The sequence below is a fragment of the Cannabis sativa genome, chromosome 4 (genome assembly GCF_029168945.1).
Source record: "Cannabis sativa cultivar Pink pepper isolate KNU-18-1 chromosome 4, ASM2916894v1, whole genome shotgun sequence".
NCBI classification, from domain to species: domain Eukaryota; kingdom Viridiplantae; phylum Streptophyta; class Magnoliopsida; order Rosales; family Cannabaceae; genus Cannabis; species Cannabis sativa.
Window position 1 is genome coordinate 20,586,339 of NC_083604.1, and position 72,089 is coordinate 20,658,427.

The 72,089-nt window shown below is 34.4% G+C and overlaps 5 protein-coding genes and 1 long non-coding RNA gene across 11 annotated transcripts; 2 read left to right on the forward strand and 4 right to left on the reverse strand.

Annotated features, from left to right (window-relative positions):
- Positions 1-5,025: 5,025 nt before the first annotated feature.
- Positions 5,026-15,199, forward strand: LOC115714119 (uncharacterized). Of its 6 annotated transcripts, none has more exons than XM_030642663.2 (9): positions 5,026-5,326; positions 5,797-5,918; positions 6,083-7,266; positions 8,200-9,553; positions 10,948-11,227; positions 13,121-13,228; positions 13,315-13,593; positions 14,089-14,232; positions 14,589-15,199. In XM_030642663.2, exons 3-9 carry the CDS (start codon positions 6,132-6,134, stop codon positions 14,775-14,777), a joined length of 3,489 nt encoding a protein of 1,162 aa, XP_030498523.1. In that variant the 5' UTR covers positions 5,026-5,326; positions 5,797-5,918; positions 6,083-6,131; the 3' UTR covers positions 14,778-15,199. The 6 variants fall into 6 exon arrangements, with proteins under 6 accessions (XP_030498523.1, XP_030498528.1, XP_030498525.1 ...); XM_030642668.2 differs by having other exon boundaries at positions 5,078-5,326; positions 5,873-5,918; XM_030642665.2 differs by having other exon boundaries at positions 5,103-5,326; positions 6,055-7,266.
- A 4,961-nt stretch (positions 15,200-20,160) lies between these two features.
- LOC115713374 (uncharacterized mitochondrial protein AtMg00310-like) lies at positions 20,161-20,694 on the reverse strand. Its single transcript, XM_030641856.1, has one exon. It carries the CDS (start codon positions 20,692-20,694, stop codon positions 20,161-20,163), a length of 534 nt encoding a protein of 177 aa, XP_030497716.1.
- A 1,039-nt stretch (positions 20,695-21,733) lies between these two features.
- On the reverse strand, positions 21,734-22,945 carry LOC115713373 (uncharacterized). The gene has a single exon (XM_030641855.2). The coding sequence runs from the start codon at positions 22,943-22,945 to the stop codon at positions 21,734-21,736; it is 1,212 nt and encodes a 403-aa protein (XP_030497715.2).
- A 4,661-nt stretch (positions 22,946-27,606) lies between these two features.
- Positions 27,607-28,707, forward strand: LOC133036853 (uncharacterized). The gene has a single exon (XM_061113614.1). The coding sequence runs from the start codon at positions 27,607-27,609 to the stop codon at positions 28,705-28,707; it is 1,101 nt and encodes a 366-aa protein (XP_060969597.1).
- Positions 28,708-50,311: 21,604 nt separating this feature from the next.
- Positions 50,312-53,644, reverse strand: LOC115715012 (uncharacterized). Its single transcript, XM_030643791.2, has 2 exons — positions 52,771-53,644; positions 50,312-51,113 (listed from the first exon to the last, which is right to left on the reverse strand). Exons 1-2 carry the CDS (start codon positions 53,048-53,050, stop codon positions 50,743-50,745), a joined length of 651 nt encoding a protein of 216 aa, XP_030499651.1. The 5' UTR covers positions 53,051-53,644; the 3' UTR covers positions 50,312-50,742.
- A 4,617-nt stretch (positions 53,645-58,261) lies between these two features.
- LOC133036467 (uncharacterized) lies at positions 58,262-60,046 on the reverse strand. Its single transcript, XR_009687104.1, has 3 exons — positions 59,737-60,046; positions 58,965-59,028; positions 58,262-58,489 (listed from the first exon to the last, which is right to left on the reverse strand). It is a non-coding gene; the product is annotated as an uncharacterized LOC133036467 (long non-coding RNA).
- Positions 60,047-72,089: the final 12,043 nt, after the last annotated feature.

Genomic DNA, 72,089 nt, shown 5'->3' on the forward strand with positions numbered 1-72,089 from the left:
TAGTCAATATATAAGAAAGTGTTTGTTCAAACAAATACTACTTTTCTAAGATAATGACTAAGTCTGAAAACAAGTAGAGAATAAAGGAGATATTTATTCTTGATTCCAAAAGTGTTCTATCATCTTATTTGACATATGATGATCCCACTGCCTCTGTTGTCTTGTCACAACCAAAGAGGTTAATACCATTTAGTTTTCTTCGACATAATTCACGGTACCTTGTCGTAGTGGAAGAGTTTCTAGGAACTCACCTTCTTATGACTTGGGAGACACTAGTGATTAAAATCCATTGTGAGTTTAAACAAGTAATGGATTGTCAAGATAAGAAAATAAGAAGAAAGCCAATAGAACTATGGTTTAATCCATTCACATGGAATAACCTAAAGTTTTCTATTACAAGGACATAAAAGGAAATTTCGTTTATAAGTCCATTCAATGGACTTAACAAACTTCCTGTTCCTAGTATTATAGGTTTGAGTTTATCTAAACCTATGGCTTGTGGTATACCTGGTAATTACTTACTCTAATGCAAGCAACTTACTTTAGTAAGATGCTGAAGCATTTTCTTTCTAATGGCAATCTACAGAAGCTTCACAACTTCTTAGGTATAGATTTTATTTATCTAAGGAAAAGTCTAAACTATTCCAGAAAAGATAAAGCCATGAAAGAATTTCTTATATCAACAGTGAGAGGTCTTAGATATGCTTTTGTATGCCTTAGACCGGACACTGCCGTTGAGTGGGAGTAATGAGTAGGTATCAGATTAATCCAGGAGAAGAACATTGGAAGACAATCAAGTAAATCCTAAGATAAAGAAGAGGAACTATATGTTAGTCTATAAGGGTGTGTTTAAAAACTCTTAGACTACACCATATCAGATTTCGAAATTTGCCTATGTGCTAGTAAATATTTCTGATAAGATGGTGATTACTCTGGGGGTGGAATAGTGATTTTGGAGAAGTGTAAAAACCTATCTGAAGTCTCTAGGTCTACCAGAGAGGGACTGAATGTTAAAGTCAGCAGAAAGGTACTTATTCGGTCTAAGGAAAGTTTTATACATCTTTGGCACCATTCCAAATTGCCTTAAACTACTGGTGTTAATTCCTCGATTAACCAAAAGTAGTTGCCAAAGGTATAGAATCCAGTATCCCAAGAGAGTAGACATATAGAGAGGAATTTCACATTATCAATGATTTTGTGATTAAAGGAAGAGTAATGGTGGAGAAAAGGTTGTGTATAATTCAACCTTTCAGATCCTATTACGAGGAGTTTACTACTACTACACTTGATTTGTATATCAATGTGTTGAGATTATTTGAAACGCACTTTTTGTTTTATATTAGTGCAAGTGGGAGTTTGTTGGGTTTTATGCCCTAAATAAAACTCATTTCAATATAATCAGATTTACTTATTAATATAGATCAGAAATAACATTTAATGTTGCATGGTTCACATGATTTATTTCATGATTATATGTACATAATGTATAAATTCATCTGAAACCCTTTTCACATACTTGATCCTGTTTATTGTGCCGTCAACACATTGGAAAGTAAACATGACTATGTGAATAAAGTTTCCTAGATTTATCAGACACAGGGTTTTACTGATATGATAATCTACAACAAGAGTTTACTTGTATTTGGAGAAATACTATGTTCTTTCCAGAACATTGGTTAAAGTAAAGCTCAGGTTGGATGCATGGAGTATGCATCGGAAGGGACGGATATTGAACTTTGACTTAGATTTATTAAACTTACCGTAATATCGATTCAAGTCAATATCGCCTAGTTGATCCTAGATCAAATGTTCTTAATCCTGTTATGATTAGGCTCAATCTTGAAAGGCTATTCGTGTTCTTTGATTTGTTAGTTAAGCCTACTTTTAGGTCAGGGTGATACGTACATTTTGGGAACACGGTAGTGCAATTGAGTGGGAGCGCTAGCATAAACATGGAATCTATAGCTTCTATCTGGCGAATAGTAAGCAAAGGATGATCTCCTTCGAGCTTGACCAAACGAACATAAATGGTGGAGTACTCATTTCACATAAGCTGAAATATCATTTATACGGGGTCAAGTGTTTTAAGGAATAAATACATTGTAGGGTGTAACGGTAATTTAATCCCTTTACAGTGTAGATCATTCATATAGAGGATCATTGATCACATTAGGATTATAACAATGGATAACTAATGATGTGTCTATATGGTGGAACATATAGAGCATTCTATATACTGAGAGTGCAATTCTAAGTTCTATGCGTGGATTCAACAAAGAATTAATAAGTTAGTGAATTTTAGTGCTAAATTCTTAATCTACTTATTGGAAGCTCGGTTATATAGACCCATGGTCCCCCCACTAGTTGAGATAATATTGCTTGTAAGACTCATGTAATTGGTTTTGATTAATCAATTATAATTCTCAAATTAGACTATGTCTATTTGTGAATTTTTCACTAAGTAAGGGCGAAATTGTAAAGAAAGAGTTTATAGGGGCATATTTGTTAATTATGATACTTTGTATGGTTCAATTAATAAATATGATAAATGACAATATTATTTAATAATTATTTATAGTTATTAAATAGTTAGAATTGGCATTTAAATGATTGAATTAGGAAATTGGCATTTTTGAGAAAATCAGATACAAAAGGTGGTAAAATTGCAAAATTGCAAAACCCAAGGCCCAATCCACTTATGTATGGCCGACCACCTATATGTATATTTTAAATTGATTTTTTCATTATTTTAATGCCATATAATTCAAATCTAACCCTAGTGGAATGCTATAAATAGATAGTGAAGGCTTCAGAAAAATAAGACTTTTCTTCAGACTTTCTGAATCAGAAAAAACTGAGCCTTCTCTCTCCCTATCTTTAGCTGACCACTCTCTCTCTTCTTCTTCAATATTTCGAAATCCTTAGTGATTAGAGTAGTGCCCACACACATCAAGCAATACCTCAATCATAGTGAGGAAGATCGTGAAGAAAGATCATCAACAAAGGAGTTTCAGCATCAAAGATTCAGAGAAAGAGATCCAGGTTCAGATATTGATAATGCTCTGCTACAGAAAGGAATCAAGGGCTAGATATCTGAACGGAAGGAGTCATTATATTCCGCTGCACCCAATGTAAGGTTTCTTAAACTTTATATGTGTTTAATTTATCGTTTTAGAAAGTTCATATTTAGGATGTTAATAAACATACTTGTGAGTAGATCTAAGATCCTGGTAAAATAAATTCCAACAATTGGAGCTTAGAATTATAGGTCCATGGTCCGCGATTACCACCTTGAAACTCTGTCAATGGTGGGGATAAAGAGTTGCATAAAGATGTTCGAAAAAATCTATTTTGAATTGACAAAATAGTAATTATTTATCTTTTAATAAATATATAATTTTTCAAATTAATTAAATAGGAAAAGACAAAAATTGTTAAGATAAAATTTATCGAGACAAGATTTGTCAAGAAAAAGTTGTCAGGATAAAAGACACAAACCTTGTCCTAAATAGACATGGTAGGCGCCTATAACATTGTCATATCCCTATGGAGTTTGTCTGTTGAGCTAATTAATTATTTAATTAATTCATTTAGGTAGATATCTAATTTTAAAGTCGTTATAGATATTTTAAGGTTGTTGAGACATTCTCTCTGAGAGATTCCCTCATAAATATCAGTATCCGAATTCGATTATAGATATTTATTTATTTAAACAATTAAATAATAATTTAATTATAAGGGATTTAATTACTATAAATAAGAGCCTAATTTGAAAAATCAAAACACTCTTTTCTGAACTATAATTTTTGAAATTATAGAGAGAAAAAGGAAATTGAGTTTTCTCTCAATTGTTCTTGCTCATGTGTTGAAAACTCAACAAGAACAAAGTTATACACTTTGTCCTAATAGCCCTTACTATTCCTTGTGTGTGGTGGATCGATTTGGAAGACACTAGTGTGAGTCCAACTTGTAATTTCCTCATCAACTGAATTGAAGGATACAACTTATGAGAAATTTCGAGGATACCCTGATAGACTTCAAGAGGTATATTCTAAACTTGTAATTTATTATATTGATTTAATGTACACACATTTGGAGATCCATTGGGATATGATACAGTGATAATCAGATAATACAAAACTCTTCAACTGCGTACCTGATTTAGTACCATAAAATCAACAGTATGTTGATGTGGATGCCACATCACGTTGATAGTTGTCAAAACCGTGTTCTCTTTTGTGATAATAAAAACACATTAATGCTTGATTTTCAATCACTATCTTTACATTATGAGAAGATATGTCCTCAAACAAGATCTTGTGAATTAAGTCTTGTTATCACAGCAACAGGTAATGAGTATGACCATGAGCTGGATGTCTGGATTTGCGAACTACTTCTCTGAACACTTGGTCTTCCGAATACACGCTATGCTGGAGAGTTATCTCGCCTAGATGGGTCATCTATCCAGCATCCAAAAGACATGAATTTGTTAATAGACCTAGTAAATTATCCTGATTGGGTTTGTTGTTGGGCTTGAAGTAACTGAGTTGTACTACTTTTAGAATTGCACGTGTCCCTATTCGGAAATACAGATAAGAGAGAGAGAGAGAGAGAGAGAGAGAGAGAGAGAGAGAGAGAGAGAGAGAGAGAGAGGAAAGAAGAAAAAAGAAAAAAAAAATTTTGTTATTGTTTATTTTAAATTTTATTTTATTTTTAAATAAATTGTGTCATGTGTAAACTACGTGGACAAACCCTATGTATATGTGGACAATCCAACATATATTAACCGTCAAAAATAGATGGAAAAAACTAAATGTTAACACAATACAAGTTTGAGTATTTTGCCATTAAAATTTTGATTTTAGAATTAATTGCTAGCAAAGTAAAAGTATAAGATTATATGGCAATTTTTTTTTATTATTCTTAATAATGTGATAAAAAAAGGGAGAGGAGAAAAAGTAGTGTGTACTAAGAGAAGCAGTAAAATGGTTTTAAAAAGAGTGATATTAATTTGAGGAGCGGGAGAGGGAAGGGTAAAGTTGTACATAAGTGCAAAAATATTTAGATGTATTATTGCATTAACTTATTATGTTGTTTATGTCCAAAATCCCTTAAGCTTGGCTCCATCCACCACCATTTCTCTTCTTTCCACCCTAAAAATAAAAAAAAGCCTCACACAGACACTCACAAAACTAACGAGAGACAAGGAAAGGAGACCCCTCATACTCATACATATTCATCTATATATATAAACTAATATATCTATATATATCTGTATTATTTACATACACAACAATATATAAATTCAGCAGACCCCACTCACCAGGTTTGGCTTCATCTATTTTTTTATATATATATTTTTTTTAATTTCATATTGTGATGGACCCTATGTTTTGATCCTCTTTACAACCCATAATCACTTTCTAAATTCAAAAATATTTAGTGGAGGAGTCTTCAGATCTTGATTCTGTATGTGCATTGGGAGATAAACTTGTTTTTCCTTTTCGGTGTTCGTCGAATCCTCTTACTTTCGGAAACCCTCGAATGAAATTGGGGTTAAGATTGAGGTTGTTATTTATTTATTAATTTGGGATATGGGTATTGAAATTTGGGTTTTGATGCTGGATCCATTTTGGGAATATTCTAGTTTTGGTCTTTGAGCTAGGCCGGCTGCCCTTTTTGTTGGATTTTCCGTTTTTACAACTTAGGTCTAAGTTTTGAGGACTTTATTTTGTGTGTGTACATATGCATATTTTGTTTTTCTAATTCCATTTTCTGCTTACTCTGGTTGATTAGGAAATGTCTACGAAATGAAACTATATTTGGGTTTCTGAATCTCGAGTGTTGTTTCATCTTTCTTTCCATTGCTCAGGACGGTAGAAGACAAAATGTTGCTGCTGGGTGTAGCATAGTACGAGGTAAGTTTACGCAATAAATTCAATGATTTTTTCAATTTAATGTTTATTCTTGGGGCATTTTGTATACGTAGAGAATGGAGCATTGAATGTCAGTTATTTCTTTTTTTTCTTTCTAATTTATTATTATTATTTATAGGATGAGATTTTGTTGGTGGCTCTCTCAGGTTGGCGGGGTGCTTCTCTTTTGAGTGCCTGCAGTTTTGGTGGTAAACAATGAGTGACACGAATTCCTTCGATTTGATTCTTGACTTCCTGCGGCGAAATCGGTTCACCAGAGCTGAGGCAGCTTTACGGAGTGAGCTTGGTAGTCGCCCTGATTTGAATGGTTTTCTTCAGAAACTTGCACTTGAAGACAAGGATTCTGGCAACTCTTTGGATGGAGAGAATGGGGACAAACCGGTTGCTGAAAATCAAACGTCTTCTCGGAATTCCAGTGACATTTCAAAGGAACTCATAGTAAAAGAGATTCAGTGTGGAACTGGTAGAAATGGGTCTGAAAGCAAATGGAAGACTGCTTCTTCTTCTACTGGGGAGCGGAATAAGGCAAATGAAACTACTGGAACTAGCGACAAGGGCTTTACTTTTTATAAAGGTCCGGAGGACACTGTGCTAGATTTGTATTCATGGAAGTATAGTTCTAGCAATGGTACTGCAAATCCATATGGCGCTGGTGAGGATTCTGCTGTTAATGCAAAAGGCATTGCGAAATCTGGAGAAGATGTCAGTTTTCACAGTGAAAAGAAAACTTCTTGGGTGGGAAGTACCAGTAAAGTTGTTGAGGAACCTAAGTACAACAGAACCAGTGTGAGTGAACCCAAGGAACTTGATCAGCAACATAAGGTTGCCGGTGCATACTCTAAGGAAAATATTACTGATAGTCTACGGTCAAGGGGCGAGGAAGCTGCAAATTCATCATCTGACGTGTGGAAAGATTGTTCTGTTAAAACTGTTTTTCCATTCTCTAAGGGTGATTTTTCAACTGGTAATGATAGCGGTTCTGGCTCTGATAAGAAAGAAGGAAAGAGAAAAGCAGAAGTAACTGACGTTAGGGTGGCAATAAAGGAGCAGGTGGATGAGGTGGGGAGGGCTTTATACTTGGGAAAGTCGCAAGGAAGTTCTGAGCACAATGTCATGAGCAGCTTAGTTTTTCCTGAGAATCATAAAGAAGATTTTCCAAGGTTGCCGCCTGTCAAACTTAAGTCAGACTCAGAAGATAAGTTATTGAGTGTTAATTGGGAGGAAAAATATGATAGAGATGGACCTAGTACAAATCTCAGCAGTGCTGAGAACGCTTTGCTTATAGGATCATATCTAGATGTACCTGTCGGGCAGGAAATTAGCTCTGCAGGTTAGTTCTACCTTGAACTGGATATTGCATCTTCCTCCTTTTTTCCTTTGATTTTGAAATTTCTGTAGTTGTTTGACAATTCGTTGTAATGCTTTCTCTTCTTGAATTGTACATTTTTAGGCATTTATTTTACTTCTTATTTCTATGTATGCAAACCTATCTTTGTGGCTTAGTGGAAGCATTTCTGTACTAGGATTTCCTTGAAAAGTATTTTGATAATTGAGTGAAACATGTTATCTTTTGTTTATTTGCTATTTTTCATATTAGTTCTATAAACATTATATTAGAGTCAAGTACCGATCTGATACTTTCCAATATTTTGAAATAAAAAGGCCATACTTTCCCTGATTTTTTTTATTCCAGTTATTACAATGTACTTTTTGAATATTTAAATTCCTTTTGCCATATGAGTCACTGATATGAACTTGGAGCCTGGCTGTGAATTGTTATAATCAAGTTTGGTCTCCAATTACTTACACTACTTGTACTGTTTTTTTTTTCAATTTTATTTTTATTTTATATACATAACTGTTCTGATTGTCTGATGTGGTTACACAAGTTAGGGCCTGATATTCTTATTTGAAAATCACTCACACAACCATTTAAATCTTTCTTTTGATGTACTTGTTGCTACTTTATACTGGACGTGTTGTAGCCCTCCATCCGCTCATAATGTATTAAAATGTACAGGTTTTATAGATGCTATTTTTGTGTATAATTAATACATACAGAAGGTCATACAGAATTGGTATTGAAATAGATTCTGATACTTGTAATTTGTGGACCAACTTATCCTATCACAAACTTATTTTCAAGTGATCAGGGTTTATGATGCTATATTTATGCATAATCTCTATATATGTATATGAAGCTGATATTTTTGGATTATCATGATGCCAAGGATTAAGCTGATACTTTTTAATATTGGACTAGGTGGGAGGAGGACCGCTGGAAGCAGTTGGCTGTCAGTAAGTCAGGGGATTGCAGAAGATGCTTCTGATCTGGTTTCTGGTTTTGCTACTATTGGTGATGGTTTAAGTGGTTCTGACTATCCAAATGAGTACTGGGACTCTGATGAATATGATGACGATGATGATGTGGGATACATGAGACAACCTATTGAGGATGAAGCCTGGTTTTTGGCTCATGAAATTGACTACCCAAGTGACAATGAAAAAGGAACTGGGCATGCAAGTGTCCCAGATCCTCAAGAAAGGGGTCCAACAAAAGATGAGGATGATGATCAATCTTTTGCCGAGGAGGATTCTTACTTTTCTGGTGAGCAGTACTTTCAAGCAAAAAATGTTGAACCAGCTACTGCTTCAGACGATCCTATAGGATTATCGGTGACAGAACTATATGGGAGGAATGATGATAACGATTTGATAGCTCAATATGACGGGCAGCTGATGGATGAAGAAGAACTGAATTTGATGCGTGCCGAACCTGTCTGGCAGGGTTTTGTGACTCAGACAAATGAGCTGGTCATGTTGGGGGATGGGAAGGTTATTAATGAAAGTGGAAGGCAACGGCTGGATGATGTTTGCATGGAAGAGGACCAGCATGGTTCTGTTAGATCAATTGGTGTGGGAATTAACAGTGATGCTGCAGATATTGGTAGTGAAGTTAGGGAAAGTTTGGTTGGAGGTAGTAGCGAAGGGGATCTAGAATACTTCCAAGATCATGATGTTGGATTTGGTGGATCAAGAAAGCATCATCATGATTCTAACATGAAGCACGTAAAAGAAAAAAAGAAAATTAGTAAACAAGAGTCAAAAAAATATATAGTTGGGAATAGTAAGGAAAAGCCTATGGAGATGAAAAGTCTTACAGACGGGGGATTCTCATTTCCTCCACCATCAAGAGATGAGCAATTAATGCCGACAAGTTCTAGTAAATCTCTGTGGTCAAACAATTGTAATGCTGCTGCTGGTGATGACAACGATGAATGCCTGAATGAGCTAATGAGGTCCGATGAAATGCTCTCGTCATGGAAACGGAAAAGCACTGATTCTTCACCTGCCAAGAGTTCTCGGGATGACAATAATGCTACTGCTGTTAGGTCCACTAATTCATCTCCCTCAACACTCTCAAATTATGCTTATGCTGAAAGAGAGCATGCTGAGGAAGAAGATGATGAAAAAGCTGGCATCTCAAGGGAGGAAGATGCAGCAACATCACTTGAGGATGAAGAGGCAGCTGCTGTCCAAGAGCAAGTACGGCAAATTAAGGCTCAGGAGGAGGAATTCGAGACCTTCAACCTTAAGATTGTCCACAGGAAAAATAGGTATGTCTCCAACTGCTATGCATTGGAAATATAATTTGATGAAGTTTTGTTCTTTACAAGGGCCGATTATTTCCTTTGGGTACCACTGCTTTTGTTTACTTGAAAGTTTCTGGTTTTTCTCTATGCTTTTATATCTGTTTGTGCCTCTCTTTATGCAAATGTGAACAAAGTCATGTTTTCCTTCAAATCAACACTCCAAAATTTCCTTGATAGTAAATTTGCAAGCAATGTGCACACTTGGTCATTCGATGAAAAATATTTCTGCTTTATCATTATGACTGGAAAAAATTTATATCCAAATAGAAATCCATCAAACCGCTTGTTGATGTCAACAAAACTAAGATCTCACGGTTTCTTTTTAAGCTAATATGGTGAAATCACATGATAGGTGTTTATTGAAGGTTATCATTGAAAGCCATAAAACCGCTTGTTAATGTCAACAAAACTAAGATCTCATGGTTTCCTTTCAAGCTGATTTCAATGCATTGTTTATTATTAAAAAAGGCCATTCTAATCTGTTGGGAATTGAGTAAGAAATACTTGTCTAGCATTGTTTGTGGTGTTTTCTATAATCATATAGAACCCGAGATAGATTTGCTAGAGTTTTTCACCTGTCAAATGTAGGGTTTGGAAAGGACAAGTATGAAAATATTTATTTATATAATTCTATATATATTAAGATATAAAAAGTATATAATTTATTATTTATATAGAAAGCTTGAGGTTGTAATTGCTGAGGTTTTGCTGTGTAAGTTTTATTTTATTGCTCTTAGTTTGTTGAGACAGTAAGAACTAGCTTTCTTGCACTTCTGTTATTTTTTTTCTAAATTATTGGCTCCTATGTGGCTTGTAATTTTTCTGAATTGGTGGTCCTAAGTAACTCATTGCAGGATATGTTATTCTTGAAAGTATCCTCTTCTGTTTCTGTGTTTTTAGTAGTTCATTAGACTTGTGATTCCAAGAATCTCGTTTAGTACTATTATCAATATTAGATAAATATATAAGATGAAAAGAAAAGGAAAAAGTATGTAGTTTGATGTTGCTACTTAAAAAACTGATTTTTTGCCAAGTTCTCAGAGCTGTAGTCTGAAAGAGTATTTAAAGGACGAAAATTCTATGATAATAATCTGTTCTCGAAGACAAAATAAATATAAAAAATTAGAGATTTCGTCCAAATTGTAAATTAAACTCCATAGTATAAGGAACCCACGAGGAGAGCTTGAATCCAATTCTATCAGAGTATGTCTTCATCTGAATCTATTGTAAAAATTTCTCTTTTCTCTAATCTATTTATAATTCATAGTCGTGCTGTTAAAGAAAACTGCTTCGTTCCTGTAACTTATTTTTTTATGGTCATTTGCTATGACTAATGGACTATACGTTTTGTTAATCAGAACTGGATTTGAGGAGGATAAAAACTTTCACGTGGTGTTAAATTCAGTGATAGCTGGTCGCTATCATGTTACTGAGTATTTGGGATCAGCCGCTTTCAGTAAAGCTATACAAGCACATGATTTGCATACAGGCATGGACGTTTGTGTGAAGATTATAAAGAACAACAAGGACTTCTTTGATCAAAGCCTTGATGAGATAAAGCTACTTAAGTATGTCAACAAACACGATCCTGCAGATAAATACCACCTCCTCCGATTGTATGACTACTTTTATTACCGAGTAAGTAAATGTTTCTACTTTATTTTTGTGGTGTCACATGAAAGAAAAGTAGTTCCATATATGGATATAAATGGTTATTACTTCTCTTGATTCGAACATTGCACATCAGTTTTATTTTGGACTTGCTCCCCATCACATTTGCTTCTAAGAATGACTAAACTTTTTCTCCCCTTCAGAGGAGAACATAAGTGGGAGTGGTACCTACGTATTAATAAAAGTGACCGTTTTCTCTGACAAAATCTTCTAAAATAGTTAAAATCTCACCCTTCCACATAATACCAGATTTAACTAAATCTTTTGTCTACTGGCCATTTATGCTATACATAATTTTAGACCCTGAAGCCCTATTATTCTTGTAGGACTGTAGCTCATATATTGTCTCCAAAGCTATGTTATCACCTTCCAACTTGTTTATATTTCAAACTATGTTGTCGACATTTCCAATTTGATGATATTATATTATCAGTTTAGCATTGGTTTTCTGTTTATTTATGTTGCTTTTATTACCACCTCCTCCGATTGTATGACTACTTTTATTACCGAGTAAGTAAATGTTTCTACTTTATTTTTGTGGTGTCACATGAAAGAAAAGTAGTTCCATATATGGATATAAATGGTTATTACTTCTCTTGATTCGAACATTGCACATCAGTTTTATTTTGGACTTGCTCCCCATCACATTTTGCTTCTAAGAATGACTAAACTTTTTCTCCCCTTCAGAGGAGAACATAAGTGGGAGTGGTACCTACGTATTAATAAAAGTGACCGTTTTCTCTGACAAAATCTTCTAAAATAGTTAAAATCTCACCCTTCCACATAATACCAGATTTAACTAAATCTTTTGTCTACTGGCCATTTATGCTATACATAATTTTAGACCCTGAAGCCCTATTATTCTTGTAGGACTGTAGCTCATATATTGTCTCCAAAGCTATGTTATCACCTTCCAACTTGTTTATATTTCAAACTATGTTGTCGACATTTCCAATTTGATGATATTATATTATCAGTTTAGCATTGGTTTTCTGTTTATTTATGTTGCTTTTGTTTTGCAGTACATAATTTGTTCTAAATATTTTTTGGTAGCTTAAACAACTTGTTACCCTGTTTTTAACTACTACTTGAGTGGTATTCTTCTATTTAGGGCTGCACTCTTATGAAGATGAAACCTGGTTGATTTCCTTTTTTGAAATAGAAACTAAACTTTGATTATTTATGATGAAAAATACAAAGGGAACCTTGCTGTAACACAGGCCAAAAACCCAAACTAAAAACAGCAGTAGCACAAATTTAGGCGGACAACTAGAATAGTTTATTATTATTACGAATATGATTATAATTTTCAACTATTACAATTTGTGTTTTGTGATATCCTCCTATGACCTTTAACTCTCGTTGACTTGCATTTTCAATAATTTTCATTATATGCTGATTTTATAGTTCCGAAGTTTTTCTTTTTTGTATACAGTATTTATGATTTAAGTTCAATTAATGTTGTGAAGACACTTTCCAATCATATTTGTTAGAGTAACGAACTAACATTCATTCACTCTACATTTTTGCTGCAAGTTCTACAAAATTTATAATTTTCATAACAGAAATTGTTTAATCGATTTGTTATTGTTCAGCCTTTCAAAAGTTTAAATTAAGAATTTCCATGTTTTGTGTACTCATTTTATGTACTTCTACCTACCTCTAGGGATTTTTTTTATATAATTGTAATTTAACAAGCTCGCTTGTCTTCTTATTTTTTCTCATCTCCTTTTACATTCATATGGTTTTATTGTGTTTCCTTTCAGAAGAAAAAACACATGAAATCTGTATGGACCGTGATATGAATCTTTTTTGCTTGATGAAGCACTCAGTTGTGTGCAAACTTGTGTTTCTTTGCAGGAACATTTGCTAATAGTATGTGAACTTCTGAAGGCAAATTTGTATGAGTTTCATAAGTTTAATAGAGAATCAGGAGGGGAAGTTTACTTTACAATGCCAAGATTGCAGGTGTGTCAAAGGCCCTGCTTTTCTTGATGTTAGCTTTTAACTTTTGGCTTTGCTGGTTACTAACCTTGCAAACACTGTCTCTGCAGTCAATTACTATACAGTGTTTAGAGGCTCTTCAATTTTTGCATGGTCTTGGCCTAATACATTGTGACTTAAAACCTGAGAATATATTGGTGAAAAGCTACAGTAGATGTGAGGTAAAGGTCATTGATCTTGGGAGTAGTTGTTTCGAGACGGATCATCTCTGCTCATATGTTCAATCTAGGTCCTATCGGGCTCCGGAGGTTATATTGGGTCTTTCATATGATAAGAAGATTGATATCTGGTCACTTGGCTGCATCTTGGCAGAACTTTGTACTGGCAATGTAGGTGTTTTCTTCCTCATCATACTATTATTATAACTATAAAGCTTTTATCATGCATGTGTATTCTATCTGTGTTCAGCATATGAAAATAGGGCTATAATAGCAATTATTTGGATAGGAAGGAAACTAAAATGTTATCGATATAGCATTTTTGGATTACTGGTGCTTATTTTTTTTTTTAAAAAAAAAAAACATTTTTTTTTTATTGGGAGGTGAATTTCCAGTTGACAGAACAAACTTGCATCCTAACCTCAAATTAATCTAAATCAATTCCTTGGCTATTTATTTCCTTCAATTACCTAAATTTTATGCTGTATGGGTTGTTGGACTTGTATTAATCCTTACGAGAACTAATCACCTTGTCTTATGCAACAACATACTTGGGTTCTTTATGTAATTTGTGCATGTTCATGATGGTTTTGTGCGATTATATGGTTAAGATGCATATTTCTTTTGTCGCTGGAGCTTGTGATGATAAAGTTGCTTTTTCTATAGGTGTTATTCCAAAATGATTCACCTGCTACGTTACTGGCACGGGTGATGGGAATCATAGGCCCCATTGAACAAGGCATGTTAGTGAAAGGTCGAGACACATACAAATATTTTACCAAAAATCACATGCTTTATGAACGGAATCAGGTAATATCATTATCATATTCATACTCTTTAATTTCCTTTTTCTTTCATTAAGACATTTAGTATTCCAGCTTTATTTCTATTGTATTAGTATGAAATATAAAACTTTCAACTGTTTCATTATATTGATATTGGTGAGAAGCAACAATTTGGAGTCTCCAAATTGTAGCAAATACATGGGGCGTAGATTGGCATGCATTATCTTTAAATAACTATTTTGTCAGGTTTAGCAGTCAAAGTACTAGGTCAAAATGAAGCCAGGAAGTGGAGCATAGATACATGGCATTTTTATTTTTAGTTTTATCTTGTATATTCTTTGAGAAATGATGAAAAGTGATGTATCCATGTATATTATTCAGGAAACGAGTAGGCTGGAATACTTGATACCAAAAAAGACATCCTTGAGGCATCGACTTCCGATGGGGGATCAAGGCTTCATTGAATTTGTTGCTCATCTGCTTGAGGTAAATCCGAAGAAGCGTCCATCTGCATTGGAGGCTTTGAAACATCCATGGTTATCTTATCCTTATGAACCCATATCAGCATAGCATGAAAGGAGGAGATTATTTATTTATTGTGATTAGATGCAACATCAGATTTCCTGGGGTTTCGGTTTGGGTTTCTTACCAAGAAAAGGAAAGGGCCATAAACATTTGATTGCTTGCTTGCCTGCCGTAACTCACTATCATCTAGGTGAGTTTAAAAGAGATTTGCCCCTTCACGTTGAAAGGTGTGTTTAGCTTTGTGGTGATGTACCCTTTTTCCCCCCTTCCTGTCACAAAGTTGTACTCCCATTTTAACCATAATTAATCAGAAAATGTAATCTTGCACGTGCTGTATTACTTACTAGGTTCTTCACTTTGTTTTGGGTCTTCTAGCCTTAGTGGAGACAGGGGAAATCTTAAAATATCCTGTTGTACATGGTTGTGATAATTCTTTTAGGTAATTTAGTTATATTAATTTTGTGAAATATCTGCCTAATTCAAGTTTTGGCTGGGCTCCTGATAATGCCCTTTTGCATTATTTTATTGCATCAGACTAATGTGCCATTTTATGCTTGTGCTATTTATAGCTTTTCATGTAATTTTATCTTTTCTATTTGATTTCGTTAAAGCAAAGTCCTAGAAATAGGGGCTTTGATGTAGTTGAGACAATTGGAATTTAAAAGCTTTTGGTCTCTATCTTCGTTAAACACTTTTTTTCCCGCTTATTCGTCCACAAAATTTGTAGTATTCCTAATGTTTTTACACTTATTTTTTTTAGTTTCTCTAGCTATATAATTCGTTCGGTAGGAATATTACTTGTTCAACTATTAATGGACGAGTTTTTGTTTACCTAATGTTTGTAAAATTGTATTTTTTTGTTTAATTTTGTCAGTACAGACTCTGTCATTGTCTTAAACAGGACACATAGAAATATGTAATATCAGTTACTTCCAAATGTGCTTTTAATAAATTCAAAACAGAGTGTATTGACGAAACTGGAAGAAAATTATAGTTTTACAAACATTAAGTACTTATGTTGCTAAAAATAAGAGATTATTTCACAAAAACATAAAAATAATAAAAAAAATTACAAAAATAAAGTTTCACAGAATTTTAAATATTTTTACGATTTTTTTATTTTATTTTTTGTTGTTATTTTGATGTTATTTTCATGTTACTTTTATGTAATTTTCTTGTTGATTTTATGTTGTTTTCGTGTTATTTTTTGGAAAATCGTAAAAATGTAAAAAAAATATTCTTTGAACGTAAAAATGTAATATATATGTAATTACACTTACTATGGATTTTAAAAGTTCTTATGATAAATATGGCACATTTAAGTTTGACCAATTTATATGGTATTTTTTTGTTTTTATGTTTTTTTATAGTATTTGATATGCCATATATATGTAATTAGGTTTTCAAATCCCATATTTAATGTTTTTATTAGTTTAGGAAGTTTTATTTGTAATTTATGTAGAAAAAGTCATCAGAGTTTGCTGTCGGTGCCGGAAAAGTCGCCGGAGTAGCGGTCGGTGCCTGAAAAGTCGTCGGAGTTGCTGTCGGCGCTAGAAATTTGTCGAAATTGGCATTGTTGCCGGAAAAATTACTGAAAAAATCACCAAGAAACCGGTTTCTTAGAACCGGTTTCTTGGTGATTTTTCCGTTGATAATGCTAATTCTGATGACTTCTCTGACGCTAGCAGCTACTCTGGCGACTTTTCTGGCATCGACAGCAAACTTCAGAAAAGTCATCAAAATTGGCATAGTCGCCGAAAAAATTACCGAGAAACTGGTTTTCTGGTTTCTTGATGAAGAAACTAGTTTTTTGGTGATTTTTCCAGTGATTTCTCTGACGACAATGACAATTTTGACGACTTTTCTAGCGTTGGTAGCAACTTTGACGACTAATACACCGACAACTACGCCGGTGACTTTTTCAGTACCAACAATAAACTCTGGGAAATTCGTCGGAATTGGCATTGTCGCCGGAAAAATTACTGAAAAAATCACCAAGAAACTAGTTTTTTTTCTTCATCAAGAAACAAATTTTTTGATGAAGAAATCAGTTTCTTGGTAATTTTTTTTGTATTTTTTTTTCTCTATTTGGTTGATTGATGAAACTAGTTTCAATTATTTTCAGTGTATATCATTTTTATTTTGTTTTCATAATCTTTATTATTGTTGTGTAACAAAATTAGTTCCTTGATGAAGAAACCACTTTTTTAGTGAAGAAACCGGTTTCTTGATGAAAAAACGACTTTCTTGGTGATTTTTCTAATAATTTTACTGGCGATAATACTAATTCTGATGACTTTTTCAACGCTGGCAATAACTCCGGCAATTTTTCCGACACCGACAACTACTTTGGCGACTTTTCCGGCACCGACATCAAACTCCAGAATAGTCGTCGGACTTGGCATTGTCACCGGAAAAATCACCAAGAAACCGGTTTCTTCATCCAGAAACCAGTTTCTTGGTGATTTTTCCCGGGACATTGCTAATTTTGACGACTTTTTCGGCGCCGGCAGCAATTCCGGTGACTTTTCCGGCACCGACGGCTACTCCGACGACTTTTCCGGTGCCGACAGTAATCTCCAGTGACTTTTCCGGCACGAGTGACAACTTCGGCGATCACTATAGTTTTATTTGTTTTATTTTCTTAAAAAAAAATAAATATGAAGGGAATTTTAATATTTTTTATGGTAGTTTAATTAAGTTTTTATTTTTTTATGAATTTTAAATTCAATTTTTTTTTAATGTTTTATATGGTTTTTTTTCTCCATATTTTTAGTTTGATTGGTTAGGTAATGCCATATTTAGTGGCATTTACTTTTTATGCCATATTTATCATAACCTTAATAATTTTTCTCATATTTTTGAAAATAGCCCTACTTTTATGTAGTTTTCTTTTTGATTTTATGTTGTTTTCGTGTTATTTTTTGAAAAACCGTAAAAATGTAAAAGGAAATATATTCTTTGAACGTAAAAATGTAAATATTTTACAAAAAATGGTGCCTTATGTGATTATTCCTAAAAATAAACATTGAGTTTATGCTGCTTACAAACATAAAATTTTGGGTACTTACGCCGCTATTTACCTTTATATATATAAAATAAATTATTATTTTTTATTTAATCATAATTAAATAAAAATTGTATTAAATTTTAACGTATTAATTTTTTATATAATTTTTTTTGAATAATATAAGAAGTAATTAGGTATACAAATAGGTCAACCCAATTTATAATTACAAAATAATCAACTAAAAATATTAATTAAATAGTAAAATTGTATTAAATTTTAACTTATTAATTTTTCACATAATTTCTTTTAATAATATGAGAAGTAATTAGGTATACAAACGGGTCAACGCGACTTATATTTACAAAATAATAAACTAAAAAAATTAATTAATATGTTAAATTAATAAGTGGAGTCAAAATACACATCACTAAAAAAGGTTAAATAGTCTCTCTTATTCATTTAGACATTACTTTTATCTTGTTGTGATTCTTCTCTCGTCGATGAAATGAGTCCTCCTTTGTAATGTGTTATATCTCTATATCTAGAATCGATGTTGTCACTCCACCTCACTTGATGTAATAATAATAATAAACCATTTAACAAAATTATTTAAAATTGACCATTATGTGAAAAAAAAAGCACTATGTAGAAAATTTATATGTATAAATAAAAACAACTAAGTCAACATTGACATTGACCATTATAGTTTATCTTGTTCTCATTGTAATAGGTCTGTCAATACCATTGCTCACTTTCTTGCAAAGAGAGCTAGTTTTATATGAGTCTCGGGTCGGGTAGCCGGGGCTCCTTTTGGATTTAGTTGTTTAATCTTTTGAGCTCCTCATTGTATCTTGAGACTTTTTAGGCTTAATGGAATATATCGATTTTTTTTAAAAAAATAGATCAAACCAAAAATACTAAATTAGACAAAAACTAATCAAATTAAATTCAAATAATCAAAAACATACAAATCAAGATTTAGAAATAGTTGACATATTTTTATTTTTTTAATTATAAAACTTAAATACATGAGAAACAGTACTCTTTTTTTTTTTTGAGAAAATACTTGTCATTATAAATTAAACTGGTAAGTCATTTACAACAATATAGTATAAAGAAGGAGCAAAAGATTCCATCCAATAGCTAGCTTCATCCAACCCTAAAGTATATCTAGCCAAACTGTGAGCGGGCATGTTAGCCGAACGTTTGACATGTGAGATTGATACACCAGGGAAAAAGGAGAGAAGACAAGAAATATTTATAATTGGATCATTAAAAGCAGCAATACAATTAGATCGGCCATATAAAGCATTTGTGACCATTAAAGCATCTATCTCAACATGACCAATTTGGAGTTCCCATTGTGAAGCCCAGACCAAACTGTGGAAAAGAGCCTTTGCCTCCATTTCATGAGAGGCAAAATTACCTACCAGAGGCATGGAGAGGGCAGCAAGCACCTGGCCTGTACTGTTGCGTACAACAGCACCTACGCCGATTCGATTGGAAGTTTGATCCAGGGCGATCCACATTCATCTTTAATGAACCAACAATTGGTGGCTGCCAAGGCACATGAGCAGGAGGTGTTATTATGGGCAGATTAGGGGCAGGTTGTTGTTTGGCTCGATACTTTAATTGTGCAGATCTGTAGTTGGACATGTAGTTGTTAGCATAAGAAGCTAATTGTACATCAGGTTTGGCTTTTTGCCCATGAATCACACGGTTTCTCTCAGACCAAATACACCATAAAGTGCAAATAATTGATTCCATTTCAGCGACTGAATGAAGTGTTGAAAGGTGAATTAGATAATCACCCTTTTGCATTAAAGCATATGTGTTCCAGTTAAAATGGTAGTTCAGAGAACGCCAAACAGCTCTGGCATACTTACAGCCAAGGAGAGCATGACCGATTGACTCCCAGGCTTGACGACAGAGAGAGCATGTGGAGTCCGTCATAATGTTTCTTCGCACCAGTGATGTAGCAACAGGAATAGCATCATGAAGAACTCTCCAAGCAAAATTTTTTATTTTTTGGGGCAGCAGTAATTTCCAAAAAAAACTTCCACCAGGCCGTGGATGAAGAAGAAGTGGAGGAGAGATCCGTTTCTTCGATAGCAGCTGCAAAATGATATCCTTAGTGCACGTTATATATACCTGAAGTGTGAGGATGCCAAATGAGCTTGTCATTAGTTGAGAAGAAACTTAGCGGTATCGTCAGGATTCGGTCAACATCAACATTAGAGAAATACTGCTGTAGCTTATTGGTGTCCCATTGTCGATCATCAGTGATCAGATTAGCAACAACAATTTGTGCCAGCCCTTTGTAATGTGTTGGAAAAAAATTTCGATGGCCAGGAATCCATGGATCATTCGCACAACTGATGTTTCTGCCCTCGCCAATTTTCCATATCAGCCCAGAATTCAAAATTCTCTTCCATGGAGTATGCCTTGCCAAGTAAGGGAAGGTGAGTGACCGTGGGGAGCCTCTAGAAAACTGTTGTTAGGAAAATATCGACTTTTCAGTAACCGACCCAAAAGTGAGTTAGGATTATCAAGAAGCCGCCATGATTTCTTGGCTAGAAGCGCCTGATTGTAATGTACAAAAGATTGAAAGCCCATACTCCCTTCAAACTTATTCTTGCATAAGAGTTTCCAACTATGCCAATGGATTTTAGTGCCATTCTCGTTAGATCCCCACCAAAAGTTTGACATCATGGATTCAATTTGATTGCAAATGGTGATTGGGAGCTTGAAACAACTCATAAGATAAGTAGGGATGGATTGAACCACAGCTTTGAGGAGAATCTCCTTTCCTCCAACCGAGAAAAGCTTGTCATTCAAAGTTCTCATTAGTCTCCAGATCTTTTCTTTGACATCACTAAACAGTTGTTGTTTGTCTTTGTCAGTATAAGCAGGTAGACCCAGGTATTTCTCATGGAAATCTCGGATGGGCATGGACAATACTCTATGGAAAAGTATCTAGGCTGCCAAAGTTGTATTTGGTGAGAATGAGAGGACCGATTTATCTGGGTTCAAAACTTGGCCCGAAGCTCTGTGATATGTGTTAAGAGATCTCTTAATAGCAAGGCAAGAGCTTTCAGTAGCATTACAAAAGAGTAAGCTATCATCGGCAAATAACAGATGAGAAATGTGTGGAGCTCTTCTAGTGAGTGAGTATCTATGTAACCGACCCAACCGTTCCTCGTTTTACAGCAAACAAGATAGCCCTTCAGAACATATTAAGAATAAAGAAGGAGACAACAGGCAGCCTTGTCGAAGTCCTCTAGATGGGGTAACAGAACCAGTAAGCTCACCATTTAAGAGGAAAGTGAAGTGGTTCTTTGTCAAACAATTCATTATAAGTGATATCCAACCGTCTGCGAAACCCATTTGTACCATGACTGCCTTGATAAAAATCCATTCAACCCGATCGAAATTACTCATGTCTAACTTCATAGCTGCAATCCCTTTACGACCAGTAGTTTTGAGCTTAATACCATGGATGATCTCAAAAGCTACTAAGATATTGTCTGTTATAAGCCTATTGGGAAGAAAAGCACTATGCGTTTCAGAAATCACATGAGGAAGGACAAACTTGAAACAAGCAACAAGGACTTTGGTAATCAATTTTGAGATGACATTGCAGAGACTGATTGGCCTGAAGTCCTTCATATGTTGAGCTTTCTTTACCTTTGGTAGTAGAGTAATGATAGTAGAGTTAAGGGGAGTAGGATCTGCACCATCATTAAGAACACTCAAAATAGCCTTGGTAACCATGTTTCCCACGATATCCCAATTATTTTGATAGAACATTGCTGACATACCATCAATTCCAAGACTTTTGTCTGAATCCATTAACTAAAGAGCCAATTCGACATCGGTTGGAGTAAAAGGTTTGAGGAGAATCTCATTCATTTCCAAAGTGACCGAGGTAGGTATAGGAGCCAGTGTTTCAGCAAGAGCATCATGATCAGTAGAAGTGGCTTTAAACAAATCAGAGAAATTCAATTACCATGCTCATGTCTGATTTGGAAGTGACTTTTGTTCCATGGTCAGTAATGAGTGAAGCAATTTTGTTGTTGGACTTCCTTGCCGATGCTTTAGAGTGAAAATATTTTGTATTTTTGTCTCCCAATTGCATCCAATCAAGGCGAGAGCGTTGTTGCCAATAGATATCCTCTTGTTCAAGCAAGTCATCAAGAATTGTTTCATTATGTTTAAGGGCAACTGCTGTCTCAGTAGTCAGGGGATTAGAATTGTTTAAAGTGTCGACCTTCTTTTGAGCTGCTGCAACGTTATGCTTCAAACGACCATATTTTTTAATATGCCAAGACTGTAAGGATTGAGCACATGAATCTAGGTTGTTGAGTACACTCTGAACAGGGTCGATAGAGTTGTCAGACTGCCAACAATTTGATATTATCGTTTTACTGTCTGGATCAGATAACCACAACTTTTCGAAACGAAATCGGTTGTGTCTTTTATGTTGCTGGGAGGCCGAATCATTGGACAAATCAACAGATATAGCCTGATGATCAGAATGAAAATATTCCAGGTGACACACTTTAGGTTGGCTATAATACGAAGTCCATGCATCATTGACAAAACACCAATCAAGGCGCTGTTTTAGAGTGTTTACTGCTATTCTACTTTTAGCCCAAGTGTAGAAATCTCCTTGAAAAGGTGGGTCAGTCAGATGACAATGATCAAGAGCACTCCTGAAGGCATTCATTTGAGATTTACTGCATAAAGTACCCCTTGATTTGTTTCGGTTTGACAAAATCTCATTAAAGTAACCAATTATCAACCAAGGCTGTAAAGGAGCTACATCTGCAAGTCTACGGAGTAATGTCCATGAGTCCGATCTGTTTTGTACCACAGGTGAGCCATAAAAGGTTGTGAAGTGAAAGTGTTGTCCAATTAAAGTAGTCATGAAGCAGTCAAAAAAATAAGAGCCAAAGGTATTAAGATTCACATCAATTTCATCTTTCCATAAGAGCATGAGTCCACCACTTAAGCCTATTCGAGGAGCTTCCGAACCGTGACTGAAATTCAAAGATTGACGAATGCGAAGTAAAGAGTTGTTGTTAAGTCTAGTCTCTATAAGAAAGAGAACATGGGGAGATTGCTGAGAGACAAGCAATCTGAAATGTCTTAACGCTCTCGGGTTCCCCAATCCCCGCGCGTTCCAGCTTAAGATTTTCATAATCCTTTTCGGGATTGCAAAGCAATCTCTACTGAGTCATCAGAGTCACCATCAGAATCCTTGGAGGCCGAGGAAACGTTTTGGTAGGAGCAGTCACCTTTTGACGAAGAAGGGAAAGCAATAGCAGTAGGATTTTGGTTGCGGCATCTTTTAAGCATTTGTCTCATGGATGGAGCATCTGTATGTCTCTTGAAAATTTGATTTGGGTGGAGGTTTTCGTTGCTGGTTTCTGGTTTGTAGCAGGTTGTGGCAGTGAGTAATGGTGGAGTGGTGTAAAGTGAAGGAGTAAAGGGTGTAGATACATGTAAGTTGTTGGTGGTAGTGTTAATGGACATGGAGTTTGGTGGATATGTGGCAATGGGGACATGGGAGTGGGTAGCAGAACCTATGTCAGGGGTGTAAATGCGAGTAAGGTTTGTTGTTTGTGAAGGGTTAGTGGGAAGTGTATTGGTACTGCTTGAGAGAGTTGGTATAGTTGGTGTAACATTTTCTGAGACCACCATGTTAGATGTCGCATTGGTAATGGAGGATAAAAGATTGATGGTAGAAGTTGGGGTTTGTGATAATGATATACTGTGAAGTGTTGGGGGGTTCTGTTGTAAAGGGAAAGAACCGAGAGTGGTGTTCAAAGGCCTGGTTTGAATAGCAGAAGAAGATTCTCCTTGGAAAAGGCTTTTCGGTTGAGGTTGTGATTTGAAACTCAAGTTTGGAATTGTAGAAACCAGAGATTTACGAGCCAATCGAGTCAAAAGAGGCCAAGCATTACCCTTGGAAAAATCATTTCGGTACTTATCATAGCCATTAGTTGGTAGTTTTGCTCCCTTCATCCAAGGACCATACTCAAAGTCATCATCATTACCATTATCCATTCTCTCCATGAAAGCCACACATTTCTCAAAATGGGTGTCCAATCCGTCCACACTCAAAACAGAATTCTAGAAATCGCTCATACCTGAAATCGATCCAAAAGTTGTCTTTGATCCTTGGCAAACTAATCATACGGCCTCTAAGGAGCGGTTTGTCTATAGGGAGTCTTACTCTAACTCTTAAGAAAGGTCCCCATCCCTCATCAAGGGATTCCTCATGGACATCAATGAATTCACTAATGATGTTCCCCAAAGCAGTGGCAAGAGTTTTGGACTTGCTAAGAAACGGTAGACGATAAATTTGAACCCAAAAAGGAGTACTTGACAGATTGTTCACTGTGACATTTTGCTGAATAGTTGGAGAGCAAAAGACCACTAGATGATTTTGAAAGTGCCATGGCTCTTTGTTTAAAACCCGAAGTTTATCACCTACATATCCGAAAGTAACTTTGAACAAGCCATCTCCATAATCAGATATGATAGAAGGATATCTACCCTTCCAATGGCCTCCCATTTGATCAAAAAAAGTAGGCTGATGAACATAATTTTCAGTGAGAACCCGTGCAATGAGGATGTGGCTAGAAGTGTTTGACGAGGTAGGAACAACATCGGCTGGCAGAATTGCAACTGAACTCTCCTCTTCAGTAAGAGATAAAGTGGAATCAAGAGATTGCAGTAACGAATCCATCTCAACACAGGAAGAAAATGCAAAAAAAACCAGCACAAAACACATCAGTTATAGAAAAAACGCAGAAAAGGAAAAGATAAAACTGAAGGCAGACAAAGAGGGAAAGCAAGATATTTGAAAAAACAGTTAAAATCCAATATAGGTAGTTAAAAAACTTCAACTCCAGCAGACCCAAAATAGGGCACGAGTATGAGAAACAGTACTTAAAAATAAAAACTAACCAATATTTTAGATATTGAAAATAATAAAATAATTGAAAGTATAAATTATTTAAACAAAAAACAATTTTGTTTTGGAAAAAAAAATCTTAAAAGCTAAGCTTAAAAAAAAAATTTGATATATAACTAATTGAAAAAAAAAAAAAAAATCTGCATATACCTTAAATAATTTATATCTTACTTTGAATTGTACACATCTAAGTGTAGCATTTTTTTTCTTCTAAAAAAACTATATACACAGTCTATCTTTATGTATAAAAAATTGAATGGTTTTTTTTTTTTTTGAGTTATACGAAGATTGAGATTGATAATTCTAACTATTTTTTAATAGATTAATTAAAATTTAAATATAAATTTATGTTACATAAATATTAGTAAAATAATATACTAAATTTATATTAATATTCTACCAGCGAGAGGGTAGCATAAAATACATATAAAAAATCAATGAAATCACTAAAAATAAAATATTCGATATACTAAGCTGTCGTTTGGTAACACTTTTTTAATCAGTTTTCTATTTTTAAAATTGAAAAAGTGAAAATATTTTTCAAAAACATGTTCTATAAAACTATTTTTACTTTTCAATTTTTTAATTGAGAATCAAAATTTTAAAAATAAAAAAAAAATCACTTTTAATATTTTTCTAAACAATTTTTTTTTTTCTTAATCAATATCTTGGACTTCGATCATGACACGGACTCGAATCCCCCCACGACCCTGGCGCTGAACCCGGCCTCTGACTTGAACCCAAATCCGACCCCGGACCTAGACCCGACGTAGATTAAATCAAAAAATGAAAAATGAAAATGAACTTTACAGAACACACTTTTGTTTTCTGTTTTTAAAATTGAAAAACAAAAGTGGTTACAGAATGCATTTTTATTTTTCAAAAGCAAAATTTTTAAAAGCAAAAATTTTACTTTTATTTTGTGATTAAAAAAATTAGAAAACAAAAGTGTTACCAAACGACACCTAAATTTATATTAATATTCTACCAGCGAGAGGCTTTTTTTTTTTTTTTTGACTAAGCCTCCTTTTATTTAATTCTGTATTTAACTGCTCTTTTTTCAAGAAAGAAACTGTCTTTCCTTTTAATACTTCCTTTTTTTTATTTATTTTTATTTTTTATTTACTTATTAATTACACCTGTAATTTTTTTTTTTAAAAAATAAGATTATGATATAGTGACACGCCAAGTGTGTCGGGACACATTTACTCAGTCACACCTGGGGCGTCACTAAAACTCCAAATTGTAGTAGTGATATGTATTATTTATACTAAATGTGAAATTTAATATTTTTATAATTTTTGCTCGGTAACGATAAAAAATGCGACGAATGACCGATAAAGTCACATGGGTTACTCTAGAACTTTTGTTTTAGCAGAGTATTCATATATTGATATTTGGAATATCTAGGTTAGGCGAGGTTATGATTTTGGACCATTTTATCCTAGACCTATTGGTTGCTTAAGTGTGAAGTAAGGGGTAAAATTAGAATTTTGCCATTTATTGATATTTTGTATTTAGTGGGGATTTGTAGATTAATTACACTTAATCTGATTTTTGTGTGAACAAAACAAATAAGGATTAGATAATCCTTTTATTAGACTTATCCAAAAATTAAGAGAAAACTAACTTTGTCTCTTTTTCTCTCTCTATTCGAACCCTAAGAATAACTAGTAGAAACCAAGTGTTACTTTGTTAATTCTCTGGGGTTTTCAACAAGATTTCAAGAAGTGTGAACCCAAAGGCCTCCATTCAGCGCATAATTTTTTATTAAGGTTGACCAACATACTTGAATTTGGAAATGAGGTAAAATCAGTATAAAATATATATATGTATATGTGTACGTGTATTATACATGTTGTTTATGTGATTCATATGCTACTAATACTAGCATGATAGCAGTGCTGGGTATAATGGTACAATATATGATATTTAAATGGGTATGATCCAGTGTGTTAGTGTTATTATTTTGTGACAGTGTTTGTTCTGTTCAATGTCTAGTCGTATCTGGATTTTTAGTCTTTTATATCTGCACTAACGTTTGTTTACGAGAGTCTCATTTAAGTGTTAGTTAGTGCCAGCTGGACTTATTTTGTGGATATATATAGTCAGTTTCTGTTAGTAAAGTGGTTATCCATTAAATCGTTCAGACAGTTATTTCGGTTGTTTCTGTAGAGATAGTCGTATCTTGTTTCTTGTTGTTGTGATTACAGGTTAGATCTTGGAGCTTGAGAGTGTTCATCAATGGCGGAATGATCTGAATCTGGAATTGTTGAGTTCAAACTGAAGGGATTTCAGTGTCATCTTCATCATCAGATCTAAAGGGATTTCAGATTGAAGACATGTTGAAGAGGAGCTCAGTTGCTGCACAAGGGATTGTGCATTAACAATCAGTGTTCTTGATTGTCGTTGGTAATTCATTACTAATTGCTGTAAAGGTTGTATTTGATTCCTTTAGAGAGAATTGGAAATTGTAATATGAACCTTTGATAATTAGTGGATGAATTTACCCTGGTTCGGGGAACCCAAGCACTAGTCGGCTGAGATGTGTTCTCAGTGCAGATGAAGCTTGTAAATTGATGTGTGATTTACAGCTTGAAGTTTAATTCATGTTCATAACTCATATCTTGAAATCAATCAATCTAAAGATGTACAACTTGGTAACTTGAATCATTAAAATCTACTAGTTGCACTTTCAATTGGTATCAGAGCTTGAAATTTTATATAAATTTGTGTTAGATCCTACTACTGTATGATTCTTGATCGTTGATTCTTGAATCAACCTTAACGATCGATACTGTCGCAACTAACCTCCTCTGAGTTCTCTCTCAAAGAACTATAGAACATTTGTGTGTCTGTTTACCACTTCTGTGTGCAGGATGGAAATGTTTAGAGAAGGAGGCTCCACCTCGAGACCTCCTATGCTGGAAGGAGCCAATTATCCATACTGGAAAACAAAGATGCGTGCTTTCTTGAGAGCTGTAGATGAAAGAGTTTGGATGTCCATAGAAGAAGGGTGGTGGAAACCAACGATGATGGAGAATGAAATCGTCATACCCAAACCCATGAGTCAATGGACCACTGTTGAAATGGAAAGAGAGAATTTCAACTCAAAGGCTCTTCATGCCTTGTTTAATGCTGTCTCCACTAACCAGTTGAAGGTTATAGCTAATTGTGAAATTGCTAAGGAAGCATGGGAGAAGCTAAAGATTAAGAACGAGGGAACTGATGCTGTCAAGAAATCAAGGCTGCGTGCCTTGGCAAAGGCTTTCGAAAATCTTACCATGGAGGAGGATGAGTCTGTGGCTGAATTCCATGCAAAACTTTGTGACATCTCTAATGAATCATATGCTCTGGGGAAAACTTACTCTAACTCGAAACTGGTTCGAAAGGTGCTTGGTGTCCTCCCCAGAAGATTCATGTCCAAAGTTACCTCTATCGAAGAAATGAGAAACATTGAGGAACTCGATCTTGACGAACTCATCGGGTCATTACAAAACTATGAGCTATCACTGTCTAGGTGGAAGAAAACCAAGAAACAAAAGGAGGTGGTGAAAGAAAAGTCAAATGTTGGCATTGCACTTATTCACCAAGAAAAAAAGAAACCTGTTCTGGAAGACTTGAATGGCATTACAGATGAAACAGTTGCCCTGTTAACAAGAAACTATGCAAAGTTCTTGAAAAAGAACTACAGGAAAAATTCACCAGCTGACAAAGAAAATCTTCTCAAGAGAAACAAAGGAGTAAATTTCAAACCAGGACAAGCCTCAACTGATCAAAAGGGGCGAGGGATTAAGTGCAGAGAATGTGATGGATATGGTCACATTCAGGCTGAGTGTGCCAACACACTAAAAAAGAAAAAGGCCCTTGCAGCAACTTGGAGTGATAGTGATGAGGAAAAGAACTCCACAGCCAGTGAAGGATCAGATGAGCAAAAGCAAATACTAGCATTCATGGCCCAAAGCTGTAATCCAGTGTAATCTGAAGATGATGCAGTCTCCACCTCATCAGAAGCAGATAGCACAGGTCGTCAACATGCTTAAGAAGAAATGTTTGCACAATGGGAGTACATGACTAAACAGATTTGTGCCCTAAAGAACTCCCTAGAGCAAGTGGAGACTGAAAAAGGAAAGTTAGAAGACTCTGTCAAAAATCTCAACCGACTTCTTGATGAAAAGGAGAATGAGATCTACAAACTCACAGCTGATCTAATCTGAACCAAGCAAACTTTACAGTTCATTCCCCTGTGCAACTGCTATCAATCAAACCCTACAGCTTCAGAAGCCCTATGGTGATCGAACTTCATTAGGATATAAGATGCTATATAAGCAAGGGAATGACCTGTCTGTTGAGCATTCCTTACCCTCCAATGTCAATTCATCAAAGAAGGAAGATGGGTCTCCTGACACCTCAATCACCATTAACGAATCTGACTCATATGAGAGGAGACAGGTTCCAACTGGACCCATCAAACTCAAATTCGAAGAAAGGAGGACTGATGCTGACAACCTCCTACAGAATGACAATTTCATTCCTACATGTCATTTCTATAATAGGAGAGGTCACATTCGACCTAAGTGTTACAAATTGCAGAACTACTTGAAAGCCATGATCAATCGACCAAATAGTTTCCCTCCACCAAATAAGTCACATGGACGCAAACCTCGTCGAGAATGGAAAATAAAGTCCAAACCAAATCCTGATGTTGGTTTGGTTGCAAAGCTATCTCTGTCTGCCTTTGTTGAAGGTCAGTGGTACTTCGACAGTGGATGTTCGCGTCACATGACTGGAAATAAGAAATTGCTAGTTAACTTCAAAGATGAAAAAGGTGGATCTGTCACTTTTGGGGATGGTAACAAAGGACAGATTGCTGGGAGAGGTGATGTAAATGTGAATGGAGCAGCTCAACTGACTAATGTCTTATATGTGAGAGGACTCAAAGCAAATCTCATCAGCATCGGTCAATTGTGTGACGACAATCTCTCTGTAAGTTTCACTAAAACTCAATGTTTAGTTTCATCTGATGGGTGTGTTGTCTTAACAGGAAACAGAACTGTAGACCAGTGCTATGCTGTATGCAATACCATAGTGTGCAATAGGACCTTCTTGGACAAACATGACTTATGGCACTACAGGCTGGGACACTTGAACTACAGAGATCTCCAAAGATTGGTGAAGCTTCAAGCTGTAAAGGGAATTCCTGACATGAAAGTTTCCAAGGAGAGAGTATGTGGTCCATGTCAGCTTGGAAAACAGCATAAGGCATCTCATCCCACAATTAATAGACTTCTCACCTCTCGTGTGTTGGAACTAATGCATGTTGACTTAATGGGGCCAATGCAGAATGAAAGTATCAGTGGGAAAAGATATGTGATGGTCTTGGTGGATGACTACTCTCGGTTTACCTGGGTTGAATTTCTTAGAGACAAGTCTGACACATTTGGATCATTCTCTGCCTTGATACTAAGATTGTAAACTGAGAAAGACTCCAAAGTTGGAAAAGTTTTTCGACTGAGAAGTGACCATGGAAAAGAGTTTGAAAATTCCATATTCTCAGAGTTCTGTAATGGCATGGGAATTCACCACGAGTTTTCAGCCCCAAAACTCCTCAGCAGAATGGAGTTGTTGAACGAAAAAACAGAACTCTACAGGAAATGGCTCGGGTCATGATGCAGGCCAAAGATATTTCAAAACGATTTTGGGCTGAAGCTGTCAATACTGCCTGCTACGTGTGCAATAGAGTTCATCTTCGCACTGGTACCTCTCAAACTGCCTATGAGCTATGGAAAGGAAGACCTCCTAACGTGAGCCACATGCATATTTTTGGATGTACGTGTTATGTCCTGAACGATCAGGATCACTTGACCAAGTTTGATCCCAGGAGTGATGAAGGAACATTTCTGGGGTACTCCACCAACAGTCGGGCTTACAGAGTATTTAACAAACGGACTCTCTCTGTAGTCGAATCAATGAATGTGAAATTTGATGATTTAGAAGGACATGAAGAAGTGTGGATCGAAGATGACTCTCCTGTTCTCTCAGGCTCTAGACCAGTCCTCACTAGACAGCCTCAAGTGTACCCTGACACTCCTACAGAGTCCCTAAATACAGCATCAGGCATATCAGGTGACAATCAAGCCAGTGCCAGTGGTCCAGGAAGAGGAAATGAAGTTGATAGTGCCCTGACCAACGAACCCCAACAAGTCAAAGTACATAAAAATGGACCCCTATCCTGGGTTGAGAAAGCTCATCCTCAGGCCACTGTCATAGGAAATCCGAATGATACCATGGCCACTAGACGTAAACTGCAGAATTTGTTAGCCTTTGCCTGCTATCTGTCACAGATTGAGCCCAAAAGTGTTCGAGATGCGTTGTTAGATGAGTTACGGTTGCATTTTGCCATGCAGGATGAAATGGGAAATTTCAAGAGACTGGGTGTCTGGATAATGGTCCCTCGACCAGATGGTGCAAATGTTATAGGGACAAAATGGTTGTTTAAAAACAAGTCTGATGAATTTGGGACAGTGACTCGAAATAAAGCACGACTTGTGGCTCAAGGATATAGTCAGGTCGAAGGCATCGACTTTGATGAAACATTTGCACCCGTGGCTCGATTAGAATCCATTCGGCTACTTCTTATCATTGCATGCTTTTTGAAGATCAAACTCTTTCAAATGGACGTCAAGAGTGCATTTCTCAATGGGGTAATTCAAGAGGAAGTCTATGTCAAACAACCACAGGGGTTTGAAGATCCACATCATCCACACCATGTGTACAAGCTCAATAAAGCCTTATATGGACTGAAACAGGCCCCACGTGCATGGTATGATAGACTCACCTCATTTCTCATCTCTCATGGCTTCACTCGAGGTACTGCAGATAGCACTCTATTCATTAAACATATTGACAAAGGAATTTTTGTTGCCCAAATATATGTTGATGATATCATTTTTGGCTCAACTTGTGATAGTGAAGTCCAAACATTTGTCACTTTAATGACTAATGAGTTTGAAATGAGTTTAATAGGTGACCTTACTTTCTTTCTAGGACTCCAAATAAAACAACTAGATCATGGCACATTCATTTCACAGTCTAAATATGTCAAATATATGTTAGATAAGTTTGGATTTTCTCAGGTCAAGCATGCACACACACCAATAGGCACCACGTCCAAATTGTCACGAGATGAGTCTGGTGACCCTGTAGACCCCACTCTATACAGAAGTATGATAGGTGGCTTGCTGTATCTCACAACAAGTCGTCCTGATATATCCTTTAGTGTAGGTTTATGTGCCAGGTATCAAGCTAATCCTAAACAGTCTCATCTCTCTGCAGTCAAAAGAATTTTTAAATATCTAGCTGGGACAGTTAACTATGGTCTTTGGTATAGTTGTGACACGAATACCTCTTTGGTAGGATATAGTGACTCTGATTGGGCAGGGTGTATAGATGATAGGAAAAGCACTTCAGGGGGTTTCTTTTACATTGGGAATAACCTAGTCTCCTGGTATAGCAAAAAACAACAGTCCATCTCCCTTTCCACTGCAGAAGCAGAATATATTGCAGCGGGCAGCTGCTGCACTCAATTGATATGGCTGAATAAAATGCTTACTGATTATGGGTATCCTCAACACACACTGACCATCTTTTGTGACAGTACAAGCGCCATAAACATCTCTAAAAACCCTGTGCAGCACTCTCGGACCAAACACATCGACATCAGGTACCACTTTATCCGAGAACTAGTTGACTCAAATATGCTGTCAATATCTCATGTGCCCACAACAAATCAATTAGCAGATCTGTTCACTAAAGCTTTAGATACTCAAACTTTTACTCATTTAAGAACATGTATTGGTCTCTGTACAATCTAAACTGTTCTTAGTGTCATCTGATCAATCAATTTTGCCTATGAGTATGCGTGTATGTCACAGTTCTTCAGCAGTGGGTTCTTCTGTCCTTCCCCATCTACTATATACTACTTTGATTGATACTACACTTGAATCTTCCCCAGTCAAAAAGGCTACCTCTTCCAGATGCAATGGGAAGAGGTCTCGTACACCTTGTTCTAATAAGTAGTATGCTCCTTCTCTATTAGTTCTTGGTACTCAAAGAGGACGGCTACATATCTGGAAGAGAGTGAAAGCCATGTCTGGGTACTAAAGCAAAAGCCAGAGTGATATATAAAAAAAAAGGCTTCATAAAAAAAAAACAATACAAAAATCGTTATTTTTCTACTATCAGTTGTTGCTTAGTTGAGAGAGTGGTCCAGCTGATTTTCACTCTTCTTGGACCACATGAGATCACTTTCATACACGAATGGAGATTCAAGGTGTAGTGCTCTCGTAAGTATCATTGTCGCTGGGGAAGGGGAATGATCTGTTGCTCAAGATGTGCAGTACGTGTGTTCTCAGAAACACTTTTCATTGATCAGCTGATATCATTTTTTTTGTCTTAAAATTTGAGTATCTCGAAGTTTTTTGTTATTTTTTTCTGTTTTGTCTAAGTGTGGGCTAAATGCAAATATTGTTGGTATATTTGTCACAATTCTGGTTTCTTTGATACACTCATTGCCTGATGACTCTGGTTTGTTTCGTTTAGTGTGCCGTATGATGTGGTAGTAAATATTCAATTTCCCGAGTTCAGAGTCAACCCCGTCTCCCCCCTCACCTCCGGTCAGTCAGAAACCTCGTACGTTTCTAGGTAAGGCTCCTCCTATCTCTAAAAAGGTTTGTCCTTCACTGTCATCTCCTTCCCCACCTGTGTCCAAACGAGTCACTCGTTCTTCGTCGAGTCACCAGTCTCCCTCGAAACCTGTAGGCCCTCCTCGTCCTCCATCTAAGGTCTCTATTCCTACCCCAACCAGTGAACGTGTTCAACCCAAAAGAAAATCCTCTGCTGACATCACGTATCATCCACCTGAAAAGAAATCCAAGAAAAAACCCACTCCAGTTGCCTCTACAAAGTCATCTCCCAAACGGTCGTCTAGAGGTTCTAAAAAGTCCAAACTTCCCAAAGTACCTATATCAACTGTCGACCCAGCAACAGTACAATGCTTTGTTGATGCCTCTAAAGCCTCTGTCTATCAACGGTGGTTTGGCAGTCGTGAGCTTTGGTTCGAACAAGTGGTCATATTAGATGATTTTCCTGAACTGCATGAGTTTTTAAAACTTAGGAAATGGGTCAACACGGTCACTAACTTGTCTGCTCCCCATCCCATATTAGTTCGAGAATTCTATGCCAATCTGGATAGAACTGTTATTGCTGAGGGTCATCCAGGGTGTGTGAGTGCCTTTGTTAGGGGTCATAGAGTTCCTTTTGGTCCATCCACTATTGCGTCCTTATTGCAAGTTGAGTCCATCAGGAATCCAACATATGGGAAACACTTCAATCCAGATCAATCTTTGATGGGTCGAGTGCTAACTGGTAGGGATGACTATATTTGGGACAAACAGGAAATTCTGGTCACTCACTTGACTCCATTCTATAGGGTTCTTCATCGAGTAGCCTTGTACAAGTGGTTTCCTAATTCTCATTTGTCTGCTGTTACACTTGAGATTGGCAAGTTCTTGTATGCTGTAGGCACTAATGTGTCCATTGATCTGCCCTCGCTCATTTTTGAACGGGTACTGGAAGCCTCAGAAACCACTGGCACTCGTAACAAGCTACCATTTCCAAGTTTAGTTCAACGAGTTCTTATGGATGCTCACCCTCCACTCACAACACATGATTATCAAGTTCAGAATCCGGTTCTCAGTAAGAGCTTTCTCTCGGTGGTCAACAGGAAGCCTTCTTCAACCACTCCCTCAGGAACCACAGTGAGTAAAGGCAAGTCTCCTATGTTCAAAGGACTTTCGGATTCCAGCTGGCAGGTACAAATGTTTACTGAGTTTCAATCTTTTGCCAAACGCTATAAGAAGGATCAAAAGCGTCAGCTTGCCTTTGAGGCCTCAATGTATCAAATGGTTTGCTCTATCAAGTCCACTCTTTTGCACCATTTTCCTGGGGATTCTCTGCCTGACATCTCTCTGCCTGAGTTTCATCGTGATTCGTTTGGCGCATCATCAGACACATCTGGGAATAATGCACATATGTAGGGGGAGCCTTCAGCCTTTGATCCTGTCACTAGTTCAGCACAACCTGATCTAGATCCTCCAGCTGACACTGCAACACCCTTTGTGTCGACAGGACCACCTTCCCAGGGGGAGTCTGGCACAGCACAGGAACCCACAGATCATATTCAATGAAGGGGGAGATATATGTAATTCGTTTCGCTTTTGTAGTGGCTTTGTTTATATTCCTAAAGACTTTTATATCTGGTTTATTAATATTTTTTGGTCTTTAGTTTTGTGTGTTAGTCATTGAACATAACCTGTCAAGGGGGAGAATGTCAGTGTTATTATTTTGTGACAGTGTTTGAATAGTTCAATGTCTAGTCGTATCTGGATTTTTAGTCTGTTATATCTGCACTAACGTTTGTTTACAAGAGTCTCATTTAAGTGTTAGTTAGTGCCAGGTGGACTTATTTTGTGGATATATATAGTCAGTTTCTGTTAGTAAAGTGATTATCCATTAAATCGTTCAGACAGTTATTTCGGTTGTTTCTGTAGAGATAGTCGTATCTTGTTTCTTGTTGTTGTGATTATAGGTTAGATCTTGGAGCTTGAGAGTGTTCATCAATGGCGGAATGATGCGAATGCAAATTGTTGAGTTCAAGGCGAAGGGATTTCGGTGTCATCTTCATCATCAGATCTGAAGGGATTTCAGATTGAAGACATGTTGAAGAGGAGCTCGATTCTTTGCACAAGGGATTGTGCATTATCAATCAGTGTTCTTGATTGTCGTTGGTAATTCATTACTAATTGCTGTAAAGGTTGTATTTGATTCCTTTAGAGAGAATTGGAAATTGTAATATGAACCTTTGATAATTAATGGATAAATTTACCCTGGTTCGGGGAACCCAAGCACTAGTCGACTGAGATGTGTTCTCAGTGCAGATGAAGCTTGAAAATTGATGTGTGATTTACAGCTTGAAGTTTAATTCATGTTCATAACTCATATCTTGAAATCAATCAATCTAAAGATGTACAACTTGGTAACTTGAATCATTAAAATCTACTAGTTGCACTTTCACAGTGTTACCAACATTAGTACGGTTAAGTACGTAGTGCATATGGTACAATATTCAATAGTACTCGAGGTACAGTTTAGCACCAACACTAGTAAGTAGCGATACTTAGTGCATGTGGTACATGGCTGTTGGGTTTTATGCCCTAAATAAACTCTTTACAATCTGATTAGTTATCAATATAAGAAATTAGAAGTGATTGATGTTTGCATGAATTTTACATGCTAATGGTTTAATATGTTTAATATGTTTATTACATTCATACACACAAAATCAGTTAAATCCAGATCATATGTTTATTCATAATTACAGTATCGTCAACACAGTGGAATGTGATTGTGATCATATGAATCAAAAGTTTTGGTCCCTGTTTCATCAGTGTTATTGGATTTACACTAATGTGATAATCAGCGATGATGTATACTTACACTTGGAGTAAGTGTTATGTTCTTTCCAGGACATTAGTAAAGTATACTAGTTTCGAATGTATGGAGTATACATTGGACTGGACTGATATTGCAACTAAGTTAAGATATTACAAACTTACCGTTATACATATCTTTCCAAGTCAATATCAGTAGTTGATCTTAAGATTAAAAGAATCTAAATCCTGATATGCTTGGGCTCAACTCAGGAGTGCTATTCATGTTCTTTGATTTATTAGTTAAGCCTACTTTTGGGTCAGGGTGATACGTATATTTTGGGAACATGATAGTATGATTGAGTGGGAGTGCTGAACATAAATATGGAATCTATAGCTTCTACTGGTGTATAGAAGTTAAGTGATGATTCCCTTCGAGCTTAGCAAATAGAAGTAAATGGATGAGCTCTTGTTTAACTGACTAATTATTAGATCACTAAACACCATTTACAGGTAGCTAAGTGTTTTAAGGGGCAAAATACATTGAGGGGTGAGAACGGTAAAAAAATCCCATCTCGATGTAAATCATCTATATAGAGGATCTTTAAATCACAATAAGATTATAACAATGGTTAAATGAGATAGTATATTGATATCGTGAAACATACAATATGCTCTATATAAGTCTGAGAGTGCAATTCTAAGTTCTAAGAGTGGATTCAACGAAGAATTAATAAGTAGAAATTTACTTGGTAAATTTGGTTCACTTATTGGAAGCTCAGCATATAGATCCATGGTCCCCATTCTAGTTGAGAACATTCTGCTTGTAAGACTCATTAATTGATTCGTGATTGATCAATTATAATTCTAAAGTTAGACTATGTCTAATTTTATGAATTTTCACTAAGCATGGGTGAAATTGTAAAGAAAAGAGTTTTCTAGGTTTATTTATTTATTAATGGACTTTATATGTCTAATTAATAATTAAATTAAATGTCAATATTATTTAATAATCTATTTTAGTTATTAAATAATTAGTTGTGGCATTTAAAAGGTTAGAATTGGAAAATTAGTATTTTTGAGAAAATAGAGATAAAATTTGATAAAATTGCAAAATTAAGTGAGGCCCATTACAACACCATGGCCGGCCACTTAAGTTGGTTTTTCAAATTAATATTTTCATTATTTTAATGCCAAATAATTCTAAACCTAAACCTAGTAGTTGCCTATAAATAGAAAGTGATGGCTCAGTCAAATACACATCTTTGAATAAGCCTCTCTGACAGAATTTTCTCTCTTCAGAAAACTGAGCCTTCCCCACTTTCTACACCTTGGCCGAAACCCTCTCTCTTTTCTTCTTCATCTTTTTCGTGACCCTAGTGAAAGAGTAAGTGCCCACACATAGCAAGCAGTAACTCAATCATAGATTGGAAGACTGTGAAGGATCAAAACTTGAAGAAGAAGGACATTCGGGCTCAGATCTTGATTATACTCTGCTACAGAAAGGAATCAAGGGTTAGAGATCTGAGTGGAAGGAGACATTAATTCCGCTGCATCAATGTAAGGTTTTCTTAACTTTATATGTGTTTAATTTATCGTTTTAGAAAGTTCTTATTTAGGATGTTTAAACAACATACTTGTGAGTAGATCTAAGATCCTGGTAACATAATTTCCAACAACTGGCCTTAGAGCCATGGTAATTGATTTAGTTACATGAAATTTGGACTTTAAAACGATTGTTTGTTTGTTTTTGGATGGTATCATGTTGTATTGATTGTTATTTGATGATTGATTGATGTTTGTAAATTTTCGTGAAAAATAATTGTGATTTTGTTTCTTGAATTATTTTTAATGGATAGTATGGAAAAAATTAAGCAATTTAGCCTTTTACAGAACTCAATTTGGATTTTATTTGAATTAGTTATGAATTTTTGAAGATTTGAAAAAATCGGGGCTGTGCTGAAATTTTCCTGCGATCGCAAAACTGTCCGTACAATTCACAATTTTTTCGTTTTTCTTCGATTTTTCATGCTTTTTCATGGAATTAACTTTCGATTTTTTGTATAGTTTTGTATATATACTATTACTATTACTAATTCAATTCTAATTATCATTCTGAATTAATTTAATATTTTTTAAATTTAATTCAAGATATTAGTGTAATTTGAATTTGAATAGAATTAGTATCTATCTTCTTGCTTAAAAAATCTATCTTATTTTTAAATTTGATTATATCTTATCTTATTTTTAAATTTAAAGGTCAGATTTTTTATATATTTTTTTTAAATTAAATCTTTTTAGATATTTTGACCTTATTTAAATTTAAAATAAGATATTTATAATCATGTAATTTTAAATAGATGTAAGATATTTTGCTAACTTTTAAATTTTGTTATTTTATTTATTTAAATTAAATTTAAAATCTGAAAAGATATTTTATTTATCTTTTCTAATTTTTATTTTATTTTTATTTTTAAAATAACATTTAATTTTTAAAAGTAGTTAGCAAATTTTGAAATGATATTTAGGTTGATTGAAACCTAATTTTTCAAAAAGTAGGTTTATTTTTAAATATTTTTTTTTTAAATTTCAAAATTTAAATTTTTTTTATTTCCGAAATTAAATATTTTTTTTAATTTTATTTTTTCGAAAATTAAAATATTTTTTAATTATTTAATTATTTATTTTTCGAAATTATTTATTTAAAATTAAATAAATCCTACTTCCAACTATCCAACTAACCTTGTTGCAGGAGTATGTGGTTTTAGCTTGTGTGTAAGTTTTCAAAACCTATTATTACTTGATTGCAAATAGCCATGGTTACTTTTTGCCAGATCTAATGATCTGATGGCTCCCTTGGTCAAGTTAATAATTTGTAACAGGTAAATTTTACAATCTTCTTTCATCTGTGTATGACCTAGCAACATGATAGGATCCATCCAAAGTGTGCCTGTGTGAGCCTATATGTTTATTTTAATATAGATGCATATAGGTTGTTGCTAAATAAAATGTCACACCATGATAGATTTTATTTAGGTCCATCTAGTTATTGGACCTATTCAATTAATAACAGTTATTCATTTTAAGGTTAAATTCCTCTCTTTTGGGCCTTGTGTGAGAGTTGGGAGCCATAGAAGTGGGTACGACATACTGAACCCAGCACCCCCTCACATGAACTACCCCAATTGTGAAGGCCCATTTGCCTGATTTGAATAACTGTCCTAGGTTAATTATATTAGTTTGACCTAATAAAATTGAATTAGCAACATAATTAACTTTTAAAATATATGAAATTTATTTTCATTTTAATATTTTAAAGTTAATTTTAAGAAAAACACTTTTAGTTTAGATATTATTTCTAGACAAACTATTTGTATTTTTCTTGTATTTAATTAAATATAGAATTTTAACTAACTAAGATTCTTTCTAGAGCTTATTTAATTAAATATTCCTATTTAAGTTATAAATTAGTTGTATCAACTGATTTTTCTTATCTAACTTAAATTTGAATATTTGATTTAAATTTTAAATCAAGTTGAGGAATCCTAGGCATTAGTTATTAAAGATTCTTAAGATATTTTTTAAGTTAATATCTTTTCAAATATTAACTTAAAATGGAATATTTTAGATATTTTTTTGGTTAATATCTTTTCAAATATTAACTTTAAAAAGATATCTTCAAATTAAGTGGTTACAACTTAATTTGTGATATTTAATTAAATCTAAATTTGAAATTATTTAAGTTTTAGATTTTTTCTATCTAACTTAAATTAGATATTTTTCAAATTTTTTGAAAAGATACTTAGTCAAATAAGATATTTTCTAGATAGTAATTTCTAGACTACTTATTATTTCTAATATTTAAATAGGAAAATTATACTTTGTGAAATTAATTATTTAAATAATTAATTTTGGTACAATTTTATTAAGTATATTTTTCCTAGTATTAAATAGAAATTAATAATTAAGCCTTCTCTACACTTAATTATTATTTCTTGAATTTAATACATTTAATTAACTTGAAGAATCTAAATATCTAAGTTGATTTTCATCATGATACTTAAATATTTATTGATTTTTCATGACACTTAATTAAATAGAAAATTATTTTTAGGTTGAAATTTAATTTTTCAACTTAAATTTAAATAATTTTCAATATATATATATTTTCCTTTATTTTCTTAATCAATTTCGAAATTTGCATTTTATTTATGCAATATTTTCGAATTTTTTATTTTGAAAAATAGATTGAGTTGTAAATTAATTATTTATTTTAATTAATTCTTGGACCAACTTCAATCAATGATTTTTTTCATTTAATTGATTAATTTAAATAAATGAATTTAATATATATATATTATTAGAAATTGAATTAACTAGTCAAAGAATATCTAGATAGGTGATATTTTTGCTTGAAGTATTTCTTTTCTATTTTTATTATTTTTGAAAATTGTATTTTTATATACTTTAAATTTTCGAACCCAATAAATATATTCTCAAAGGAAATTTTTAAGTTGCTAATTATTTATTTAATTCAACTTAAATTAATTTCCTTAATATTTATATTTAAGATTATTACTAAGATGGAAATAATTAATTTTATTTCAATCACCATCTAAGTATAATTTTATAAATATTATATTAAATTCTTATTTTTGAATTTTAATTCTTAATTTAGAATTTAATGAGATTTATTTATTAGAATAATAAAGAAAATACATTTTAAATAATGAGCTTTATTATTATTAAGATATTCGATCTCCATTGTGGGTTTTACACCGCGTTTGTTTTAGTGAGTAATCCTCCCTAATGGAGGAACGTTCATTAGCAATTTCGCACCGTTTAATCTCGCATGATAGGTGGTTTGTAAGTGTTTTATATTTTATAGATCACCCTAATGGTGGCGACCATATTTGACTTGCGAATTGCGAAACAATGGTAGAAGCTCATAAGATAGAATAGCCTTGACTCTCGCCTAAACGGGACAACGCTGGATTCCAATCTTAATAGAATAAAAGGTTGCTAGAATGTTTAACATTTTAGATGAGCTGACAACTCTATTCAATGGATGGTAGCTTTGACTCTCGCCTAAACGGGACACTGATATCAGTTTGTTGAAAACCTTGGAAATTATTTAGGATTGAATTTTTTAAGTATTTTCTCATATCATTCCTACTTGCTATGTGCATATAATTTCTGAATTGATTTTGTGTGTTAAACCATTATTAATTTCTATTTGTTGATTTCTATTATTTTGTAGTATCCTGTTTACCAAAATGAATCCCATGTTATCACTGTTGACTGAAAACAAGCTGAATGGATCTAACTTTAATAAATGGAATGAGAACATTAATATTGCTCTCATAGGAGAAAGTGCCTTGTTTGTTTTAAGCGAGCCGTCACCTGAAGTGCCTGGGGACAATGCTTCCAAAGCTGTGAAAGAAAAGTATGAGCGTTGGCAGAAAGCAAATGACAAAGCTCTATACTTTATGCTTTCTAGCATGGTTGACACCCTCAAAACTCGGTTTTCTAAAACCGAGAAGGCTGCTGAAGTAATGACGAAGTTAAATGAGCTATTCGGTAAGGCATCACTTCAGTCACGCTTTGACGCGACTAAGAAGTACATTAATGCACGGATGGAACCTCATCAAAACGTGCGTGACCATGTTCTCCTCATGTCTAGTTATTTCCAAGAAGCCCAGGATCATGGTGCTGAAATGGACAGTGCTACTCAAGTTAGTCTTATCTTGAATAGCCTGACTCCAGCATTTCTACCATACACATCAAATTATGTCATGAATAAGAAGGAAATTGACTTTCATGAATTAGTCAATGACCTTTCAAACTTATGAAAATTTGATTGGAGGACCCAAGAAGAAAGGGAGTAAACCTCACAATCCTGGGAATGGTAGTGGGACGATAAAACCTGAAGCAAATGTTGCCTCTGCTTCAAAGCCCAAATCGAAGAAGAAGTGGAAGAACACCAAGAAGCGAACAAAAGCCATGAAAAAGGCTGCTCCTTCTGGTGATGCTACACTTAAAGGAAAGTGTTTCCACTGCAATGAGAAAGGTCATTGGAAACCCCAGTGTCCTAAACTTCTTGCAAAGAAACAAGGTATTTCAAATTATAAACTTTAAGAGTTTAGTGAATTGTTATCCAATTGGATTTATGATTATGGACTAACTTTGTTTATTTGTTTTCTTCTTCTAATAGGCCAAGCTACTTGAACTCAATTGAGTTGGATCAGAAAGCTGGAATAAAGGGTGAAATCGTCCAGATGAAGATGAAGCTCTTCAAGTTTTGAATTAATTGTTTTAGTTTAAAGACAATTTGGATTTCAAATTTTAGTTAGGGATATTTATCCCTGTTTCTCTCATATTGTTGCAATACATTTTTTTTTAATATTAATAAAGTTTTTTTTTCGAAATTCCCTATTGCAATTAATGAGATTGAGCTTCATTTAATTTATCTTCATCAATTATTACCACATTATATTTGTATGATTGTATGTGTAAGTGTTTTTATTATTGATGCAAATTCTATAATATTTACAACTCTTCATAGAGTTATATTAAATAAACACTAGAAACTATTTCTATGTTTATTAATAATTGTTAATTCTCATACAATTATTAAGAATTTGTTTAATAAAAGGATCTTATGATCTGATAGGGGTGGAGAAAAGTTAAGAAAACTATGCAGTTCAACGATCTTTTATATCTAATGAACTCTGGATAGTATTCAACTCCACATAAACTCTATCACACTAAGAGAATCATGATCTTTACAACCTTTAGGGGTGGATCATAATCTCTATATACTTAGGGGTGGAAGTTATCCATAGTACCCTACATGTATATTCTTAGGGGTGGAGTCTATTCCAAAATTCCCTATGAAACACATATCTTGTTTAAACATGGAAGTAATATAATGAGTCAGCTATTGTCAATATAAATTCTTGATCTTGATTGTATGTTCCATTTCGTTTTTACTGTTGTAAGTAAAAGTTTGATACCTTTGAAAGTTCTTTGTTAAAGTTTCACACTACCTTAATTGAGTGGGAGAATTTTAAAGTTCTATACCCATCTTCATTAGGTTGATAATTGTGATAGGTACTTAAGAACACTACTGAAAAGCAAATCTAACCATTCACATGGATAGGTATAGCTTATCAGAATTATGAGAATAAGATAAAGAACTCTAGTTCAGTCCATTCGAATGACTTGAACCAAGAATTCTTAATCCTCATAAAATTTGATGGTATCTTAATTTTGATTACTTTATCTCTGGCATATATTTTTCACATCAAAATACTAGTCTGCTATGTTGATGACTTAGTCTTAACTTAAAGTTTCACACTAATACAAAAGTCACAACTAGGTAACTCTCCAAACAATCAGAGGTTAAAAGTATTATTTAACCAGACATCTGCTATTGAGTGGGAGCTATCTGAGATGTAATCAAATAGGGAACATTAGAAGATATTCAAGAAAGATTTATGAAAGTGATCTATATGTTAGATATTAAGGAACTGTGTATCAGTTGTCTTTGTATCTCACCATCTAATTTCGATTTCTATAAGATGGTGCTTACTTTGGGGGTGGAGGAATTATTGTATAATAATTCAAGCTCTACCAGAGAAGAACTATAACTTGGTCTATTCAAAAATACCAGAAAGTTATATCACTGAAGAAAAGTCTACACTGTATTATCTCAATTACATATTTTAAAATATGAGAGATATGTCCTCTGTTAATTCAGATGTACTTTTAAAACAGTAAAGATTTCAGTATCCCTTGATGAGTAAAGCATATAGTAAAGGATGTTTCATAAGTGTATTTATGAACAAGTTTCGAGAAGTTTGGGTGGATTCAAATATACTACACTTGATCTGAAGATCAAGACATCAGATTGACCTATTTGCACAGTTTGTTTTATATTAGTGCAAGTGGGAGTTTGTTGGGTTTTATGCCCTAAATAAAACTCTTTACAATCTAATTAGTTATCAATATAAGAAATTTGAAGTGATTGATGTTTGCATGAATTTTACATGCTAATGGTTAATATGTTTAATATGTTTATTACATTCATACACACAAAATCAGTTAAATCCAGATCATATGTTTATTCACAATTACAGTATCGTCAACACAGTGGAATGTGATTGTGATCATATGAATCAAAAGTTTTGGTCCCTGTTTCATCAGTGTTATTGGATTTACACTAATGTGATAATCAGCGATGATGTATACTTACACTTGGAGTAAGTGTTATGTTCTTTCCAGGACATTAGTAAAGTATACTAGTTTCGAATGTATGGAGTATACATTGGACTGGACCGATATTGCAACTAAGTTAAGATATTACAAACTTACCGTTATACATATCTTTCCAAGTCAATATCAGTAGTTGATCTTAAGATTAAAAGAATCTAAATCCTGATATGCTTGGGCTCAACTCAGGAGTGCTAATCATGTTCTTTGATTTATTAGTTAAGCCTACTTTTGGGTCAGGGTGATACGTATATTTTGGGAACATGATAGTATGATTGAGTGGGAGTGCTGGACATAAATATGGAATCTATAGCTTCTACTGGTGTATAAAAGTTAAGTGATGATTCCCTTCGAGCTTAGCAAATAGAAGTAAATGGATGAGCTCTTGTTTAACTGACTAATTATTAGATCACTAAACACCATTTACAGGTAGCTAATGTTGGAAATTATTTTACCAGGATCTTAGATCTACTCACAAGTATGTTTATTAACATCCTAAATAAGAACTTTCTAAAACGATAAATTAAACACATATAAAGTTAAGAAAACCTTACATTGATGCAGCGGAATTAATGTCTCCTTCCACTCAGATCTCTAACCCTTGATTCCTTTCTGTAGCAGAGTATAATCAAGATCTGAGCCCGAATGTCCTTCTTCTTCAAGTTTTGATCCTTCACAGTCTTCCAATCTATGATTGAGTTACTGCTTGCTGTGTGTGGGCACTTACTCTTTCACTAGGGTCACGAAAAAGATGAAGGAGAAAAGAGAGAGAGAGGTTTCGGCCAAGGTATAGAAACTGGGGAAGGCTCAGTTTTCTGAAGAGAGAAATTTCTGTCAGAAAGGCTTGTTGAAAAACTTGTGTTTTGACTGAGCCATCACTTTCTATTTATAGGCAACTACTAGGTTTAGGTTAGGATTTATTCGGCATTAAAATAATGAAAATATTAATTTGAAAAACTCATCTAAGTGGCCGGCCATATGGTGTTTAATGGGCCTCACTTGATTTTGCAGTTTTATCAAATTTTATCTCTATTTTCTCAAAAACGCCAATTTTCCAATTCTAACCTTTTAAATGCCAAAACTAATTATTTAATAACTAAAATAGATTATTAAATAATATTGTCATTTAATTTAATTATTAATTAGACATAAAAAGTCCATTAATAAATAAATAAACCTAGAAACTCTTTTCTTTACAATTTCACCCCTGCTTAGTGAAAATTCATAAAATTAGACATAGTCTAACTTTAGAATTATAATTGATCAATCACGAATCAATTAATGGGTCTTACAAGACAAATATTCTCAACTAGAATGGGGACCATGGATCTATATGCTGAGCTTCCAATAAGTGAACCAAATTTACCAAGTAAATTCCTACTTATTAATTCTTCGTTGAATCCACTCTTAGAACTTAGAATTGCACTCTCAGACTTATATAGAGCATATTGTATGTTCCACGATATCAATATACTATCTCATTTAACCATTGTTATAATCTTATTGTGATTTAAAGATCCTCTATATAGATGATCTACATCGAGATGGGATTTCTTTACCGTTCTCACCCCTCAATGTATTTTGCCCCTTAAAACACTTAGCTACCTGTAAATGGTGTTTAGCGATCTAATAATTAGTCAGTTAAACAAGAGCTCATCCATTTACTTCTATTTGCTAAGCTCGAAGGGAATCATCACTTGACTTCTATACACCAGTAGAAGCTATAGATTCCATATTTATGTTCAGCACTCCCACTCAATCATACTATCATGTTCCCAAAATATACGTATCACCCTGACCCGAAAGTAGGCTTAACTAATAAATCTAAGAACATGAATAGCACTCCTGAGTTGAGCCCAAGCATATCAGGATTTAGATTCTTTTAATCTTAAGATCAACTACTGATATTGACTTGGAAAGATATGTATAACGGTAAGTTTGTAATATCTTAACTTAGTTGCAATATCGGTCCAGTCCAATGTATACTCCATACATTCGAAACTAGTATACTTTACTAATGTCCTGGAAAGAACATAACACTTACTCCAAGTGTAAGTATACATCATCGCTGATTATCACATTAGTGTAAATCCAATAACACTGATGAAACAGGGACCAAAACTTTTGATTCATATGATCACAATCACATTCCACTGTGTTGACGATACTGTAATTGTGAATAAACATATGATCTGGATTTAACTGATTTTGGGTGTATGAATGTAATAAACATATTAAACATGTTAAACATATTAAACCATTAGCATGTAAAATTCATGCAAACATCAATCACTTTAAATTTCTTATATTGATAACTAATCAGATTGTAAAGAGTTTTATTTAGGGCATAAAACCCAACAGCAAAGTGTTTTAAGGGGCAAAATACATTGAGGGGTGAGAACGGTAAAGAAATCCCATCTCGATGTAAATCATCTATATAGAGGATCTTTAAATCACAATAAGATTATAACAATGGTTAAATGAGATAGTATATTGATATCGTGAAACATACAATATGCTCTATATAAGTCTGAGAGTGCAATTCTAAGTTCTAAGAGTGGATTCAACGAAGAATTAATAAGTAGAAATTTACTTGGTAAATTTGGTTCACTTATTGGAAGCTCAGCATATAGATCCATGGTCCCCATTCTAGTTGAGAACATTCTGCTTGTAAGACTCATTAATTGATTCGTGATTGATCAATTATAATTCTAAAGTTAGACTATGTCTAATTTTTTGAATTTTCACTAAGCAGGGGTGAAATTGTAAGGAAAAGAGTTTTCTAGGTTTATTTATTTATTAATGGACTTTATATGTCTAATTAATAATTAAATTAAATGTCAATATTATTTAATAATCTATTTTAGTTATTAAATAATTAGTTTTGGCATTTAAAAGGTTAGAATTGGAAAATTGGCGTTTTTGAGAAAATAGAGATAAAATTTGATAAAATTGCAAAATTAAGTGAGGCCCATTACAACACCATGGCCGGCCACTTAAGTTGATTTTTCAAATTAATATTTTCATTATTTTAATGCCAAATAATTCTAAACCTAAACCTAGTAGTTGCCTATAAATAGAAAGTGATGGCTCAGTCAAATACACATCTTTGAATAAGCCTTTCTGACAGAATTTTCTCTCTTCAGAAAACTGATCCTTCCCCACTTTCTACACCTTGGCCGAAACCCTCTCTCTTTTCTTCTTCATCTTTTTCGTGACCCTAGTGAAAGAGAAAGTGCCCACACACAGCAAGCAGTAACTCAATCATAGATTGGAAGACTATGAAGGATCAAAACTTGAAGAAGAAGGACATTCGGGCTCAGATCTTGATTATACTCTGCTACAAAAAGGAATCAAGGGTTAGAGATCTAAGTGGAATGAGACATTAATTCCGCTGCATCAATGTAAGGTTTTCTTAACTTTATATGGGTTTAATTTATCGTTTTAGAAAGTTCTTATTTAGGATGTTTAAACAACATACTTGTGAGTAGATCTAAGATCCTGGTAAAATAATTTCCAACAATGGCTTGTAGTGTTGTTAAGAATGTTCTTGATCATATGTTAAGCCTTGTGGATAAGTGTATGGGTGCCTAAATACAAGTCGATAATATATTAGATGTTATATACTTTTTTTACTGAGTTTGTCGACTCATAGATATTGTTTGCATGTGTAGGTAAAGAAAAAGATAAGGCTGAGTAATAATGAGTCCAGAGCTTGGGGATGATTGTACATGTCAAGATGGTTTGACCTAGAGAGTTCGGTCTCGGGACGCCTTGAGCTTCATTTTGTAGTCACTATGCGACATTTTTGTGAAATGTATTTTGAATATGATTATTCATTTGAAAAGCAGGATCTCGACTTTTTTATTTGGATATATATATATGTATAGTTATAAAAGTTTAAATTTGACACATTTTGCAAGAAAGCATTAAATTAGCAAAGGTGAGCACAGTAATTAGAAAGTCACTGTAGCGTGCCTAATCAGTAGGACATTATAAGGAGACACCCAAGTAGCGTTTGGCTCCCCTCTTGGAGGCAAAGGCTCCAGGGTGCCAGTTCCTCCTCAGCATGATCAGTCCCAGCACAAGATGGCAGTCCATCTTCATTCAGAGGCTCCCTTGCCTCACTATACCTCCCTAAGGGGTTATCTGTGATAACATCACAATCTTTGACGGGCCTTTAGGTAGGTTGAGCCCTTTCCTCAAGCTCAGCAGGCCTCTCAGCCTGCTCAACAAGCCTCACAGCCTGCTCAACAGGCCTCTCAACCTGTTTGGCTTGTGAAGCCTATCCCCTTGCCAGAGTGATTCCACAAAAGAAGACAAGTCTTGAGAGAGGCCTGACCGGGTGACCAATATGCATGTCAGAAGGAATATTTTCAAGAATACCGGACAAGGCTACGTGAGCCTTGATTTCTTCTTCAACAAGCTTCCACAAATATCTCAAACTGAATCCTCCAAACTCGGATCCAACAAATCTATCCGAGAATAAAGGAGTTTCAATAGATCGTAACTGCACCCTAGAACATAGGGATATTTATTTTTTGCTCACTCCTTTTACGGAGCAAAATGTAACAACCTTGCCCCTATAAATATTTAATGAATTCACAAGGGGAGGGGACCTAGAACTGAAATCATACTCACCCATCTAAGAGCACATCGCTGAAAGATATTCTGCGTAAATAATTTGAGAGCCGTAGCTAGAATTTACTTTGTCTTCCTTAGTGATTTGCTCGGTTTTATCTCATAATCAATACAACTAAAAGGGGAGTAAGTCATTACCCATATACAAGGGGGTCGAACCTCTATAAAGCCTAGTGTTCTTTATATTTATTTATTATTCCTGACTCCTTGTTGGTGATTAACCAATGATTATTTGACTCCGAGTCAGTTCGCTATTTTTTCAGTTGACAAACTCAATGAACACAAATAGGAGTTCATGTATACCCAAGATTCAGACTGATCTACTAAAGATCATCACTGTGATATGAATAACACTTTTATGGTAAATGACATGTTAATGAAAGATGTTATTCCATATCGGTCTAGTCATGTACAATCAAATGATACACAACACCTTTACTACATGTCTATTCACATATGTGATTCAAATCAAAATCGCACACACTAGAGAATAGTATAGTAAACTATGCTTGATAATTCCATATTAAAGGTTCCTTACTTTAATACACCACCAACTTGTTTTATTCATATTGTATAATTTTAATTTTTTTGTACGACTTTACAAGATTATACTATCTCCATATGAATAAGAAATTTTCAGATATTTATTAATTATACTTCTGTAATTAATGTATTCATTTATTTTATAATTATATTTTATATATTCTATAATATATTATCTATCAGTTACTTGCTTTTAGGGCATAAATCCCAACATCAAGTTATTTCAATCTAACTTCAGGACAAAGGGTTGTTTGAGTGTGCTTTCAAATTGAGACACTGCAATGTTTGGGGTTTGAGTTTGGTTGATGTTTTCTTGTGCAACTACATTCAAAGCAGAGTTTTGAGCAGTCCTTTGTGCACTAATTCCTCTTGTAGCAACTGAGCCAACTTCAACTGTAACCTCTGGTGTTTGATTACCATTCCTACCCATCGAGATCTAACTAGCCATCACAATAACTCTGATACCAAGTTAAAGTTTCTAAACTAATAGTGAAATTGAATTTTCCTCAACTCAATGAGATTGAGATCTAGACCTTTCATTATATAGCCGTACAATGATTTCAAATAATATTCTAAAAAGGATGGGTGATCTCTGCCAGCAAGGCACAAAAATAAAGATAATTACAAAGAGAATATCTTAACAGCACAATCACACTAATCATTTTTAATTGATGAGCTATCCTCAAAGTTTGTTACACCATTTGCCTGACAAAAATACAGAGATATTAGCTAGTGAGCAACTGTTCAAATGGTAATAACACATATTTGAGAACATTCATTCAGTATCTGAAGAAAAAGTTGCGTTAGCATCCTCCTTTAGAAACTAATTCAATATTAGACACAAGTACTCTCAGGATCATGTATGCAAATGGGCAAATGCAATTTAATCAGTTAAAACAATGCAAAGATTGGCAAACTGACAAAATTCTACATTCATTAGAACTACCAAAAAATTAACATCAAACAAGCAATTGACCACCCTTGGCAGCAGATGGTTTGACAAAAATACCCGAGCCAACCTAAAACAATCCTTGATGCGTGACTTAAGGTTCTCTTTAGAAATTTCTGTTAACTCTTGTATCCTAGAGCTTGGTTTTGGAGATTTTGGTTGTCTTCTAAGAGTCGATCGTATTCGAGTAATAGATCCGCAGCTTGTTTCTGGAGGGCAGCAACATGTGCTTCGGCAGTTTCAACTCTTTTATCCTTCTCATCAGACTCTGACTTGAGCTTTTTCAAACTTTTCGTTAGTGTTGAAATTTCTTCTTTCAGCAACTTTACTTCCTTGGAATGTTTCTCCTCCTCTTCTTTAAGTTGTGACTTTTCTTTCTGAAGCTTCTCAAGTTCTTCCTTTGAAGCTCCAACGTTACTCCTCAACCCAATGAGCTTTCGAAGATAATGATGCATTCGGTCAATAATGAAACCAAGAAATAGGGTAAAACCTGTACGATCAAGCTCAGCCTTCAGAGATATAGACAAGTAGAATATATATATTTATATATTTATATATATAATTAAAATGCCCTTATGATAGCCACTGCATAATTAATAACCCTTACAATGCACCATCTTATATGACCAATGAGGTCAACATACCAATTTAAAGATTATGATAAATTGACAATTCATAACTTGGAAAAAAAAAAAAAAAGCAAATGTTGAAACTATAGTCTAGAAAATATAATTACAACAACCTAGCTAACTATTGCCAAAATATACACTTACATAATATATAATACACTGCATTAGTCAGTTCTAATAGAATGATGATTGATGTTATCAGTCACAACAATGCTTGAAAAGGGCCAACTACAAGTGAGAGGAAACAAGACCAAAATGCCACAACATTTGAACTATGTAAGAAAAATCTCCTAGTCCTACAATATCCATGCCGGTTTCAAGTTCTGCATCATTTTGAATGAAGGGTTTAGACGATTACTATCAAGCTCTCAGCCAATAATCATCAAAACCCTTCCGTCAAAATGTTGTGAAAACTATTTACTTCACTATCATTCATTTTGTGCAAGAAATGTGGATTTTTGTTTATTAATGTTGTCAAATAGACCAAGTCATCATATCATGAGCTGGGTTTAAATTTTTCATTTGAGAGCCCAACAATACATATATGAGGGTCAAAAGGCAGAGTTAAATAAGCATTCCAACAACTTAAAAGGAGTTATCAGCTACATTCTTCTGAAATTATTTCTACATCAAAGCACAGATATGATCAATCCGTTCATAAACTAATATCCCAACAATCTTGTTCTTGTATATGCATTCAGTTATACATACACATACTATATAAAGATATAATATAAAATATAAATTTATGCAGTTGTTTAATGGGGTTCCATCTCAAAACATCCCCTCAAGATGTTTGTTAGAATTTGGGATAAGGTGAATGGGTTCCATCTCAAAAGACAAAACCAATTGGTAGTGAGAAGAGTAATCCATTCCTCTTATATATTCTATTATCTGTCCACACATTAGCAATGTGGGACTCTCTAACACACCTAAATTCTTGTTTTCTTTTTTCCTTCATTCTCTTTCACTTCTACAATGTAATTCTACTTTCCATATAATAAGATGACCAACATCAACTACACCTACTTTCATCCGAACCATCCATAAAAGAGAAAGAGAACTGAGTATGGCCATCATGTTGCCTCATTTTGATCCGTCCAAATTCAAAACTCAACATATCTATATATGTTCTTAAAAGATTCTATTACTCCCATCCCATCGCTTCCATGCAGATTAAGTGTCTTATATACCCATCATATATTGTTTCATCAAGTCAAACCAGTATAAAAACCAAACTAATTGCATTGGGATCTTCCAAAGAATTCAAACAATAAACAACTAAAATTATGCAAGTCCCGGTTTCCCAATTTTACTAAAGTTCCTATGATTTCAAACTTTTCAGTGAACAATTATAAGAGTATGAAAATATTTTATAGGAAACAAATCAATGAATAGAAACATATAGAATACAAAAAAGAGAAGCAAATTCCAAAGATCGGTTGACAAACAATTACATAGACCTTAGAGGAAAAAAAAAAAGGAAAGAAAGAAAAAGGGGGAATAACAAAGACATACCCATGAGTGAAGCCTCGAGCAAGTGGGTTCTCCAAAGAACCTGATCCATGGGTGACATGGAACCTAGTTTTGCACCTCTGTTCTGAATCTTAACAATGCTAAAAAAGCTTGACATGAAAATGGCAAACATAGTGCCTGCGATGGTTAATACAGTGCCCCTTTTCATTTTGAGCTGATCCAAACTCTTAATCACAAGCTCCCTTAAAGGGCCAATCTTTACCAAAAGAAGAAATGCCACAAGACCCTCAGAAAAAAGAACTAAGAACAGCAGCTGCATCATCTTTTTCGATTGTATAATTCTAACAATAGAAAGATGAGTGAAAGAAAAAAAAAACAAAAAAACAAAAAACTTTCACTTTTAATCTCAACTTAGGCTTTAAATTTTCGGAAACCCACTTGAGAGATCAATCCCATAAGAATAAAGGAAATAACTTTTCACAGAAAAACGAAGAGCCCATTTGTCATTTCCACTTCAGGAAGAGAAGAATAAACCCAAAAACCCTTGTTCATTCGTAAATATGCATTAAAATTCAGCTGCAAAAAAGAGCAGGCTTTACGGTTGATTACTCATAAAACCAATGATATCTGGGCTCAGATCTGTGCACTAAGCTAAAAGGAGAAAGCGAAGGTTGGGTTATGAGGGTTACTGAACAACCCAATAGAGATGATTTTTGGGTTACAAGTTGCAATTGCTGTTACAGTGTGACCTTAGCTTTTTGATCTTTGATGAATGTGAAGAAAACTAGTTTATTGAGATGTGTGAGCTGCAGATGGAAAGGGAAAGAGAAGGTCCGTTTTTGTTTTATTTTAACTGTTAGTCCCTTTAGTATCCGGAAATTTCATTTTAATCACTAAGTTTAAAAAGTTTTTGCTTTGATGAAAATGAAATTATTATTATTATATTGAAAGGGAATGAAATGAAATTATTACTTAGGTTGAAGAAGAAAAAGAACATTAACCACTTGAGGCTAGCTCAAGTGGCCATAGGTGGGTGTGTGTGTCTTGGAGGTCCTGGGTTCGGGTCCCAGGTAAAACATGGTTGTAATATATAAACGCTTAAATAAAAAAAAAAAAAAAAAAAAGAACATTGCTATTAGTAATTTTAAGATGTCTAATATCAGTATCACATTGATGTGCTATATGTGATTGGTTAGTAGTTTTTACATGATTTATTAAATTAAAATTTAGAGAAATGCTAAAGGGCACCAGTGGTGCCTAGCACCCTTTTATGTGTCAATATTGCTATTGGTCCAATTAAGTATCGGATCCCACATAATTTAATATAATAATTTTTAAGGAGTATTGCTAGCCAATCGAAACGTGACATGTCGAGAAGGTGTTAGGCACCACTGGTGCCTAATAGCAATGCTCTAAAATTTATACAATCCAATATTAAATTGTACCAATAATAATATGACACTTTTTATAGTGCTGAACACTTTAAGATGCCTAACATTATTCCAAGAGAAAATGTTTCTATTGCTAAACTCCTTGTGAATTGATTGTCTTACACCATCTCCAATGGAAGATCCAAACTTTGTGTTATATTTGGCCCAATACTTATAATTGTGTTATAATGCACAAAATGTAAAATAAGAAAAAAAAAATGATTATATTGTAGGTCATTTAATATTTTATCGAGAATATACAAAAAAAAAATATATATATATTATTTTCATTCTTTAATCATTTATATAATGGTTATATGGTAATTAGTGTCATTATAGTAAATAAAAAGTAGTTTTATTGTAGTTTAAATTTTGTATAATATAATATCTTGTGTCCAATTTGGCACAACTTTTAGCATGTGCTAAACTTAATACACTTTTAAGAAAACTATTGGAGTAGTAATTTTTTAAGTGTAGTAAAATATAATAATACACCACATTTTTTATACTCTGTTAGAAATACTCTTACGAATGATGGTGCAATGTGTAACATTTTTGTTCTTTACTTTTTTTAAATCACAAAAATTAAAGTATTTTTTTAATTAATTAAGGACTAAGAAAATAAAGTAAGAGAAAGTGGGTCGAGATTTGAGATTTGGGGTCGGGTCAAAATCTAAAATATTAATGAAAAGGAATACAAAATATATTATAATTGAAAAAAAAAATTATTTAAACAAATTTTGTGTGTGTTATATAACACTTATTCAAAAAGTTTTTTTTTAATTAGATAATTCAAAATATTTTAAAAATATGTTTCGTAAAACTGTTTTATCTTTCAAACTAAAAAATAAAATTTTGAAAACAAAAATAAATTACTTCAAACTTTTATTTAAATAGGCATTTTTTAATTATAATCAATTTGATCTTAACCTCGTGATTTGAACCCGACCCTGACTTAGATACAACCCAGCACCAAGCCCCTACTCGAACATGGATTAATAGAATATTTACCTACCAAATTATGACACTTATAAGGTTTTCTTCCAAAATTATTATTTTTTTTTTGTAAAAATTTTCCTTCAACCTATGAAAATAATTGCAAATTTTTCCCCTCAATTGTATTTCATTTATTTTAAGACATAATTTATTGAAGCGGCCACGAGCCACTCGTATAATTCACTATGAAGCATATTTAACTAACTAAATGTAGTTGAAACCAAGTATATAATCTTAAATATTCAAACATTACTCTAAAATTTCAGACACGCAATCCTAGATTTTATCATTAAAGTATTGTCTATACAATTATTTTTACATGGACTCACGAATTATAATAAATTAGCTTTCGATCACTCTTATATCACAATTTTTTTTTTCTTTTTTTTGCAAAAATGAACATTTGCAAATATTTCTATAGTTCAAGAGGATTATTTTACAAAATAATAAATCAAGGGCAAATTCTAAATATCATAGTTTAGGGATAAAAATTAAATTTATTAAAAAAGAATTACAAAACAAATTTTCAACACTTATAAAATAGATTTTTAATTTTCAAAAACAAAAAACAAAAATTCTACATTCTTTTTTGTGTTATTAAAAAATAAAAGTGTTACAGGATGCACTATTTGTGTTTCACCAAAAGTAGCCATGTTGATGTGGACATTAATGTTTAACACGTGGTAAGAAAGAACACAACTTGGAGTTGAGTAGTCCTGAATCATAACATGTCAACCTAGGAAGAGTCCCTAGACTTGCGCCCAGGTTGACTTCGGGAACTCCAGAATGGGTGTTTGGATCCTACTAAGTTGTTTCTAACTCACTATTCTATATCATGAAGATATAAAGCATCCAAATCCATGCCCTGGGAGCTGAAATTACATGAGCCTGCACCCCAAAAGTCAACCTAGGCACCTAGGATTTCACCCAGCGCCTAGGTTGACATCCGTAATTAGGGTTTTTATTTTTGGGCCCGTCTTAGTAAAAATGGGTCTAACTTTGCATTGGAACATGAACTAGACATACCACAAACATATTTGAGGCATTATAATTAAATTTAGAACAAGTTCATTTTTGAGGAACCAAAGCACCCGGTTCCTGGTCACCCATTGCCCAGGTTGATAATTTATCAATATGGGTGCCTTCCAAGTATTAGATCAATGATCTGACTTTTGCATCTTCTTTTTCTTCATCAAAACGGGGAAATAGGTACTTTTGAGGGAAGAAACAACACTTCTTGGGTGTCAGAAACAAGGCCCAGCACTCAGGTTGACATTTTTTCAACTTGGGCGATTTCAAGGGTGTTTTATGAGAATTTTTCTGAGCATCTTCTCCATTTTCTGAAAAGATTAATATTCAACTATTTCTGGGGACCAAACAGAACTTTCAAAGGGCCATAAAGGGGACCCAGCGCCCAGGTTGACACCTAGCACTAGGCCAAGCGCCCAAGTTGACATATTGTCAACCTAGGCTGTTTCCAATCAAGTTCTTCAAAAAGTATTATGGGCAATTTTTTTGTCATCAAAAATAATGAAGATTCAGAAAACTCGAGAAGAGAGCCACAATCTCGAGACCCTACAAACAGGGCCTAGCGCCCAAGTTGACAATTAATATGGTGCACTGGTTTTGATCATTCAAATGCCAAATTTGATTCGACCATTAAATTCAAAATGGTCCAAAATATGGTAGGAGACTTCGTTCTATAGTATAAGAAAATTGATAGTATCAAAATGACAACCCTAGGAGCTCAGAAATGAAGTACCTAGCACCCAAGTTGACAAAAGGTCCGGTGTGTTTGGCTTATTCAGTTCTAATTCTGTTTCGATCGTCTGTCTAATTTTTCACAATGACTAAGATCCATGAAGTTAGAGAAGTAAAATTCACAACTTTACATTTCTCATTTCCAACATGAGAAACTCACTCGGAAATGAAGAGTTTAGAGTTTCTTATTTTTGTAGAGCAATAACATCTCCGGGAATTGGTGACTAGCTTCATCAAAACACGAAAACAAACTAAACAATGTCAAAATATCACTTAAGCATCATAAAGTACATTACTTAGATGCGTTTTCACTTACCCAACATCTAGGTTGATGTCATATGTCAACTTGGGCGCTGGAATGTCAACATGCGCACTGGATGTCAACCTGGGCGTTGGGTTGTGAACTGTCTTCAATAATACAGCCATAACTCACTCATTATTGATTTGATTGACACAATTCAACTTATCTTTCAAAGTTATTTTAATGTTCTATAAAGTCATGTATCACACTTCAATATCAAACGGAGTTACAAAAATAAGCTCCAGGTTACCTACAGTGGGTCCCGACTCCCGCCAAGCTCTAAAAGAATGACTATTAACTTCAAAAGTTAATTTTGGCTATTGGATCATCATCTACGGTCAAAATTAGCCAATTTAGGATTTTAATATTTTGAATATTTTTCCTTTTTTTTGGCTCCTTCACCTATAAAAGGAGAGCTTCCTTAGTTCATTTTGCACATTCAAAAAACTACGCACAAGGTCAGAGCATCACATTCTGGTGTCTCTCTCTAGAAACCAGAGCTTAAAAACTTAGCCTTTTTCTGTAATTACCATCTCATAAGAAATAAAAACTTGAAGTAGACGTAGATCCATTACCATCACAACGTGGTGAGTGAACTACTATAAATTTTGTGTGCCTCTCTAAATTATATACTTAAACTCATTATTTATCTCGCTAATCTAGCGAGACGGTATTGACCACTTCTTAGCATCAATAATTTGAAAGTAACTTATTTTTATTTCAAAATTTTGATTCTTATTTAAAGAGTAAAAAATGAAAACATTTTTTGAAACATATTTTTCTAGTTAGAAAAATTAAAAAAAAAAAAAAAAAAACCATTTTAGTGGTTATAGAACGCACCCTTGTAATTATTATTATTATTATTTTTGAAAAAAACTTAATTGTTTGGCTAGTTGGATGAGGCTATGTTCGGCCAGCCTATGGAGGTAGTGTAACGCCCTAAATAATTAGGCACGCTACCCCAAAACTGATTATGAACCCTAATCCCCTAATCAGGATTACTAATTAAAATAGCGCAGAATTTAAACTTTTATATTAAACAGACTGAAAATAAAACTTGTAATATATTTAAACTTTTCAAAATAGTTGGGATCCCAAAAATATTTACAACTTATTACAAGTTCTTTCTTACTAGCCGACCTAAGCGGCAAAACAGAATACAAAAGTCAACACTGTTAGACCCATAACCCGCTTGGTCTGAAGTGGCGTGAACATGTACATTCTTCGTCTGCTCCTGAAACTCATGGCAGATCAGCTAATGCCTTACCCTTTCCTGCACAGTAGAGCACCCGTGAGCCAAGCCCAGCAAGACAATATAAATCACAATAAATATAATATGCTCATTTACATATGTCTGTATAGCACAGACCTAATCACTATATCAACATGCCCATTTATGTCTACATGGCGTAGACCTATGTGTTGCACCCACACATCTAATTAAATCTACGTGACGTAGAACCACGTGTTGCTCTCACACGTCTAAATACATTAAGGCCTTAGAAGTGGTTCATCTCGGTTATGTGTACCGAGTCCAACCTGATTATGCCTTGAGCGCATAATCCTTAAATTTCATTTCAATTAACATGGCATGGCATTTATACACATATTTCACTAGGGTAATAACCCTAGGCTAACAAACCGTTCCTATTAGGGTAATAACCCTAATCCCGGTTACCATAACTCACATATATCATATTCAACATAAGCGCCACTGCGCATACTCTATGTGCAAACCACTGTCTTACCTGTTGTCCAGCTATAGAAGGAGATTCCAAATCCCCGGGTGCTCCTGATCAGGTGCCGGTAATCCTAGTCACACAAATCCGGGATAATTCATACTTAGGGTTAACCCCTGACTTTTAACTCAATAAAAATCAATCATGGCATTTACAATACAGATAATCACATAGAGCTCAAAAAGAGCTTTCCAACGGTATAAAGAACGTCCCAAACGGAGTCCCGAGTCAAAAGTTATGGCCAAAACAAAATCAGGAAAAAGATGGCTCTGCGGGTTTTATGGCCGCAGCGACCATAGATACGGCCGCAGCCCTTTGGGTTCGAAAAACCCAGAAAACCAGATTTTAAGGTCTAAACATGCCCACTTTACCATATATTCGAACCTTAATCAATCCAGAGGATAAAAACACAAAATTCATGCATTAATCCACAACCAAAATCAGATTTAACAATATACAACTTTCAAGCTCCAAACTTGACCTAAAATTCCATACAACATCTATTCAAGCTCTTGAATCTCACAATCAAATTCTCAAGCATACCTAACCACAACTTTCAGCAGCAAGAACACAAAATAAAACATGAATTCCAACCTTGAAAAACTCATCCAATACACAACAATATAATCCATTACATAATTATGCAAATCATACTCAAATCTATCAAAATAAACACCAATTTCCCCCACATGCAAAGTCAAGAACTTCACAACTTAATCATGCTCTTTTAACAATAACATTCAGCAAGGATTTTAACTAAATTCAGTAAAAAGAAAGCTACCTCAAACCAATTTAAGGCCAAGCTCCACAATCCCCAAATATTCAAGGCTTCAATCAAGCTTATTTCTCACCAAATCAAGTTGAAAATCAAGAGAGTAAGAGTGGGAGAGAGGGTCGGGTAAGAGAGGGAAAGAAACCCAGAATTTTCTATTTCATTTTCCTTAAACATTCCATTTTTATCAAAGTATATCATTAAAGGTCAAAATACCAAAATGCCCCTAAGGCCAATTCTCACACATTCATACATACAAGGGCATAAATGCCATTTCACACCCAAACATTGCCAATTAAATTTCAGATTATCACATATCAAATAAAATGCCAATTCATTCAATCTAATTTTCATTTCGGGCCCGAACCCAGTTCGGCCCGAAATACCCGGTTGTGACTATACCGCGCCAACCTGTCAGAACACACCTGAAAAGACAACACAGGCATACTATATAATAATATAGTTCTATTAAGCACATAATTAAATTAATTTCATCAATTTACCCTTCTCGGGTCATAATTACCAAAATACCCTTGGCTCACCAACGGGGTCTTAAGATGTTAAATTCATATAATTTCACATATGTTGAACTATATAATAATATAATTCCTCAATTAACTCATAATTATCTAGTTAGGGTTTTGCTAATCCTTTTCTTAATCCCGGGTATTACAGGTAGTGTCTGGCCAGGTTGTTGATTCCATGGCTGGCTAGCCTACTCAGGTAGTAGTGTGCTAGCCTTTTGGAGGCCAGGTTGATGCTACAGTCTAGGACAATTCGATCCTCCCGACACTCAGTTTGCTTTGCCTCCGGTATGATTGTCATAGAGCTTTTATGCACTCCTTTCAATAGCTCTTTAGCTTCTTTCTTGGTAACACATCATAGAGGTGGTATTGGGATACAACATCTATGCGTTACGTTGTCCAGGATTGGACACCCAGCAGTTATCCCCCTTATACTTACTTTCTGGCAAGGTTTTTATTTAGAGGTATGGTGCAATTGGTGTCATCCATATTGGATGGTTGTCCAGCATGTCTGTTTCTTCTGAAATAGGGATTCTTAGTTCTTTTAAAGAACTGAGCGGGTGCCAAGTTTGCCTCAGCTGCCAAGGCATTGCTGGCTAGTCAAGCGAGTGCATCGGCTATTGCATCTTCTTTGGGGACTTAGCTGACTTAACAAGTCTTGAATCTAGCTTAAATAGGCCATCATCTTTTTGCCTTTGAGTTGTGTATATGTTGGAAATTATTTTACCAGGATCTAGAATTACTAACAAGTATGTTGATTAACATCCTAATATGAATTCTAAAACAATGAAAATAAACATATATAATGTTAGAAAACCTTACAGTGGGTGCAGCGGAATAATATGACTCCTTCCATTCAGATCTCTAGCCCTTGATTCCTTTCTATAGCAGAGCATAATCAAGATCTGAATCTGGATCTTCTTTTCTCCTTCTTTGATGCTGAATTTCCATAGTCTTACATACTACGATTGAGATACCACTTAATGTGTGTGGGCACTGCTCATTCACTCAAAGGTTTCGAAATTTAGAAAGAAGAAAAGAGAGAGAGAGAGAGAGAGAGAGAGAGAGAGGGGGGGGGGGGCGTGTGGCATTTTCTGAAGGAAACAATGTGTGAAGTTGTGTCTGTGTTTCCTGAAGCCAACACTTTCTATTTATAGAAAACCCTCTAGGTTTAGGTTAGAATTGTATGGCATTAAAATAATGGAAACTACAAATGGTAAATCCTATGCATGTGGCCGGCCATACAAAGAGTATTGGGCCTCACTTTGCAACTTTCCCATTTTGTTATTTTCCATTCCCATTTTCTCAAAAATGCCAATTTTCCAATTTAACCTTTTAAATGCTAATTCTAATTATATAATAACTTGAAAATAATTATTAAATAATATTGCCATTTAATATATTTATTAATTTAGATATATAAAGTCTCTTAATCAATAAATAAACTTAAAATCTCTTTTCTTTACAATTTCGCCATTGCTTAGTGAAAATTCATAAAGTAGACATAGTCTAACTTTTAGAATTATAATTGATTAATCAAAATCAATTAAATGAGTCTTACAAGCAGTATGGTCTCAACTAGTATGGGGACCTGTTGGGTTTTGTGCCCTAAATAAAACCCATTACAATCTGGTTAGTTATCAATTTAGAATTTTGAAGTGAATTATGTTTACATGTATGTTACATGTTTATGGTTTAATATACATATTTGATATATGCACAAAATCAGTAAATCCAGAACATATATCCATTCACAATTACAGTATTGTCAATACAGTGGAATGTGATTGTGATTATATGATTCAAAAGACTTAGTCCCTGTTCATCAGTGTTTTGGATTTACACTGATGTGATAATCAGCGATAAAGTATACTTACACTTGGAGTAAGTGTTATGTTCTTTCCAGGACATTGGTAAAGTATACTAGTTTCGAATGTATGGAATATACATTGGACTGGACCGATATTGAACTTAGATAGATATTATAAACTTACCGTTGTATCTTTCCAAGTCAATATCAGAAGTTGATTTTAGATTAAGAGAATCTAAATCCTGATATGCTTAGGCTCAATCTCAGGAGTGTTATTTATGTTCTTTGATTTATTAGTTAAGCCTACTTTTGGGTCAGGGTGATACGTATATTTTGGGAACATGATAGCATAACTGAGTAGGAGTGTTGAACATAAATATGGAATCTATAGCTTATACTGGTGTATAGAAGTAAAGTGATGATTCCCTTCGAGCTTAGTTAAATAGAAGTAAATGGATGAGCTCTTATTTCAGTGACTATATATTAGATCACTAAAACATCATTTACAGGTAACTAAGTGTTTTAAGGGGCAAAATACATTGAGGGGTGTAAACAGTAAATTGGTCCCATCTCGATGTAAATCATCTATATAGAGGATCCTTTAATCACATTAAGATTATAACAATGGTTAAATGAGATAGCATATTGATATCGTGAAACATATAATATGCTCTATATAAGTCTGAGAGTGCAATTCCAAGTTCTAAGAGTGGATTCAACAAGGAATTAACAAGTTAGGGATTTACTTGGTAAATCGGTTCAAGTTATTGGAAGCTCAACATATAGATCCATGGTCCCCATTCTAGTTGAGACTATACTGTTTGCAAGACTCTATAATTGATTTATAATTAATCAATTATAATTCTAAAAGTTAGACTATGTCTAATTTGTGAATTCTCACAGTTTAAGGATGAAATTGTAAATAAAAGGGTTTCTAGGTTTAATTATTAATTAAGAGACTTTGCATGTCTAATTAATAATTATTTTAAATGACAATATTATTTAATAATCTATTTTAGTTATTAAATAATTAGTTTTGGCATTTAAATGATTAGAATTGGAAAAACTTTATATTTTCGAAATACTTAAATAATAATTACTTAGAAAAACACTTCAAGCAAAATATCACCTATCTAGATTTTCCTTTGACTAATTAATTCAATTTCTAATAATATACTTTAATTCATTTATTTTAAATTAATCAATAAATGAAAAAAAACATTGATTTAAGTTGGTCCAAGAATTAATTAAAATAAATAATTAATTTACAACTTAATCTATTTTTTAAGATAAATTCAAAATCATCTTGCATTATGAAATGCAATTTGGAAAATTGATTAATAAAATAAAGAAAAAAATATATTTTGAAAATTATTTAAATTTAGTTGAAAAAATAAATTTCAACTAAAAATAATTTTCTATTTAATTAAGTGTCATGAAAAAGAAATAAATAATTAATTAAGTGTAGAGAAGGCTTAATTTTCTATTTAATTTTTCAATTTAATTAAATGTATTAAATTCAAGAAATAAATAATTAAGTGTAGAGAAGGCTTAATTATTAATCTCTAGTTTAATATTAGGAAAAAATATACTTAAAATAAATTGTACCAAAATTAATTATTTAAATAATTAATTTCACAATGTATAATACTTTCCTATTTTAATATTAGAAATAATAAGTAGTCTAGAAATAACTATCTAGAAAATATCTTATTTGACTAAGTATCTTTTCCACAAAATTTGAAAAAAATATCTAATTTAAGTTGTATTAGAAAAAATCTAGAACTTAAATATTTTCAAATTTAAATTTAACTAAATATCAAAAATTAAGTTGTAACCACTTAATTTGAAAATATTCTATTTTAAGTTAATATTTTAAAAAAAAAAATCAACTTAAAAAATATCTAAAGAATCTTAATAACCAATTCCTAAAATTTCTCAACTTAATTTTGAAATTTTAAACCCAAAAGATATTCAGATTTAATTTGATTAGTTATAGATAACTAAATATCAACTTAAATAGGAATATTTAATGAAAAATTTAAATTAAGCTTCAGAAAGAATCTAGATGGTTATAATTGTATATTTAATTAAATACAAGAAAATACATGTAGTTTAGCTTAGAATAAAATTCTTTAAACTATGGTTTTCTTAAATTAATTTCAAAATAAATGAAATTAATTATGTTGCTAATCAATTTTATTAGGTTAAACTAATTTAATTAACCTAGTACAGTTATTCAAATCAGGCAAATGGGCCTTCACAATTGGGGTTGTTCATGTGAGGGGGTGCTGGGTTCAGTATGTCGTACCCACTACTATGGCTCCCAACTCTCACACAAGGCCCAAAAGAGAGGAATTTAACCTTAAAATGAACAACTGTTATTAATTGAATAGGCCCAAAAACTAAATGGGCCTAAATAAAATCTATCAAAAACTATGATATTTTATTTAGCAACAACAACCTATATGCATCTATAACAAAATTAAACATATAGGCTCACACAGGTACACAATTTGGATGGATCCTATCATGTTGCTAGGTCATACACAGATGAAAGAAGATTGTGAAAATTACCTGTTACAAATTATTTACTTGACCAAGGGAGCCATGAGTTAAAATCAGATCATTGGATCTGTCAACAAGTTAACCATGGCTATTTGCAATCAAGCAATAATAGGTTTTATAAACTTACAAACAAGCTAAAACACATACTTCTGCAACAAGGTTAGCTGGATAGTTGGATGTAGGATTTATTTAATTTTAAATAATTAAATTTCGAAAAATAATTAAATATAAAAAAAAATTATTTTCGAAAAAAAATAATAAAATAAAATAAAATTTATATATTTTCGAAATTAATAAAATAATATTTAAAATTTAACCTTCAATTTTGAAAAATTAGATTTCAACTAACCTAAATATCATTTCAAAATTTGCTAACTACTTTTAAAAATTTAATGTTATTTTATAAATTAAATATTCAATAAAAATAAAAAAGATAAATAAATATCTTTTTGAGATTTTATGATTTAATTTAAATAAATAAAATAACAAAATTTAAAAGTTACCAAGATATCTTACTTCTATTTAAAATTACATGATTATAGTTATCTTATTTTTAAATTTAAATAAGGTCAAGTTATTTTAAAAAAATATTTAATTTAAAATTTAAAATCTGACCTTAAATTTAAAAATAAGATAAGATATAATCAAATTTAAAAATAAGATAGATAATTAAACAAAAAAGATAGATATTTACTATTTTCAAATTCAAATTACACTAATATCATGAATTAATTTAAAAAAAAATAATTAATTTAATTATGATATTTAGAATTGAATTAGGAATAGTAAATGTCTAAATACAAAACTACACAAAAAATCGGAAGTCAAATCCATGAAATAGCATGAAAAATCGAAGAAAAACGAAAAAATTGCGAGCTGTACGGACAGTATGCATTGCACACTGTCCATGGGCGCGAATGGGAGTGCTTGGGCGAGGAAACACGGCACAGCAAGGGTGCTGCATGATTTCCGCGCGTGCGTGGTGCAATGACACCATCCCGATATTTTTCGAAACTTCAAAAAATCATAACTAATTCAAATTAATTCGAAATTGAGTTCTGTAAAAAAGTAAATTGCTTAATTTTTTCCATACCATCCAATAAAAATAATTCCAGAAATAGATAGTCAATTATTTTTCACGAAAATTCACAAATATCAATCAATCATCAAACAACACTCAAAACAACATGATACCATCCAAAACACAAACAAATCGTTATAAGTCCAAATTTCTTGCAAGCAAATCAATTACCATGGCTCTGAGGCCAGTTGTTGGAAATTATTTACCAGTGTAACGCCCTAATGGTAAGGCACGCTACAGTGCTTTTTCAATTATTGTGAATTCTTTCCTAATCAAAGAAAATTTCTCGAAAAACGTGTCAAATTAAAACTTTTGCTTTAAATATAAAACATTGTAATATAATATAATATTTACAAATTCCGGGATCCCGATTTCAAACTTTGTAAAATATACTGTTCAAACTTTACATTTCAAAATACATAATTTTCAGGTCACACAGCGACTTTCAAAATACATCTCCCAGATGTCCCGAGACCGAACACTCCAGGTCGCGCTGCTTGACATGTACAATCTCACCCAAGCTCAGGTTCATTCTTGTTCAGCCTTCTCCTTTCCTTTACCTACACACGGAAACAGAAACTGTGAGTCAACAGACTCAGTAAGAAATGCATATAACATACCATATAATTTCCGACCTGTAAATAGGCGCCCATACACCTATTTACAGAGCTTAACAGATGAGTATGAACGTTCAATACCAGGGTACAACCACTATACCACATACACATCGTACCTCACTGTACGAGTGTTGGTAGGGTTTACCCCGAACACTAAGTAACACTGAGTGATGTACCACACACCTTAGCATTTTCCCGTGCCCGTGTTGGTATCACTGTATCGTACTCACAGCCACAATAATCACTATACCAATGCACTCTATAACTTATTCATACAAGTGTTGGTAGTGCTTAACATAATTCAGGCATGCATATATAAACACATATACACACGTTCAGATAATCACATCATACATCATACACAGTTCTTACCTGTTTTCCGAATTCAAGTGTGCTGGCCGACCTGAACGGAATTCACGTGCTAGATGGATGCCTTAATCACAATAATAGCAACACAGATGAGTGACTCGCCAAATCACTTTCCGAGACTTAAACTTGAAACTAAAAGTTTCCCTATCGATAAACCTCATGGAAATACCCTAAATATCTCAAAATTGGCCAAAACTAGGGTTCTGGAATTTCCCCCAACAGGCAGACCGGTTCCCAACCGGAAATCCGGTTCTAGGTCACCATCCGGTCGACCGGTTGGTACTGGTCCCCCAGAACCGGAATTCCGGTTCTGTGCTGGGAACCCAAAAATCCATCCCCTTAACTCAATTTCATCCCAAACCTTACCAAACTCTCCAGTACACCTATACAATGCATAAACAATAGAATCCAAGCAGTAATTCGCAGAACAAACCAACAATACTCAACTTGCCATTAAAGCTCAAAGCTTGAGTTTCAAAACTCAAGCTTGCTTAAAACCAACATCAAGCAATAAAATCAGTTGCTAGGAACTTCAATCAACTCAAACCAACCCTAGAATTCGAACCCTAGGCACTTCAAACCTTAACAGCCCCTAATCTACAATATCACCAATTCAACCTAACTTTAAAACTTGAAAACTAAGAAGGGTTTCATTAGGGCTTACCTTAATTTGAATCTCCCAAGCTTTCTTTGCTGAAAACACCAAGAATCAACAGCCCTTCCCCCTGGTTTTGCCCCAGCCGAAAGAGAAAAGAGAGAAAGAGAGAGTTCTCTTGAATTTTTGGTTTTTCTTTCTTTTTTTACAAAAATGAGATAAATGAGTACTAAGGTTAATTCTTAGCTGAAATAAACATGCTAGGTGTCACCAAAATAACCAGCCACCTAACCTCAAATAAACCAAATGACTAAATTGGCCTTTAGACTTAAAACTAGGGTATAATCAAAGCTAGGGGTAAAATGGTCAATTTCCACAACCCCGCTCAATCCCGATAATTTATTTTCTCTAAATTATTTCCCACTATGAAATAAGGTTCTAAACTTACCCATGTGATCAATCTAGCCATCCATCGCATTTTCCGTTGTCACCGAGCAAAAATTACAAAATTAACATATTTCACATATAAGCTAAATAATACCCCTAGAGTTTAATAAAATCTTCGGAATTGAGAAATTATAACTCTAATATTTATTTCTAAATATTGGAGTCCACATTTAAAATTAATTCACGAATAATAATAAAATAATAAAAATTAGTGCTAATTGCCTTTACTAATCCACATTACTAGAGCGGTCATTACAATTATTCCCCCGTTAATAGGATTTCGTCCCCGAAATCTAACCTGAATAGCTCTGGATGTTGAGTCCTCATATCTGACTCCGATTCCCAGGTGGCTTCTTCCACCTTACTGTTCCTCCAGAGCACCTTAACCAGTGCAATAATCTTGTTCTGAAGAACTTTTTCCTTTCTATCCAAAATCTGAACAGGTTGCTCTTCATAGGATAAGTCTGGTTGTAGTTCAAGGGCTTCATAACTCAAGACATGAGTCGGGTCCGACACGTATTTCCTTAACATAGAAATGTGAAATACGTCATGAACAGCCGCTAACGCTGGTGGTAAGGCTAGCCGATACGCTACCTGCCCAACCTTCTCGAGTATCTGAAATGGCCCAATGAACCTAGGGCTTAACTTACCCTTCTTCCCGAAGCGTCTAATACCCTTCATTGGTGAAACCCGCAGGAAAACATGTTCCCCTGCCTGAAATGTAACATCCCTACGCTTTGGATCAGCATAACTTTTCTGCCTGCTTTGAGCAGCAAGCATCCGAGCCTTGATCTTATCAATAGCTTCATTGGTCCTCTGCACTAACTCTGGACCCAAGTACTTCCTTTCTCTTGTCTCGTCCCAATGAATAGGAGAACGACATTTTCTACCGTATAACATCTCATAGGGAGCCATCCCTATTGTACTCTGGTAGCTATTGTTGTAGGAGAATTCAATTAAAGGTAAGTACTTACTCCATGAACCCTCAAAGTCTATGACACAAGCTCGCAGTAAGTCTTCTAAAATCTGGATAGTTCTTTCTGACTGACCATCAGTCTGAGGGTGAAAGGCTGTACTAAACTTTAACTTGGTACCCATAGCCTTCTGAAGACTCACCCAAAACTTCGATGTGAACTTTGGATCCCTATCTGACACAATAGATTTAGGGGCTCCGTGGAGACGAACTATCTCCTTCACATACAATTCAGCGTATTGATCTACTGAATATGTAACTTTCACTGGTAGAAAGTGAGTCAACTTTGTGAATCTGTCCACAATGACCCATACTGAATCATTCATCCCCGTAGTTCTAGGCAAACCAGTTACGAAGTCCATTGCAATGTCCTCCCACTTCCATTCTGGAAGGATTAAAGGTTGCAATAACCCTGCCGACCTTTGATGTTCAGCTTTAATTTGCTGGCAGGTTAAGCACTTGGACACATAGTCCACCACATCTCTCTTCATCCCATACCACCAGAAGTAGGGTTTCAAATCCTGATACATCTTGGTGGTTCCCGGATGCAACGAATAAGGCGTGGTGTGAGCTTCATCAAGTATTTCTTTCTTAAGCTCACCAACATTAGGAACACAAACTCGAGCTTTGTATAATAACATTCCACTGTTTGAGACTGAAAAGCCTCTAGGCTGACCAGCCATTACTTCGTCTCGAACCTTAACTAGCTCGGGATCTTCCAGCTGTGCCTCTCTGATTCTTTCCAACAGATCAGATTGGAGTGTTAAATTATGTAATTTCCCGACCACAAACTCAATCCCTGCACTAACCATTTCCGAAGCTAGTTGAGAGGCTATCATAACTGTGGTACAAATTTGCCCGGGACCTTTTCTGCTTAAAGCATCAGCCACAACATTGGCTTTCCTGGGGTGATACAGTATTTCACAATCGTAGTCTTTAACCAACTCCAATCACCTTCTCTGCCTCATATTCAGATCTTTCTGGGTGAAAAAGTATTTAAGACTTTTATGATCAGTATAAATTTCACACTTTTCACCATAAAGATAATGTCGCCATATCTTTAAAGCAAAAACTACAGCAGCGAGCTCTAAATCATGAGTTGGGTAATGCTGCTCATAATCCTTCAATTGACGAGAGGCATAGGCTATGACTCCATCAGCTTGCATCAGATCACATCCCAGACCCTGTCTGAATGCATCACAATAAACCACAAATTTTTCTTGATCTGATGGCAAAGCTAACACCGGAGCTGTTATCAAACGCTGCTTCAACTCCTGAAAGCTTGTTTCACACTTATCTGACCACACAAATCTCTGATTTTTCTTGGTCAATTCGGTTAGGGGCATAGAAATTTTAGAAAATCATTCGACGAAACGTCGATAATACCCTGCTAACCCGAGAAAACTTCGAACTTCCGTCACGGACTTGGGCCTCGGCCAATTCTTCACTGATTCTATCTTATTTGGATCAACCATAATTCCATTCTTCCCAACAATATGACCAAGAAAGGATACCTCAGACAACCAGAATTTGCACTTTTTGAACTTGGCATACAACTTGTGATCCCTAAGTCGCTGTAACACCATTCGAAGATGATGCTCGTGCTCCTCTTCTGACTGAGAGTATACAAGAATGTCATCGATAAACACTATAACGCAGTTATCGAGGAAATCCTTGAATACCCTATTCATGAGATCCATGAAGGCTGCAGGAGCATTAGTCAATCCGAATGACATTACCAGAAACTCATAGTGCCCATATCTGGTTCTAAAAGCAGTCTTCGGTATGTCCTCCTCCCGAATTCTAAGTTGATGATAACCAGACCGTAAATCAATCTTCGAAAACACTGTCTTTCCCTGAAGCTGATCGAACAGATCGTCGATCCTGGGCAACGGGTACTTGTTCTTAATCGTCAGCTTGTTAAGTTCCCGATAATCAATACACATTCTGAGGGTACCATCTTTCTTTTTCACAAAAAGAACCGGAGCTCCCCAGGGCGATACACTTGGTCGAATAAACCTAATATCAAGCATCCCCTGAAGTTGCAACTTAAGCTCCTTGAGTTCTGCTGGAGCCATCCTGTATGGAGCTTTAGAAACAAGTTCGACTCCAGGTGCCAGATCAATTATAAAATCAATCTCTCGCTGTGGCGGCAATCCCGGCAACTCCTCGGGAAACACATCAAGAAAATCTTTCACCACCCGGACTGTCTCAGGCCCAAATGTTTCAGGTCTGCTGGAGTCAAATACCACCGCTAGAAATCCTACACAACCATTGCATAGTAAATCCCTAGCCCTCAGCACAGAAATAACCGGGATTCGAGACCCCTGAACTGATCCAACATAAACAAATGGATCTTCACCTTCCGGCTGAAAAGTCACCATTTTACGCCTACAATCTATACTGGCCGAATACTTGGATAAGAAATCCATTCCCAGTATAATATCAAACTCCGTTAACTTCAATTCTATAAGGTCAATACTCAACTCCCTATCTTCGATCCTAATTGGCATAGACCTAAAGCGCCTATTAGAGATAACCAATTCTCCGCTAGGCATTAGGGTTCCAAACCCTCTTTCTAAAATATCACAAGGCCTACCCAAAAGATCAATTACCCTTGTAGCCACATATGAACGTGTAGCTCCCGAGTCAAATAATACTGTAAATAACAAGTTGTTGACGGGAAGGCGACTGTCTATGAAGGAGCATCTGCAGCATCAGCTTGGGTAATGGCAAACACACGAGCAGGAAACGGTTTCACCTCAGCTTTCGGCTCCTCTTTCTTTGCCTGGGGGCAATCTTGAAATGCCCCACCATGCCACACAAAAAGCATGTCTTCCGGTTACACTCTCCCGGATGATGTTTCTTGCACCGTGGACACTCAGGGTAAGAGTAACCCTGGCGTCCTCCTCTACCTTGGTTCCCACGGAACCGCTTGCTTTGCCCCGAACCACCAGTAGCCGGAACAATTTTTCTTTTCTGCTCAGTGGTGGAGTCACCACCATCCCTACCATAAACAGGAGTAGGAACAGTGGGGGTTCCACCAACACTCGGAGTCACTCGGGGCTCCTGAAGGAATTTCACTGCCCCCTCGGCTCTCAAAGCCTTTTCAACCATCTCCGCATACGTAGTTGCCTCAGTGGTAGTAATCACTAAGTCATGTCGAATCTTTGCACTCAAACCCGCCAAATATTTTTCTTTCTTGCTAAAATCGGTTGGCACAATTCCAGCTGCCAACTTTGCCAAACGGTCAAACTTGGTCGTATATTCTGTAACCCACATTCCTTCAGTTTGAACTAGATCAGTGAACTCTTTCCGCTTTGCACTGCGGACCGCTTCATTGTAATACTTGGAGTTAAACAACTCCTTGAATTCTTC

Excerpts from the sequence above, each read along its gene's own strand:
- LOC115714119 (XM_030642663.2), top strand. The coding sequence starts at position 6,132 with ATGAGTGACACGAATTCCTTCGATTTGATTCTTGACTTCCTGCGGCGA. Across the intron at positions 13,594-14,088 it reads CAGAACTTTGTACTGGCAAT|GTGTTATTCCAAAATGATTC; the intron begins GTAGGTGTTTTC and ends CTTTTTCTATAG. Across the intron at positions 14,233-14,588 it reads TGCTTTATGAACGGAATCAG|GAAACGAGTAGGCTGGAATA; the intron begins GTAATATCATTA and ends TATATTATTCAG.
- LOC115713374 (XM_030641856.1), bottom strand. The coding sequence starts at position 20,694 with ATGCCCATCCGAGATTTCCATGAGAAATACCTGGGTCTACCTGCTTAT.
- LOC115713373 (XM_030641855.2), bottom strand. The coding sequence starts at position 22,945 with ATGAAAATCTTAAGCTGGAACGCGCGGGGATTGGGGAACCCGAGAGCG.
- LOC133036853 (XM_061113614.1), top strand. The coding sequence starts at position 27,607 with ATGGAAATGTTTAGAGAAGGAGGCTCCACCTCGAGACCTCCTATGCTG.
- LOC115715012 (XM_030643791.2), bottom strand. The coding sequence starts at position 53,050 with ATGATGCAGCTGCTGTTCTTAGTTCTTTTTTCTGAGGGTCTTGTGGCA. Across the intron at positions 51,114-52,770 it reads GCTCGAGGCTTCACTCATGG|GTTTTACCCTATTTCTTGGT; the intron begins GTATGTCTTTGT and ends TTGATCGTACAG.